Genomic DNA, 72,089 nt, shown 5'->3' on the forward strand with positions numbered 1-72,089 from the left:
TCTCAGCTCAAAATTCTATCTTTGTCGGGTTCCAGTACTCGGAGTCTCCGGATTAATCCGGAGCGTCCGGATTCTAGACTTCCAGCTGTTTCTGTTGAGTTGACAGAAGCTAGAGTCTCCAGGTTCACACGGATACTCTGGACTCTGTCACTCAATCTGGAGGGTCCGGGTCACTGTCCAGGAAGGAGTCTCTATCTGGTTTCTAACTCCAACCTGGAGTCTCCGGATCACCCAGGCTTTTTATCCTCCCCCAGCAGCTCCTCTCTTATTCAATCTCCACAACCTCTCTTTCACCTCTCTCTCTATGGAAAGGTCCCTCTGGTGATCTCAAGCTTTCTCCAAGGATTTTGGAAGTTTATCTTCAAATCTACTTCATCTCTAGGCCGGATTTTCAGGCCTCGCTCCGGATTGATTGTCGGTGCTTTATTTGCCCTAAAAAGGTACCTCAAGAACATATTCACCTGATCTCTCAATACTTTGATCTAGAGTTGGATTCCTTTGGTAGATATGCTCCATATACTTCATAGAATCACATACTCCAAGGATGTTACAATGCATTGATTCAATCTCTCAAACCCTAGAACTTTGCCCTGGAGTCAGGCTACCTGGATTCTCTGGGTTGTTCAATTTTCTGCAAATCAGCATCGTTCATCAATTCTTTCTTGTGCAATCCTTCTAGCCTCTCAAATTGTTTCCCTACTAGTGTATCTCAAGATTTGTGAAGATAGGACGAGACAAGAGCAATGCCTATCAAACAAGAACAAAAGCAAAATTTGATTCGCTTGCCCAACCTCCTCCACAGAAAATAGAGGGTAGTGGGAGTAGCAATGGTAGTGGCAATGGGAGTGGGCTTGGTCACTCTCGTTCAGTCTTTCGGAAAGTGCCAGCTTCATCAACAGGCATTCACATTCATGAGACCGTTCCCACAACGAATGCACTTCGTGGGAGAACAAAGATGCAAGCAATGAGAGGGAGAGGAAGGGGTGCAGCAGAAGAAAGAGGCAAAGGGAAAGCTGTTGCTTCTGGGTCTTGGAGTCATTGGCAAGAAGAAAGTGAGGAAGAAGAAACTCTTATGTTGAGTCCTCTGAAGCTTCATCGGCCTATTTGATTACACACGACAAATGACACACCCAAACAATTTGTAAATTACATGAAGAGGGCAAGCAAAGTCAAGAAAGAAAGATATGAGGATCCATTTCAATATGTGAAGAGTGTAGCTGATCACCGTTTTTGGAGTGACTTCCAAGTCAATTTTTATGAAACAGTGATCCTTACCAAGAAGAAGCCAATAACTCCCATGCAATGGATTGATTGGGATTACATGGCTAACAAGAATGATCCCACTTCCAATGAAGTAATCTCAGCTTGTGAACACAAAAGGATCAAATCCATCTTGGGTTTGAGGTATGACTGGAATGAGGAAGTGATTGCTCAGTTCTATGCAACACTCTGGTATGATCGTGAGGGGAATCAATCCATGTTCTGGACAATCGAGGGAGAGAAGTATGAGATTTCATATTGATCTTTTGCTTATGTGTATGGGTTTGATATCCGTGACACTCAAAAGACAAAGATTCATATTGAAAATCAACTCTCTACAGCAGATATGGATTTTATGTATTTGGATCATGGAAGAGTAATTCATGGCATGGTCATCGGCATGATTCCCTTCTACAAGTACTTGAACTCATTATTTTGGCTCACCTTGACTCCTAAAAGTGGAGATGCCACCATAGTTCAAGGAACTTCAAGAAATCTCATTGCTAGGATGTCAAATGAGGGAGACCCCTTTAGTGTGATTGATCACACTCCTAGCCGAAGCTGTCCCTATGCCCCTTATATCATGTACATGATTGAAAGAGTCACAAAGAAAAGTTTCTTCAAGGAAATGAAGCACGGGCCATATAGAATGAGGTTGATGAGCAATAAATCATCTACACCTCCACCTTCACCTCCTCCTTCAGCTCCTAGTGCTCAAAGGCCAGCTCCACAACGTATGTCTTCCTCCCATAGCTCTTCGTCTTTCATAAAAAGGGCTCTCAAAGCAATATTTAAGGTGTGCACTCACAATGCCATTAAGATCAAAGAGCACAAAGATAAGACAAATCTAAGGTTGAGGAAGATAGAATAGAGGCAAAAAGCTATCTATGCTAATTTGAGGATTGAGCCTCCTTGCTCTCTCCTTGCTCTCTACTTGCCTCTGAAGAAGAAGTGAGCAAGCCAGAAGTGTTTGAAAATCCATGGGTATGGTATGATGAAGCGCAAATAGCTGCAGTCGAAACTTCCCATGCCCAAGATGAGGAGGAGGAGACTGAAGAAGAAAATTTGGGATGAGCCGAGGAAAGTTCTCCGGACAACAATGACGGCTCCGATGATGATGGCGATAAGGACTTTGAAGTAGTCAGTGACTAGATCATCTTCGATGCTTCTCTTCTTTTTGGTGCTTGATGCCAAAGGGGGAGAGAATGCACATCTTCTTATGCTGTCCATCCTTTCTTGTTTTTCTCTTCGAATATTTATCATTTCCGTTGGACATGTTAGACATGCATTTATTTGTGATGAACAATGTGTGGTGTGGTAGTCATTGGATTTATATTTGTAAGATAATTATATTTGTGCTAGTGTGATGCCATGAGATGTTTTAATGTTTGTTTTTCTCTTTCTTATGTTTGTGATATATCTTGTCATATGCATCAAGTGCTATCATGTTCACCCACACTTGCACCCCACGGATTCTAAGATATAGAGAGAGCTCTCACAAAATTTCTTTGAATATGTGCATTTGATCTCAAATTCCAATTTCAATCAATGCATACATTTAGGGGGAGCTCACCATAGATCTTAAAATTCAAAACTCTTTAATTCGATTATTTCTTGTAAGATTTAATCGTGTTGTCATCAATCACCAAAAATAGGGAGATTGAAAGTGCATCTAGACCCCCTATGTGGGTTTTGGTTTATTGATGGCAAACGATTAAGGGACTAATGGGTTTTCTGAAGTTATAAACAGGTTTTAAGTCCCATTGGATAAGTTAAGAGATGTTGGCATCCCTCAAAAAGAAAAGAGAAGTGTCGTGTAGTTACTCAATAGGCTTTAATTCATTTTATTTTGAATTTGAGTTAAGGATAGCCGTACTATCGAGAGGGTTGCATGTTAATAGTCTTGAAGGTGTCTCAGTGCTCAAAATATCCTTTTAGAACCAAAAGTTGAGAGACACAATCACCCACGGACACCGGAAAAAAAGGTTTAGTTGTCTGAGCCCGGAGACTTCGGTGTCTGGTATGTGGTCGGAGCCTCCGAGTGACACTCTGGTAGAGAGTCTCGGTGTGAGTGTAAGAGCTCAATCCGAAGTCTTCGGGTTAGCCCAGATACTCCGGAGTTTTGTTTGTGGCCAGAGTCTCCGAGTGAGACTCCGCCAGAGAGTCTCGGGTAGGCATTAAGTGCTAACCTGGAGTCTCCGGGTTGGCCCGGATTCTCCGGGTTCTGGTGTCTCCAGACCCTCCGGAGAGGCTCCGGACAGTGTTTTTTTTGCCTGCATTCCCCTGTGTTACCCAGAGTCTCTGGGTGAACCCGGATACTCCGGGTCAGTTCAAAATACACTGTAATGGCTAGTTTTTTGAAGTGAGCTATAAATACCCCACAACCCCCTCTTGAGTAGTTGCTTTACCAACTCATGGACAAACACATTCAAAGCCATTCAATAGCTCTCCTAACTCCCCTAGAGCTTTAATTTGTGCAAGATTTGGAGATCAAGTTTTGAGAAGTGAGATTGAGTGCTAGAAAGCAAAAATTCAATCTTGAGCACTTGAGGTCATCGCCAAGCTTTTGATTCGTATTCTTTTCTCTTGGAGATGTGAGCTCCTAGACGGCAAGGCGTCACCCGGAGAGCACCCAAGCTTGTGGAGTACCCTGAGAAGTTTGTATTACCCTCTTTGATTTGAGTAAGAACCCTAGTAAAGAAAAAAGAAAGACCTACAGTGAGGGAATGACCTCGAATTCTATCTTGTCCACAAAGGCTTTGGCTACCTCAGTCGCCTCCTCCACCTTCTACATCGATGACTCCTCTGACTCTTCCCTGAAGCCCTCCTAGAGAACTTTGACATTGATCTCTGGGTAGTGGGTCTTTTGGATGGACATCACAAAGGCACCTGCTTGCTTTGTGCTCTGTCGGGATTGGCTCGAGAGGTGATCGTCCACCTTCCCTCAGAGTTCCCCGAATGACTCGACAAGCTTGGTCGCCCAGGTGGCCAAATGGAAGGCATCATCGTCGCTGTCAGTATCCGCCTGGATCCCAACCTCAACAAGCACTTCTTGGAAGACTTTTAGGGCCACCATGAGTTGTTGGTGGGTGGTCGACATCTTGGCATGCTCCTGGGATACAGCTTCTTGGGCATCAGAGAGTTCTGCAGGGCACCATGTTAGAGCCGAAAGGTGAAGAGATGGCAAGTCAAGAATACCAGAGATGTAACCTTGATCTGATCCTCTATTTCAGCGATCGCTCTTTCCTTCTCGACGGTCACCTGGCAGAGTTGCTAGTGTAGCATGGCGGCATCTTCTACAAGTGTGGCCACTCTGGTGGTCGCTCGTTGGGCCTCTCCATGGACTCTCTTCAACCGCACCATGTACACCTGTGAAACCTCAGATCAGTACCCATTATTACATCAACTAAGTAATTGTTTTGCACAAAAGCTCTCACCATGTAGAAGGATGAGAAGACGCTATCCAGATCACGACCGAGAGGACCTTTAATGATCTGCTTACAAGTCAGATCCCTAGGCAACCCGTGCATCTGGTTTGAGGGAGCAAGCTTAGGAAGCTAGAGGATCATTTTCCTGGCTATCAGCAACCATCTCCGGGGGCTCACTAGGATTTCCCACATCTCCCTCGGAGGAGGTCACAACAAGGGCCTGGGAAAGTTAATGCTTGGGGATTGTAGGTGGCGCTCCGAGTAGCTTGCAAAAAGAAGAATTTGAATAATTTCCTAACGATATAGGAAATATGTATGCGGTACTTATGCATACCTGGGCCATTTCTTGGCCAGGGAGGGCTTCATCAGGATCAAAAAGGATGCCGACCACGTGAGGGTCTTCTTCGGGGCACCTCCCTCGATTCCCGATCCCGTCAGAGCTAGGGGAGCACCACTCGATGAACCCGTGGGGATGATGGGCTTCCCGTGGTCTTGGGCTGAAGGCTAAATGCGCCCAAAGTCAAGAATAAACTAGCACAAAGACTCTGAGTGTTCGTGTCGCTACCAGATCCCTGAAAGTCATTGACAGGGTTAGTTCCCCTGCTAGCAGGGTTGGCACCAGGTCGGTGGGAACTGAGGGGGTTGGGGCTGTTGGAGTTGGTAGCCTAGAATCGCCAGCCAGAGAGTCAGCCTCCACATCATCATCCCCCTCTAGATCTGCTCCATACTAATTCTCCATCGCCTCTACTCCCACTTGGGCCCACACTGCCCATGATGAAAATGTCATCTGAGTGTGCAGCTGGGGCCCCACGTTCTCAGGCTCCTGATCAGGTAGCCCATGCTCAGAAAGCTGTTCAAGCCCATAATGGCCATTAGTATGGTTGCAACTACTCAGAAAGAAAACAAAGTTAAAAAAAAAGAGAGAAAGCCTGATATGATCCTCCTGTGGGCATCGGGATCCTTATCCATGATGGGGACTGGGACTCTCAAGTGGGTGGATGAGGGAATTGTGTCGAAGAGAATGTTAGTTTACTTATAGGCCACCTCCAGCGAGAGTACTATGAAAAAGTGACAAGAAAATCATAAAGGTTAAGCTAGAAATTCCCTCAAAAGCGACTACTTGAAGTTGGTAAGTACATGTCTCACCTTCTTGGGCCGGATCCATCCCAGCTGAAAATTGCCAGGCATTGGTAATCCTCAACTTCAGAGGACTCAGGTGGTGCCTGATGAAGTCTCTGACGACGTCATATGCCATCAACTTCCTCTCCTTCAAGTGATAAATCTCTATGATAAGGTCTCGGTGAAGGGCAGTCATCACTGGCTCTTCAGTCTAGGCGGCCCTTGGCAATGGTAGAAGACCCTGGTATGGGAGCCCCTTTGGATAGGGCTAGCAGTAGAACCACTTCTTGTGCCACCTTGACCTGGAGCACTTGGCAGTGAAGTCTATGTACTTTGCTAGCTTGCCCTCCCGAAGCTGAAATCTGGCAGCGACATTGTTCTAAAACCCCCTTAGTACGTAAAAGTACCTGAACATGTCTGAGGATGGGCAAAAACCCAGGAACACCTCTAAAAAATGTACAAAGATGCTCAGCATGATGATGGAGTTGGGGTTGAGGTGGATGAGTTCCATGACATATAAATTGAGCACCTCTAAGAGGAAACATGAAGGAGGAAGAGAAACCCGTAGCGGAAGAAGTCGAGAAACACCACCGTCTAGACGGTGTCCGGGCTAGGGATCATCCGCCCCACCACTAGCAAGCAAGGGATTAGAGCTTGAGGAGGGATTACCTCATTGATCTCCACCTTAATCATGGCCTTCTCAATGATCTCAGACTCCTACCAGGCTGGGATTGCGCTCGCCATATCATCGGCATCAGAGCTCTCCTTCTCAACCTTCTTCTGGCCCATGGCAGTGGAGGGATTCAAGGAGGAGGGTTTTTAGGGCAAAAGCATGAGGAACACAAAGAAGATGATGGAAAATAAACGATGATGGTGGGTGAACGGTGAAGTGGGCTCCCCATCCGCTTTAATACACGATGACGAAGCTCGTGACATCTCTTCGACTGGCATCGTGTCACGACTCAAGGCCACGACCTCCTGGATTCCTGTCATGTTGCATTGAATGTCCAATGCATGCGGGGTAGTTGGAGCACTGGCCTGAGGATCGGCGTGCGTGTTTTCTCATCGCAATCATGATTTTCTGGCAAGTGAAAGATTCTCACCACTATATGAAATTTCCATTGCGATAGTCCAACTTTCAAATTCGACCGGTGATAAGTTTTCTCCTCTCCATCCTCTCGTGGGGATGAGACAATCATTTATAGGGCGATTAGAAAATCTACCTAAATAGAACACCTTCTTGAAAACTTACTTGAGAACTTGAAGGCATTAGGAATCTCGAGTAGGAGATCTGAGTACCTGGAGAACCCTGTTAGATGATTCACCCTAATTGAGGACCTGAGTCTTACTCGATGATATGGTCAGATAAAAAACTTATCTTTGCTAGCTATGTACTTGATCCATCGAAGCATCATTTCACATACTAATGGGGTGCTTGACGATGAATACTAGATAATTACCATTCCGGACACTCCAAGGTTTCAAGAAATTCTCGAGGCATATCACTATCTCCAGGAAGGGGATCCCAAAATAAAAGGAAATCACCCGTAGGTACCCAGGGTATCCCATAATAAGGTTTATCTCCAAGAATGGGAAGTAAGGCTCCAGAGAATGTACGACACCCCTATATATATACGGAGCCTAGGGCCCCTGCGGAGGATAGATCCATGACACTCAAAGAGACAAGAGCCAATAGAAGTCAAACAAGTTGCTCAAACCATTAGATAAGCTAGAAGACACCCGAAGCCGAGCAAGGCAGTCATCGACTAGGTCTAGATCTATCTAGGCTAGACACATACCCCCTTGTTATAGGCTCAGATCGATACAAGATAAACATGATATAGGGTTATTATCCTTAAAGAGGTCCAAACCTATATAAAAAACCCGCCGTGTGTTCTCTTGTGATTTGTCTACTTAAAGCATCCTCTATCCTTTCAACAAGTTTGTTAGATCAGTAGTTCAAAATTGTCGACATAGGGGTATTACAGCCAATATACTAATACAACGCTACACCAACTAGGACATGCCACACGTCTACAACTGCAAGGAACAACCAACCCTTCAGGCCAATGGTGAACCACCTTCGAGCTTCCCTTCGTCTAATGTTTAGTCACCACTGGGTTCTCCTTTGGGTCCTTCACCTCATCGTGGTTGGCCTTTTGCTCCATTCTTCGCATGTGCCTCCCGAAGGGGTGCATTCGGCCTCCGGGCCTTCGTCGTCTGCCCAGTATCTCTTTAGGGCCCCCTCGAAGCCTTCAACGTTTCCTTCGAGACCTTCAGCTTCGATACCTAGCGCTGGCTTTCCCCTTCAGACTCATCTCTACAAGAACTTCCAGAACCAGTTCTCTATTATGTTAGCATTGTTCATCCTTACCTAGGATCTTTCAAGGCTGGCCAAAGCGAACTGGGGGGTCAGGGAACCAGTGTGGTACCATTCTCCAAACATACAATAAATGACTTACTAGCCTTAGGAACGCATGCTTCTCATATGGTGCATGGAGAATTTGCATGTCCACCTTGTGGTAATAATGCATGGACCAAACGTCTGAAGCACAGGTATAAATCTTGTTTTATGGCTCATCCGGTTTCTGCCTCTGGATCATAAATTTCATTTTCATAGAAATTCTTTTTATGAAACCATGGAGCTTTGAACAGAACCTATAACCTATTACAAGCATCCAATTGGATGAGATCAGTGTTCTTGGTGATTTTAAAAAGTCAAAAACTTATCAGGCAATAAGTAGTCTTTTCTCATTGTCTTATTGGGAAAATAATCTTCTTTGACATAATCTTGATGTGACGCATATAGAGAAGAATGTGTGTGAAAATATTTATGATACACTGTTAGATTAAATGGAAAGTCATAAAAAAATCTCCAAGCTCGGCTAGTTCTAAAGGAAATGAACACTAGAGAGGACCTCCACCCACAATAAAGAGCTTCAAGCAAGTTGTACTTGCCACCTACAAGATTTGCTGTCTAAAAGTGAAAGACAATTATTCTGTGAAGTCTTTCGAGACATAAAAGTTCCTGATGGCTATTCGAGAAATATATCAAAATTTGTAAATTGTGCGGAAGGAAAAATTCATGGTGTTAAACACATTACAGTCATGTCCTAATGGAGCAACTTATGCATATTGCTTTGAGGGGTGTTCTTCAAGATGATATCACAGCAGTACTATTTGAGTTATCTTCTTATTTTCAAGGAATATGTTGATGAACTTGACCATTTGGAACCAATTAGAATTACACTGTGCAAAATGGAGATGATATTTCCTCCTGGGTTTTTCACGGTTATGGTTCACTTAGAAGTCCATTTAGCAACTGAAACTACTAAAAAACAATTTATAGAGGCCGGTGGTAACTCATTTTCATAGGCGTTTAGCGTACCCGCTTGTGATCAAAGACCTATAGAAATGAATGATTTTCACAGGCACAAAAGAGACCGCCTATGAAAATCTATTACCACAGGCGGTTCACATAAGAAATCGCCTGTAAAAATAGGTTTCCACAGGCGATCTGTGAAAAATTTATTTCTATAGGCGGTTCCTTAAGCGAACCGCATGTGATAATTGGTCCCCGAATCGATATTTTTGAAAAAAAAGTAATTTTTTTTTGACCGACCAAGCACCCCCCGCGGTTGCAACGTCGCAAGTCATAAGTCACGCTTTTTTTTGCGCGAAATACGCGTGCTACATGGTTTTTGGCACTCGAACTCAAAACCTCTCAGCTCATGCGAACCCTCCTCACCATCCCACCACAGAACTACTACTGACCATATTAGCATATGTAATTCTTTTGATATCTTTTATCCGAAACTTCAAATGATTATTTGGGCATCTAAATGACTTCAAATGAAAAGCTTTTCAACTACAAAGTTGTAGATCTCATCGAGAGCTACAATTTTCATATAAAGTTTATCCTCATCCGACTTCGTATGAAAAAAATATGAATTTTTTAAGATAAATTGTCACATATTTTCACAGGTGGTTCACCTAATTAACCGCCTATAGAAATGACCATCAATTATTATAGGCGGTTCATATATGGAACCGCCTGTAGAAATGAGTGACAGATTATCTTAAAAAATTTATAACTTTTTCATACAAAATCGGATGAGGACAAACTCTATATGAAAATTGTAGCCCTCGACGAGATCTACAACTTTGTAGTTGAATTTTTTTCATTTGAAATCATTTAGATGTCCAAATAATTGTTTGAAACTTAAAATGATTATTTGGACCTCTAAATGACTTCAAATTAAAAAATGTAAACTATAAGGTTGTAGATCTCGTCGTGGCTACACTTTTCATAACTTGATATGAAAAAGTTATGAATTTTTTAATGGATGATCATTTCTAGAGGCGGTTCACATAAGGAAGCGCCTATGGAAATAGCTATTTTCACAGGTTGTTCCTTATGTGGACCGCCTGTGATAATCATCCATTATCACAGGCGGTTTATATAAGAAAACGCCTGTGAAATTTATTTCCACAGACGGTCTGTAACCGCAGGAGGCCCATACCAACTGTTCAGATGGTTTTTTAAATGAACCGTCTATGAAAAGATACCTTAGGTGTCTTGAAAAAATAGTTTTTGTAGTTGTGTGAATGTAAGATTGCTGGACTAGTTTGCTATAGATGGATGTACTTAAGGTGTTGGTTCTTCTTATTAAAATTTTCAATGTTTGTGTTAAGTCATATATTATATAACTTACTAAATTGATCCTTTTCCATATGCTACAGGTACATGGATAAATTGAAGTCACATGTTCACAGCAAAGCTCATCCAGAGGGTGTAATGGCAAAGTCATTTTTGGCAGATGATGTTATGGTGTTTTGTTCCAGATTTCTAGAAGGTTTCTCCACCAAGCATAACCAACCATAAACAAATGATGAGAATTGGGATTATCTTGAACCTAATTTATATGGACATGAATCCTCTTTGTTTCATCCAATAGGAAAACCATTGGGAAAACCATCTAGTTTCACTTTAACTGATTTAGGGAAATTGCAAGCCCATAGATATGTGCCATAAAATTGTGAAGCGGTCATTGTGAAGTAAGTGCTAGTTGTACTTATTAACATATTACATAATACTTTTTAACTAAAATCATGTTTATTTCCACTGTAGAGAACATGTTGCTGATCTCAAAAGGAGAAATTGTAACCATCCCCTGACTCTAAAAACGATTGAGCAAATATAGAACACAAATTTTCATAAGCGGTTCAGAGAACGCGTAAGTATGATGAATTTGTTATAATAAAATGAATTTGGCTTATTTATATTTTTTGATGATACAAATCATGCAGTTGGAGCAACAAAACGTTAGCCATAGCATCGATGAGGAGATTAGATGGTTGGCCCAGATTCAATTGATGCAGCAAGAAGATATAGAGCCTTTAATATTCATGGATACATATTTAGGGCCAAGCGTTATGATAAGGTGACTCAAAATTGTGGAGTTGTTGTGACTGCACAAACATCAAGCTATGCTTTAGCAGGTGATATTAACCCTATCCTTGGAGATGTCATGTACTATGGAAGGATACTTGATATAAATGAGTTACACTATTATGGAAAGTTTTCAGTGGTGTTGTTTAAATGTAAATGGGTTGATGTCACTCGAGGAAAGGGAGTGGAAACAGATAAACTAGTTCAACTTCCAATCAAGAAACTTAGGAACTCACCGCAAGGTTCAATATTTTTGCTTTTTTTCTGCAGTTCAATATTATACATTTGTGCTAGGATTATGCAGCAGCTGAGATGTTTCTTTTTAACTGTTTGTATTCTTCAGGTATTGGTTGGGAAACCGATCGTTGCTGCATCAGATGAACCATTTCCATCAGTTTATCAAGTGGTCATTTTGTATATTCTTCTGGGAGTTCACTTTGTGATATGATCTAGAGCGTGTGTTTAGAAGTCTTCAATAAACGTGTTGTTCAATGTGAAAAGTTTGTATATCATTTCTTTTGTTCTGAAAATCAGCAGTATTATGAAAAATTGATGACTTTACCTATACAATTATATTGTTTAAGTTGTTTCAAAAAAGGACTCACACATATTTTGGTTATTGTTTTCGTTGGCAAAAACGATAAAATTAATTTATGTCCATTAAGCTACCACAAAGGAACAGCTAGGCCAGTGGCGAAGTTCTCTTCTCTTAATATTGAGGCACGTAGTTCGAATTTCACTAGAAAACACCTATTTTTTGCACACAATAGCTACTGACACACGGGAACCATGAAGAAACAAAAAAAAATTGAATCCAGAACCGATTTAGTCGATTTCATCCAAAAATTGGCCTTACCGTTCGGGTTCGAGAAATTTTTGAAAATGATAATGTGAACCCGGACTGCATCATGCCAATTAACCTTGATCCAAAAGGCGGTTCATTATGTGAACTGTCTGAGTAAAAAATCGTTTTCAGATACGATTTCTTATATGAATCGTCTATGGAAATAGAATGATTACCACAAATTGATCACATAAGAAGTCGCTTGTATAAAAGGTATTTTCAGAGGTGATTCTTTAAGTGAATCGTCTTTGATAATGGGAATGATTTTTAGAGGTGATTACTTATGTAAACCGTCTCTGGTAATTAGTTGGTTGTAAAAATTCATAACGTTTTCATAAGAAGTCAGATATAGACAAACTTTATATGAAAATTGTAGCCCTCAACGAGATATGCAACTTTGTAGTTGAAAACTTTTCATTTGAAGTTATTATCAAATGGTGAAATGCTAACCAATCTTGAACCTTAGGAGGAGTAGAATGAGAATGATCTTGCATAAGCCTCAAAGAGGAAGCACTCTTGAGATAGGTTTTGCCTCCACTAGTAAAGACAGAAGTGAAAATAGCTTTCTTTCCGACATCAGTTTGGCCTTCTTAGGATCCTCTAAATAAGATCAGACATAGATGCATGTTTTGCTTTATCATTATTTGGACATTTGATAATGACTTCAAATGAAACAGATTTCAACTACAAAGTTATGGATCTCGTTCATATAAAGTTTGTCCCTATCCGACTTCGTATAAAAAAGTTATGAAGTTTTGTAACCCATTATCAGAGGCAGTTCCTTATGTGAACCATCGTTTGTATGGGGATGATTTCCAGATGTGGTTCCTTATGTAAACCGCATCTGGTAATATGTTGCATGCAAATTCATAACTTTTTCATACTAAGTCAGATAGGGACAAACCTTATATAAAATTGTAGCCCTCGACGAGATCCGCTACTTTATAGTTAAAACCTTTTTCATATAAAATCATTTAGATGTCCAAATAACCATTTGAAGTTTTAGATAGAAAATATCAAAAGGACTGCTTCTGCTATTAGTATCACTAGTACTTCTATGGTGGGATATCAAGGACGTATCATGTGAGCTGAGAGGTCTCAGGTTCAAGTGCCATGAACTGCACGCGCATGTATTTCATGCAAAAAATCGTGTGACTCGTGACTTGCGAGGGCGCGGGGGTTCATCGAGTGCAAAAAAGTCGATGTTTTAGGCCAAAATATATCAATTCTAGAAATTGATTACCAAAGGCGGTCCGCTTAAGGAACCACCTGTGGAAGTCAAATTACCAGAGGTGTTCGCTTATGGAAACACCTATGGTAATAGGTTTCCGCAGATGGTTACTTAAGTGAACTGCCACTGGTAATAGGTTTCTATAGGCGGTCTCTTTTGCGTATGTGGAAATCGTCCATTGTCACAGGCCTTCGACCAAAGAAGGGTAAGCTAAACACCTATGTAAATGGTTTACCACCCGCCTCTGAAAATAATTTTTGTAGTAGTGGATCTATGTGAATGGTCCTAGATATGTTATATCCTCTGATATTGCATTCTATCAGAATTCCTATATTCCATTCTATCAGAATTTGTTAACCTGAAATTAAGAGTAAGACCAGTTGATTGCTTCTGGCCTGCATTTTATGATACTAAAAGGGGCCCATATCGTAACTTATCAACAATTTGCACACCTTAGTGTTGAGGAATGGTGTCATAGGCCCCTTCGGATGCAGGGTCGAAGGCCTCTACGCCACTGTTTACTGATAAGAGTACGACTGTCGTGGATTTGTGATGTTGCAGGAACCCTTTGGACTCTGCAGGTACCTTGTAGATGCTCGACACCACCAGAGCATGTGCGGGTGCCAGAATCGGCGAAGCCTTTGTCAAGCCTTCAGAAGGTGATCGAAGGTCTTCGTTGAGCTTCGCTTGGGGGAATGATCGAAGGTGCCATCGCAGGAGAAGCATTTGGCAAGCCTTTAGAAGCCGGTCGAGGGCCATCACAAGGTGCCACGAGGAAGTCCATCGAAGGTGTGCCGAAGGTGCCATTGGCTATAGACCTTCGGGAGCCTAGGCTAAGGGAGGACAATCGCTGGAAGTTGAAGACCGAGAAGGGCATGATTGTAAATAGGACAAACATGCTTAGGATAGTACCAAAATACCCACAAATATGTTAGGAATGTGACAGTTAGAGGGGTATTATTGTACATAGTGACGGAGAATGGTCAGGTACGGCATATAAATAGGGCGGCATTGTAATAAAAAAGAGGACATTAATTAGAGTGCATAGTTCCCTAGTTTGTGTTGAAGGGTTGCGGGTAGGCTACGCTAGCACAAAATAAATTTTCTCTACCGCATTCAACCAGGAAGCCATGCGAGTAGGGGATCATGAATCGTTACCACTTGACGAGCAGTGCAGCGGAAGAAGAGTTGGAGCAGACCAATCCAACGTCGTGCGCGTCAAGTAGTCGATCGTCAACCTCGTCCCGAGCACGTCCCGAGCACCTTCCGAGTACTCGCGGGTACGTCCCGAGTACTCCCGAGCAGATCAGCACCGCAATAGTAGCAGCGCCTCCACGGTATCCACACGTACAAGGATGGAATCGCCGTGTGCCGGTGTGCTAGCACCGCGCACCCGGCTAGGGTTTCGAAGGGAGTTCGGGAATAGGAGGCGGCTAGGGTTTCTGAAGAACACCATGCGCCTTGGCCCCTGCCTATTCTTATATAGAGCACGCTAATGGGCCTTTAATCAACATTAAAGCCCATTATGACTCTAAACCCTAATGGTCCTTTAATCAACATTAAAGCCCATTAGCAGATCCAATCCGCAAACTCGATCACCTCTAGGGCATATTACCAACAATCTCCCACTTGCACTAGAGTCAGCACAAGTTTTATATTCCATCCCCTTAAGTGTGTGACCCGTTAGGTTCATGTGTAAACGGCCGCTATCCGGAAACCCTTTTCCGAATTGCAAGTCAATAGCGGTACCTAGCAGGACATATTGACTCCCGAATGCACACAAAGATCATATCGGCTGAACCTTGATATACTCATGCACCAATCCCTTTACCACACGATACCAGTCAAGCTCAAGGCGAGATTCGTGCCACCCTTGTGATAGCTCGACCATTCACTCGATCAAGTAGTGGATTCACCATGATTAACTCTTTAATCACATTGGCATGGCCATGCACTTTCCAATCCAACTACCTCGAGGGGCCCAGAGATATCTCTCCCGTTATTTAGGAGGGGTAAATTCCATCTTGATCACTCACATCCCATGACATGTTTCATAACATACCCGAAAGCAACCTTTATAACTACCCAGTTACGGAATAGCGTTTGGAAGCCCCTAAGTGTGTTACTACACATTCTGGAATCAATGATGATCTCAGGTCAAAGGATTCTGTAGGTACACCATTTGAGATAACAACTGATGGCACATTAAAAATAACAATCTCAGCAGTATCTCAGGGTGGGTCTATCCAACATCATGTTCTCTAACATGTGTCCACATTACTGATTTGATATCTCCATATCTATGATCCGTGAAACATGATCATCATTCAGTCAAATGTGCTAATCTATAAATCATTATTGTCCCACACAATGATATGAGATTAGGGACTATTTAGAATAACATCATAAAAACAAAGAGTTTCACAAACAAGTCACATACTTGCTGATCAATGTAAATGATAATTATTCATGGAACCAGATAACAATTATCCAAAAGTACATTAGCATAGACAGAACACATTCTCTCACATGCACTAGAGTCTATCCCGCAAGTATCTAATACTCATAGAGCTCAAGTGTGCCTCATGCTTGGGCTGTGGGAGAGGCTTCGTCAACGGATCAGCAATATTCGAATCCGTGTGCACCTTGCATATCTTTACATCACCTCTATCAATAATCTCTCGAATGAGGTGATAGCGCCGAAGTATATGCTTGGACTTCTGGTGCGACCTAGGCTCCTTGGCTTGTGCAATGGCACCACTATTGTCACAATAGAGGTCCATTGGACTGGACGCACTAGGGACCACACCCAACTCAGAAACAAATTTTCTGATCCAAACAGCCTCTTTTGCAGCTTCCGAAGCTGCGATATACTCGGCCTCCGTTGTGGAATCAGCAACCGTTTCTTGCTTGGAACTCTTCCAACTCACCGCACCTCCATTGAGGCAGAACACAAAACCAGACTGCGATCTCGAGTCGTCCTTGTCGGTTTGGAAGCTAGCATCGGTGTAACCATTTACAACGAGCTCCTCCTCACCTCCATAGACTAGGAACATATCCTTAGTTCTTCTCATGTACTTGAGGATACTCTTTACTATAGCCCAGTGACATTCACCTGGGTTCGATTGATATCTGCTCGTAACACTTAGAACATAGGAGACATCTGGGCGTGTACAAAACATAGCATACATGATGGACCCGATAGCAGAAGCATACGGGATCGCACTCATCCTCTCGAGCTCATCAGATGTCTTAGGACATTGATTCTTGCTGAGAGTGATGCCATGTGACATTGGCAAGAAACCTTTCTTGGAATCCTGCATATTGAACTGATTCAATACCTTGTCAATGTACGTGCTCTGGCTTAATCCGATTAGTCTTTTCGACCTATCTCTATAGATCTTTATGCCCAATATGTATGCTGCCTCTCCTAAATCTTTCATTGAAAAACTCTTTTGCAATGAAGATTTGACAGCATCGAGCATTGGAATATTATTTCCGATCAATAATATGTCATCCACATATAAGACCAGAAACACAAGTGCGCTCCCACTAGTCCTTTTGTAAACACAAGGCTCTTCTTCATTCTTGATGAAACCAAACCCTTTGATCACTTCATCAAAACGAAGATTCCAACTCCGAGAAGCTTGCTTTAGTCCATAGATGGACTTTTGCAGCTTGCAAATCTTCCCAGCATTTTTCGGATTGACAAAACCTTCAGGCTGTGTCATGTACACATCCTCACTTAGGTTTCCATTAAGGAAAGCCGTTTTGACATCCATTTGCCATATCTCATAGTCGAAATATGCAGCAATTGCTAGGAGAATCCGAATAGACTTTAGCATTGCGACGGGCGAAAATGTTTCATCATAATCAACACCTTGAATTTGCCTAAAACCTTTCGCCACCAATCGTGCCTTATAGATGTGAACATTTCCATCAACGTCTATCTTTTTCTTAAAAACCCATTTACACTCGATAGTTTTCACACCATCAGGTGGATCGACCAAGTTCCAAACTTGGTTTTCTCTCATGGATTCTAACTCGGATCTCATGGCTCCAAGCCATTTTTCGGAGTCTGGTCCCACCATTGCTTCCGAGTAAGTCTTAGGTTCATCATTGTCCAACAATAATATGTCGCGCTGCCCCGTGGTTAGGAACATAAACCGCTCGGGTGCACGACTGAACCTTTCTGACCGACGTGGGGCTGGTGTCTCGACAACAGGTTCTGCAACATCTTGCATACCGAGTTGTGGTTCAATAGGAGCTGAAACACTTTCAAGTGGTTCCCGAATTTCTTCGAGTTGCACCGTGCTCCCACTAACTCTCTTCGCGAGAAACTCTTTCTCAAGAAAGACACCATTCCGGGCGACAAACACTTTGCCTTCTTCCCGGTTATAGAAATAATATCCTTTGGTTTCCCTAGGATACCCCACAAAGAAGCATTTATCAGATTTGGGAGTGAGCTTATCAGACGACAAACGTTTTACATAAGCCTCACAACCCCATATCTTAAGGAAAGACAATCCGGGACGCTTCCCGGTCCATATCTCATATGGTGTCCTCTCTACAGCCTTAGATGGAACCCTGTTTAACGTGAAAGCAGCAGTTTCTAGAGCGTATCCCCAGAAGGACAATGGAAGATCAGATTGGCTCATCATCGACCGGACCATGTCTAACAAAGTTCGGTTCCTCCGCTCGGACACCCCATTCCATTGTGGCGTGCCCGGTGGAGTCAATTGTGGAACGATTCCACATTGCCTTAGATGATCACCAAATTCATGGCTCAAATATTCACCTCCACGATCTGATCGCAGAAATTTAATTGTCTTGCCTATATGATTTTGTACTTCATTCTGGAACTCCTTGAACTTTTCAAAGGATTCAGACTTGTGCCTCATTAGGTAGATGTAACCATATCTACTAAAGTCATCGGTGAAAGTAATGAAATACTGAAAACCACCTCTAGCTGTAGAACTCATCGGTCCACATACATCTGTATGTACTAGGGCCAATAATTCATTTGTCCTCTCACTTCGACCAGTGAAAGGCGTCTTAGTCATCTTGCCAAGTAAACAAGACTCGCATGTATCAAATGATTCGAAATCAAATGAATGTAGAAGACCATCTTTATGGAGCTTCTGCATACGCTTCTCATTTATATGACCTAATCGACAATGCCAAACAAAAGTGGGATTCAAATCATTAAGCCGAGGCTTCTTTGTATCAATGTTATAGATAGTTATATCCTCAAGATCCAATATATATAATCCATTTACTAATGGACAATTACCATAGAGCATACCATTCAAAAATATCGAACAACACTTGTTCTTTATTATGAATTCATAACCGTCTTCTTCCAAACATGAAGAAGAGATAATGTTTTTGCCCAAGGCAGGAATATAATAACAATTATTTAATTCCAAAACTAATCCTGAGGGTAGCGATAAGGAGTAAACGCCAACGGCCAACGCAGCAACTTTTGCACCATTGCCGACGCGAGCATCCAGTTCGCCTCTTGCACACTTCCTAGTCCTTTTCAGTCCCTGCAACGATTTGCAAGTATGAATCATTGATCCGGTATCAAATACCCATGAATCATCAGGACGAGTAGCAAGATTAATTTCAATAACATTTATACCTGAAGATGAAGTCTTACTTCCCTTCTTCTTTTTGAGTTCTTCCAAGTACAATTTGCAGTTCCTCCGCCAATGACCAGTCTTATGGCAGTGGTGGCAAGAGTCAGAAGCGGCAGGGCCAGCCTTGGGCTTTCCAACAGGTTTAGGCTTAGAACTCGAGATCTCATCCGAAGTTTTAGCCTTGTCCTTGCGCTTTCTCTTCTTGCTATCCTTTTGAACCATCATCACATGACTAGAGCTCTTCTTAATGCTTTCCTCAGCAGTTTTTAGCATCCCATGCAATTCAGCCATGCTTTTCTCCATGCTGTTCATATGAAAGTTCAAAATGAACGGCTCGAAGCTCGCAGGGAGCGACTGGAGAATTACATCCGTAGCCAACTCAGGGCTAAGGGGAAAACCAAGTTTTTCCAGGCTTTCAATGTAACCAATCATTTTGATCACATGAGGACTGACTGGACTGCCTTCTGTTAACCTGCACACAAACAAGGACTTTGAGGTGTTGTACCTCTCGGCCCGAGCTTGGTTCTCAAACATGCCTCGGAGTCCCACAATCATATCATGGGCATCCCTGTTCTCATATTGCTTCTGAAGCTCAGAGGACATACAGGCAAGCATGAGGCAGCTAACATCCAGTGAATCGTTGGTGTGCTTCTCATAAGCCCTCCGATCCGCGGCAGGAGCATTATCAGCTGGTTCATCAGGATAGGGGACCTCTAGAACATATTCCTTTTTCTCTTGTTTGAGAACAATTCTCAGATTTCTATACCAATCAATAAAGTTTGTTCCAGAAAGCTTCTCTTTTTCAAGAATCGATCGCAAATTAAAACTGGAAGTGTTACTAGCGGCCGGTGCCATGATCTACAACAGAAAATGCAGGTTCAGCACTATGCCTATGTGAATCTTCTATTAAACAATTTAACAAAAGATACTCCACTATATGTGTTTTCCCTCTAACAACATATAGAGGATCAAGATCCATATTCAACTAAGTTCTAGTGAGCTTTGGCATCACTGCTAGAAACTTAGTGACATAGGTAAGCAACGCCTTGCTAATCACATCCCTATGTGACTCTTGTTTGCTGGGTGGCATTGAATGCCCCGGCGCCCAACATCATGCCCCAAAGCCCAAAACCGTTTTGATAGCTTTATCAAGTAAACCAATACTATGCGTGTGGATGTCCAACATCCACTCTAACTGGTTAAGATAAATGATGGCACCCTGCTTTGGCAGACCTACCACACAATGATCAAAACCTTTGTAGGTGCAGCTATTGGAAGGGCATCAATTACTCTTGATTTTTCTGAGGGAAACTACTCTATCATGAAAATCATATCCACCACATATAAAACATGAAAGAATAGTATGACAGGAACATAAAAACATCACAGGCAATCATATTAACTGTGACATAGTATGGCCCCTTCACATGGTGATCTTCATCGCCACGGTTCCTGTCCTCCGGGTCATCATGCTTCAAATCTCCATGATCTTGTTCTAGTCTATTACACCTAATAGCACTAGATAAATTACATGAGAAGAAGCATCACAAGTCGACACGCAGGCCGTTATACAATAACATGACAGCCTTGGGCTGCAATTAACCATGACACGCAGGCCATGAAAAATTACACACATGCATCACATATCACAAGGCCATACCAGTCACAACATTCTCTGCAAAAACGAGTTAAGCGTAGAATCGAATTCTAATGTCGTGATGGGATCATGTTATTACAACAATCTATGCGTGTACGCGACGCCGGTCCCATCTATGAAATCGCTATGAAAATCTCATTGGATCGATCGTATCGAGCCAATTCCGAGTCATTCATAATGCCTCAATTTCCATTAGATCAATCCCATTGATCATCGCGTGAGGTTTTTCCAGAAACGATGACAGCACACACGACCTCGATCTGCTGTTCTCCCGACCATGTCGCGATGCACGCAGTTAGCCCCGATGGTGATTCCAGCCGGTAGGGGCAAGTCGCACGCAAAAACAGGTGGGAGATCGAGCTAATCTTTTTGGCTATGTGGTTTCATCGACTGGCATCTCATCCGATCTCTAATTCACCTAACCAACCGTGCATTGATCAATCCATCATATGAACTGATCAAAAACAATAGATCTAATCTATTTCTATCACATATCTTCTATATGTGACTGATCCAGATCGAAAACTACGCATGATGGCTCTGATGCCACTGAAGGGTTGCGGGTAGGCTACGCTAGCACAAAATAAATTTTCTCTACCGCATTCAACCAGGAAGCCATGCGAGTAGGGGATCATGAATCGTTACCACTTGACGAGCAGTGCAGCGGAAGAAGAGTTGGAGCAGACCAATCCAACGTCGTGCGCGTCAAGTAGTCGATCGTCAACCTCGTCCCGAGCACGTCCCGAGCACCTTCCGAGTACTCGCGGGTACGTCCCGAGTACTCCCGAGCAGATCAGCACCGCAATAGTAGCAGCGCCTCCACGGTATCCACACGTACAAGGATGGAATCGCCGTGCGCCGGTGTGCTAGCACCGCGCGCCCGGCTAGGGTTTCGAAGGGAGTTCGGGAATAGGAGGCGGCTAGGGTTTCTAAAGAACACCATGCGCCTTGGCCCCTGCCTATTCTTATATAGAGCACGCTAATGGGCCTTTAATCAACATTAAAGCCCATTATGACTCTAAACCCTAATGGTCCTTTAATCAACATTGAAGCCCATTAGCAGATCCAATCCGCAAACTCGATCACCTCTAGGGCATATTACCAACATGTGTGTGTTTTCCACTAAGCCTTCAAATCTCATCCGGGTTCTGAAGGCCCACCACTTTGTTCGGTTACTTAGGTTTCCAGCGGTTGGTGCCATCCGCGGAGACCGACACATTACAAAGCCATGCCACCCAAAAAGAAGATGGAGGCTACGGATGAATCAGTGGCACAACAAACATAGCTTTTGAAGGGGGCCGCAATCACGACCAACCCTTTGGTCACGGTGGTTCCAAGTAACACATCGCCTGAGGCAGCTGAGGAGATTGAAGAGAAAAATGTTGTGGCTACGCTGACCAATGGAGATGGTTGGGTTCATGAAGAGCAAGTTCACCAGGAAGATGCAGATGCTTCGATGCGAAGGGTTGAAAAAGGCGTTCGCACTCATTTGAAGTTTCGGCAGCTACGAGAGGAAAGACCCCTCGTGTTGAGGAACATGAAACCTTCGAGCATTTTTAAGACTATGAAGATGAAGAAGAAGAAGAAGAAACCAAAGCAAAAAAATCTACATGGCTAGAAGCCGAAGACCTAAAAAGGCAAATTGCACAGAAGACACGTACGCTAGAGAGCTTGTCAGCAAGTCGGAAGGCGGTTGAATATCGTCGGCGAGCTAACAATGCAAGAAGAACTCTGGAACAAATGCAAGAGCAAATCAACATACTGCAGCAAGAGGGTGAAGAGACGCGAAACATTATCACCCCTTCATCGGCATTTACAACACGACATGTGCCGAATCTTCGGCATAGGCCACGCTCAAGTGATCCAAACTCATTGCTCTCTACCAGCTTGCAAAGCCGGCCATGGCCTTTGGGTTTCAAAATGCCATGGGTTGTGATGTTTGGTGGAGAATCAGACCTGAGGGAATTCGTCATGAGCTTCAAGGTAGTAGTTGAATCTACTGGTGAAGATGATACAACATTGGCAAAGGCCTTTATGTTGGTAGTAAAAGGGATAGCTAGATCCTGGTACTCCGCCTTACATCAGGGGTCCATCTACTCATGGAAGCAGTTGCGCGATACCCTTTTCTACAATTTCAAAGGCAATTAGGCCGAGAAGGTCATAGTCAGTGACTTCTTCGCAGTAAAACAGCAGCTGACAGAGTCACTAAAATACTACATGCCCTGCTTTGTACATGTACGCTGTTAGATGAAGGACTTGAGCAAGGACACAATCATCGATGCCACTATCTAGGGCCTAAGAGGAGGGTTGCTGACAGGAAAGATGATATGAAAGAGGCTGTAGAGTATCCATGAACTCTTCAACAAAATGGAGGAATAAGCAAGGTCTGAGGTGGACCATCATCAAAGGAAGAGAGAAATGGCAGCGTCAAAAACATCGAAGTCCTATCCCTCAAACAAGGAAACAAACATTGGCCCGGTGAAAGATGGGTCGAAGCACTCGAAGAAAAACGAGGCCTTCGGATACAACTCAAAGCAAAAAGAAGTCAATGAGATAGAATCCAGACCTGACGATGTATTGCAGGAGGTCGTCGAAGCCTGAGGTGAGGGAGCCCACGGTGGCCAAAGCCATAGAGGCCATGGAGGTCATGGTGACTAAGGTGGATGGGCACCATGTGATCCAAGCACGTTGTATTGTGAGTTGCATGGTGAAGGTGCTGGTCATACAACTAAACAATGCCTGCATGTTGTTGCCATGAAGGAAAGCCTAGGGAAGCAACATTTCGATCCTACCAGAGTAGTGCATCATGCCGCACCATACAAGCCAGGAAACGCATGGCAATTTCAACAGACCCAGGTTCAGGCCCATGGGTCGAACCCTTCGGCATTCACCTCTCAATGGTGATCAATGGCTTCGACAGAGCCATAGGTACTGTCACACCCGGTTTAAAGACCAAAACCAGATGTAAACTATATGTATGCCAGGATCAGTTATTCATACATATAGCGACTTCATTAGTGTAACAGACACAGTGTTTCTTATTACAACGCTAAAATATTACAAAATGACCACCCACGGGTCTAAAGAAAAGAACACCACAGCGAAGAAGGGAACAGCGCAGCTCCAAACCAACAGGCAGCCGACCGAGAGATTCCACAAGCCTAGAACTCGGCATCATCCTCGGGGAAGTCATCCTCAGGAAAATCTTCAAAGGTGTCACCTTCTGAAACAGCAAGCGTGAGTATTTCCAATACTCAACAAGTGGGGGAAAACAAATGAATCTAATATGGTGGCTTGAAACAAGGTTTTCCTAATCTAGGGTTTCATTTGCATAAAAGCTGGTTTTTAGCCCTGAACTACGGAAACAAATTTTTATTTTAACCGAGAAAAGATGGACCAAAGATTTTCTTTAACCTCTGGGAATTCAACCCAATTCCCAGACCAAGAAAAACACCCACCCCGACTAATCATGCGAGGGTCCAGGCTGCTCATAACCGTGAGCACGGCTGAATATTCAGTTTGATACTCTGCAGAGTTTGTGCACTTTACCCACGAGTCGTGATCTTCTCTGTTGCCGGCACCTGATGGTACCTTACACACTTCCGAGGTGTGCGCCAAGAGATCACTACGAGGCTTTTCCAGAGAGTCTCCCAGTATGCACTTGCCCACTGAGGTTTCACCGCCGTACATAAGTGGAGTAACCCTCCACCCCAGAGGCCCCCTCTTGTGCTGGGTAGAATCGGGAAGTAACCCTTCCTTATCTACACATCCGATTGGCTCATACAACCCTGGGAGAACATCTAGTTACTAGGCCAAGCCGCACCATATTGGTCTCGTGGTTGCCTTGTTTGCCATCGGTGTTCGCTCCACGAACCGGTCCTTAAAATGGTCTGGGCAAGACCTCCAATAACCCCATAAGGGTATACTACCCAACAACCAAACAACCAACCATGTCGGGAAAAGTAGCCCTTTCTTGCCCAGAACCCCAATTATCTCTGTTGTTAACTCCCTTAACAACATTAATTTTCCATGATATTCTTCCTATATCAATTTTTAGTTCATAACTCAAGATTCATCATCCTACACGCTACATGTTCATCTAGAGCATGGCTAAGCATAAACATGATGATCTTGTATGGATAAAGCATCTATATCCAACACTAGTATTTGCTATACTACCCATTTTTGTAAAGCATCATGCATATTTTGAGAAAGACTAACTTGATGTAAAACTGGGTTTGCAACATGGTGAAGACACTTGCCTTCGTCGAAGTGTTGCACAGGTCCCTCAAAATCTTCCTCTTGAAAGTTGCCGAACTCCTGGACTGAATCGTCTACACGAGCACACAATCTAACATGAGAACAGTACACAAAACATTCCTAAAACTAGAGAAAAACCCTATAAACAGATTCTACACGTCGCTACAAGAATATGAGCACAAAGATCGCCTAAATCGGAGCTACGAGCAAAAAGTTATGAGCGTTTGAAGTTTCAGGGGTGTTTCTGCAAATTTTTCTTATTATCAGAGAATAAAACCGATTATTTTTATACAGAAAATGGGTTTATTGTGCAATGCTGATGTCATAAATCGGACATCAATTATTTTGTGAAAAAAAAGGGCGGTGGACCGAGTCCACCGAGCGGTGGACCGGCCGAGATCCTTCGGTCCATGGTCCACCGAGGACCGATGGCTCTGGACGGCTACGGGCCGGCGGCGGGCGGCCGGGGGACGGCCAGAGTTGGCCGAGAACACGCGCCGGTGAGCGGGAGGCTCTGATGAGCAGCGGAAGAGAAGGAGGGAGGGGCGGCGAACTCACCCCGGGCGTCAAGGAGACCGGAGCGGCGCTGGAGTGGTCGGGCGACGACGAGAACGGCAGCGGCGGTCAGCTAGGCGGCGGAAGGGGTGCTCCGGCGACCGAAAGACGACGGCAAACAGTGGAACTGACTCCGGAGGGTCCTGCGAAGATGATGAACGGGTCAATTTGGCCGGAGGTGGTTCGGTCATGAAGAACGGTGTCGGCGGAGCTCCTCACCGGAGTTGGCAAAGAAGAGGCCGGCGACGACGAAATCGACGAGGAAAAAGTGTGGGACCCATGGCATGGCTGCTGACTGGGTTAAGTGGCAACACGTGGCAGCCTCGGGTTGGTTAGCGAAGGGGTATAGATGGGATCTAATCTGGGCCGTTGAGGACAGATCCCATGGCACAGAACAGATCGGGCGGTCGGCAGGGTGGTTCTCGGCGGAGCTGAGCTCAGGCACGGCGGTGGCTCGCCGGAGACAAGCGTAGACCTCATCGCCGGCCTCGGAACATGACAACAAGCGGCGGAACACGACAAGAGGGTAACGGCGATCTCGTTTTGGAGCTTACAGAGGGCTGCGCGGCACAGGAAGGAGGTCAGCGACGGAAGGGGGGCGGCTGCTTCGGGAACTCGTCGGAGAGGGTGCTCCGGCGGCGCAGAGACCAAATCGACGGGGGGAAAAGCTTCTGTGGTGGCAGGTGTCGGAGGATTAACTCCTGTCGCAGGGATCCCGAGAGACCCCTTTTAGAGATTCGGCCGGGGGATGATCCTGAATAAGTTCGTCGGAGAAATAAATGGGAATGAATGCAACGGCCGGTGGTGGGGGTGTCAACCTAGTGCAAGGAGAAGTAAATGCACCGGAGTTTAGACAGGTTCGGGCCACACGGGGGCGTAATACCCTACTCCTGTATGGATGCTATAACTATTCTGAGGAAGTCCCTCAAGGATGTTGCTGGTTACAAGAATGTTGGCCTAACTAAGAGCTTGAGGCTCCTTGTTCTTCGGCTGAAACTGTGCTCAGCCTTGCTCACAGTGTCTCTCTTCGTTGGTCTGGTTCGTTGTGTGGTTGGTGTTCTTACGCCGTTGTTGATCTTCTCCAAGAGAGTTCTTCTCCGAGAGCGTCTCTTTTCAGTGCACCTTGCTTCTGAGTTGCCCACTATTTTAAGTATCCGCCGGCCGAGACATGCCTCGAACGGGAAGGAGGGGGCACAAGTTCCAAGACGCCATGACTGGAAAAGGCGTCATCATTTCTTCTGGGCGAAGTGACCGGGGGTGGAAAATGCGTCGCACGCCCGGTCACCTATCACCATAAACGTCCTGGCAATGGGCGCCGTGGAGAGGGCCCACCGGGCAGCCGCAGAGCAACCCGGCGTGCCCGCCCTGTCTTGTTCCTCTGCCACAGCAGTGCGGTAGACGGAACGCCTTGATCCTCGCGATGTTATCCCAAGACAATCCGGATGACACGGGACGGGACCCGTGCAATTAATAACCCCACGCCTCTCTGCCAAAACATGGCAGGAACTGATGCTGCGGCGGGAGTAGTTGGAGGTGTCAGGCCACGCACACTCATTAAATGCGGCCTCGGACCTCTAACTGATTGACACCTCATCGGCGGACCCCTCGAGGGCCTTTCTGGGTCGTCGGGGCACCGAGTGCTCGGGGGTACTGGTTGCAGCTCCGAGCACTCTCTCCCGAGCACGCCTATCCTTGTCCTCGGGGTACCGGGTGCTCGGGAGTACTGTTCACCTCCCCGAGCACTTTCTCCCGAGCACTCCTGCTCAAACCCTCGGGGATCCAAGTGCTCGGGGGCTACCACGTGCAGCCCCGAGCACTCTCTCTCGAGCACTCTTGTACGAATCCTCGGGGAACCGAGCGCTCGGGAGCTGCTGCACGCAGCCCCAAGCACTCTCTCCTGTAACTTGGCTCTTTTAATCGTCGGGGGACTAGGGTGCTCGGGGGTGAGCGGACACCTCCCCGAGCACTTTCTTCCCGGTACTTAGACTCCGTGGATCATCGGGGAACTGGGGTGCTCGGGGACCACTGACTGTGGCCCCGAGCACCTTCTCCTGGGACTTGATCTTTTCTCATCCTTCAGGAGGGACCTTGCGGAATGGCGCCATGTGGCGGATGGCTGGCCTGGCCTCGGGATTCAGGGACCCCCGGTCCCTGATACACCGACAGTAGCCCCCGGGCCCAACGGCAGGCGATAGCCCAGAGACTGCGGATGGGCCCTTCATCGCGAACGAGGCTGAGGCCGGCGTGGACGCCACGTGGCAAGCTTTCAAAAGGTGGCCCCTTCGATCCGGGCCTTTGGTACGGCCCAACGAGGAGACGAATGGACACGCGTCCACACAACCCCCGAAGGGCATGACAACGGGACGGGCGGCACGCGCGGCTGCCGCGCAGATCGAGGAAAATACGCCTGGCAACCGCTGACACCGCACGACCTGTGGGAGATTCGCCTGGCAGTTGCGTCGATCGAGAAAACTATCCCGCCGAGTCTGCCGTGGCAGAGACGTTTGAATTCTCTGAGGTATAAGAGGGGGAGGGGAGCGATCCGCCCTCCTCTTTACGCCATCTCGCAAGCCTGCTCTTGCTTTCTTCGCGCTCCTGAGCCCAAGAATCTCCTAGGCGATTAGAGCACATCTCTCTCTCCACCACCTAGACCACCTCCCCCTCCAACGAAATGCCGAGAGTTGGAGGAAGCCGCCGCGACAGGACTCCGTGTCACAGCCCAGAGTTTCTAAACACGTAATTAAGTGCTAATGAGCATCATTTGTTTTTGTTTTGAGCAGTATAGACTTGCGGTGTGGATTAAACCGAAATTAGTTGAACCAGGTTTAACTGATGCGTTGTGAAGCATCTCCTAAAAATTCTATGGGACATGGGGCTGGTGATAATTTTAGAAATTAGTAGATGCCAGGAGAAGAATATAAATGAATTTTCCCAAATTTTTGGGAAATGTTTAGAAGGCATAAAAATTATCACAAGTTGGAAAAGATAGCATCTTTGAACAAGTTTTATTCAAAATTGGCTCAAGCATTCTGGGTCAAACAAGTTCAAATGGGTTCCTTGTGAATTTTAGTTTCAAACAAAATTTTGTTTTGCAAATTTTGGACTTTGGGAAGGCACTCAAATGGATGGCCAAAGTAGTGGAGATATTTTGCCTGGCGGTTTCTATTCATCGGCCCCACCTGTCATCCCCGTCGCACACTCACAGCTCCACTCCCCCTTCTCCCACTCTCTCAGCGAGCAAGTGGCAGCCGCTGTCCTTGACTTCGGTGGCCAAGCCGCATTTGCTGGCCAAAAGATCAGCGCCGTGGCCTTATCCCCTCCCCTGCCCCCTGCTCTCTCTCTCTCTCTCTCTCTCTCTCTCTCTCTCTCTCTCCCTCTCTGCTCCTCCTCTCGCACAGCTGGCGCAGAACACCCGCACACAAGCACCGACCGCCGGCAAGAATCGCCGTGCTACCGACGGCCTCCACCGGGCCCGAACCAGGAGAAGCACAGAGGAGGGTCGCCGAAGCTTTTCCCCGCCGTTTCCCCTCCTTCCCGGCCGTTTCCCGCACGGATTGGAGCCGCCCGCGCCTTCTTTCCCAACGGCGACAACCGAGCTCCGCCGTCCTCCGTCGCCCCTCTATTCTACAGCCTCACCAGCCTAACCCGCTGCATGGTGAGCTTCCCCATGCTCCTGTACACCTTATGCGCGCGCCGTCTTCTCTCTATTCCGTCGCCGGTGTGGTGTTCCGCGGTGGTTGAACCGCCGCCGCCTCCCCGCGCATGCCGTCGGTCGTGCCGCCATCGAGCTCGTCGGTCGGGAAGCGCGCCGTTAGGTCTACGTGCTCACGTAGAACGTATTGGTGTGCTCGGCCAGGCTTATTACGCCGCCGTTCGTCTTCGGCGAGTCAAAACCGGGCCGCCGTCGTGTAGTTTCCGCCGTCCGCCGCTGCTGGCCATTCTCCGGCCGTCGCCGGTGACCACGTATGCCTCAAATGGATCCATGCGCACGTGCTGGAGCCGCAGCTGCCCTTCCCGGCCGCTTGGACTGCGCCGCTCGCCGCCGGCGGGCACAACCCGAGCCCCGGCCGGCCGCGCTGCGCTATGTTCTGGCGCGAGTCAATTTTGACTCGGGTCAAAATATGCCAGCCCCACCGGTCAGTAGCTTGGGCTAGGCCGGTGCCGGTAGAAAAAGGCGTGGGCCCATTTGAATATTAGAGAAAATCGGAAATTGCAAAGTAAATATCTGTTGAGTTGATAAATCGGCTGAAATCTTGAAAAATGCATAGGAAATTATGTAGAGTCCAAAATTCATGAAACCAATTTTGTTGGTTTTGTTGTAACATGATCTATCCATTAAAAATACCAGTGGCCATGAAATGTGTGCTGTTAATTATTTAGTTAATGAAATATTTCTAGGCTTTGATAATTCATAGTTAAAGTTTGGTATTTCCAAAATTGATGAATCTAATTGTGTTATTTTTGTTTTAATACCCCCTGTTCAACAAAAATAATCACCCACATGTTAGATGTTGTTACATTTCTATATAGGGTTAAGCTTAGTTAATCCTAGAAGTGTTCAAACGTTAACAGTAATCCCTTTTTTAGGAAAATCTTCGATGCTTTAGAACTCGTGCCCTGATGATTTGCACTGTTATTGCATTCTATGGAGCATCCTTTATTTCATAACATTCATATTCGTTACATTGCATGCGTTATTCTTTTAGGGAACTTCGACCCGGCGAACGAGGCGAACGAAGCTGTCCCCGGAGGTTCCCGCAGTGGTGATCGTGACTCGGGTAGTGTCGGGCAGCAGTCAGGGCAGCAAGGCAAGCATCGTTCATATTGCACCGTGTCTACTTGAAAATTTAATATGTTATCTACGCTTATGTATACATTGCATGTGTCGGGTACCGAGTTGGGTAGAACCTATGCCGATGCATTATCCCATTTCGGTCACGTGTCATGTGTTGTTCCTAGGAGCCTAGTGGTGTCGTCGAGGTCTAATTATAGTTTACTATGCTTAGTGGTACTTAGGCTTTCCGGTAGAAGTCGACGACGGCGTCCACCGTTGTCGCGAGCCTAGGGCTTATTACTTATTCACACTTATGGTTGTGTTGATGATGAGTCGGTTTGGTGAGTGGTGAGTTGAGACGAGGTGTGGGCGGTGTTAGGGGTGTCATCTGCTCACGAGGAGTCCTCAGGCAGTTCAGGGAGGGAACCCGGATACCGTAGACCGCTTGTACCGGTTAAGCACCGACCGTCGGTGTAGTCGGCTTTAGCACATACCTTACTCACCACATGCTGATATAATGGTAGGCGAGCTGATTACCTTCGTAGACGTGGTCATGTGGGCCTCGTCATAGACGGTGTGAGTCCAGTTTGAGTCCGGGCTTTTAGCGGTATTAGTTTGCTCGGGGAGTAGTTCTAATACCGCCTCGCCGAGCTATGGTTGATCCACATGGTTGGGCCTGGTTGGGAAAGGTTGTCACGGGTACCCCCTTGTGTGCATCTTAGCGGGTGGCACAAGCCGTATGGTCCCTATGTCGTGTGGGTCCAGGAGTATCCCCCTGCAGGGTGTATAATCAGTTCGAACTGCCGCGCTCTCGGTCATGAGCATTGCTATCGCTTATCTCCACCGAGCGACCATGTTTTGGTCATAGAGTTTCGATGTGGGTTGTGGCATGGTTGGTTTGGGTGGTTTGGTCGGTATGTGGTCGGTGGTTTGGTGGTAATGGTTTACTTTTATACACTTGTTGTCTATATATCTGTTCTGATCAGTTGGTTGGTAGGGTTTGAGTGGATGGTTGGTTAAGTCAGTTGCTTACACCTAGAGTCTAGGTTGCTTATCGCTTAATGAACTTAAACATGTCTTAATCCTTGCTACAGCTTTAAATGCATGATCCTTGGAGTCGAGAATATATATACTCATACTGTGTAAGACTTGCTAGTACCTTCGTACTAAGGGGTGCTGCCCTTAAGTTGCTTTCAGGTTCACAGGTTGGCGAGGAAGAGGCAGTGTTCGGCTACTTTGTGCCTGCCGATCAGGGTGGCGGGCAGGAGTAGCACCTTCTACTCTGAACTCTGGCGCTTTTGGTATGGAGCCTAAGGGCATACGGCTCCATACTCTTTTGTTGTATAGGTTTTTCTTCCGCTGCATAGTTGTTGTTGTTCCTCTTTTGTTGTAAATTGTGGAAGCAGTTGCATGTTTAATAATTGTAATCCAGTTTAATTATTTGCTCTCTATTAAACTGTGTTGTGATATCTGTGTTGGAAGGCATGTGTTCCGACCCTGGGCATAAAACACATGCCGGGACTACCGGAATGGTATTCTGGTTAATCGTCGAGATTGTGATTATGAATAATGATCCTCCTGATGATTAATTAGAATACTATTTGGACGGTTCCTCACACTCCGGACGGTGTATTGCCAGAGTCTCGCCTGACAAATGAAGAGACGGCGGGGAAGATCAGGAAGCTGCTGGTCCCAGAGGGCCAGCAGGGGGCCCTGGTGGTGACGCCAGCGAGCTTCCCGCCGGCGACGACCCGCCCCGGGCGCATCATTCTGTTCACATCCTTCGTGGCGGCGGGACTGGTGCCACCGTTCTCGATGTTTTTTCTTCAAGTCCTCGACACCTACGGCGTTCAGTTGGTGCACCTGAGCCCCAACTCGGTCGTCGTCCTCACGGTGTTCGCCCACTTCTGCGAGATGTTCGTGGGAGTGGCACCATCGGTGATGCTTCTCCGGCATTTCTTCACGTTGCGATCCGCCGGGAAGAAGAGAGGCTACTCAACTGCGGACGTCGCGGGCTGCTGCAATCTCCGGCTGTGGGACGGCATGGGGGAGCGATACATCCCCCAGGTGCTGCGAAGGAAATGGGAGGAGTGGCGGCGAGACTGGTTTTACGTCGACGTCGACCCCCACGACCATCTCACCCTGCCGGAGGCGGCGGCGGAGCACCATAAAGCGACCTGGGAGGTACCGCCGCTGTCAGATGCGCGGTTGGAGCCGGTCTTCGAGCGCATCAGGTTCCTGCGCGACGCCGGGCTCACCTCGCTGATGGTGGTGGCGGACTTCCTGTGCCGCCGCCTGGCGCCCCTGCGGGAGTAGGCCTGGCCCTACTGGCTCTACATTTGGCCTGAGGACATCACCCGGACCCAGATCGGTGCAAGCTGGGACCTGGGCCCGGCGGAGTTGAGGGGCATGATCCGGGTGGTGACCGGCGTGGAGGAGATGAGCCGGGCGGAGCTCCCGTGGAGAGAAATGGCGCTCTGCGCCAATCCTGAGCATGTGGCGATCCAGGCAAAGCTGCTGGAATTCGACGCCCAAGGGTTAGTCGACCGGCTGAGGAGCCGAAGTCCGAGGTCGAGGAGATCCCCGGGTTGGATGAGGCGGCCGGTGAGGGGGCCGCGAGCGGTCCAGCGCGGATCGGTGGCCCGGGCGCCGCGAGCGGCGAGCCGCAGGCCAGCAGTGGGGCCGCTGCAGGCAGTAGTCACCGCACCAGAGGAGGAGGCACCGACGGCAGCGGAATGGTGGCAGCGTCGGAGGCCTGGGGGAAGCACCCCCGGCTCTTCATTCCCGCGCCAGAGTCCCCACCGTCGCCACCGGCAGGGGCGGCATTCCCAGCTCTGGAGCCGCGCCTTGTTCGGATGGGGCCCGACCCGACCCCCGGAGACCATGCGGTGGCCCCGCCGAACCCCCGGCGGAAGAGGAGGAAGGAGGACTCCGGGCCGGTGCCATCGAGCCCGGAGTTCAGGATTCCAGCGGCCAAATGGTGGTACCGAGGGACTACAACCGCGTAAGTCTTGTCCTTCATTCCTTCTTGGGCGTGCTTCGCCCGAACTAAGCTTTGGATTTGGGTTTTGATCTTTGTCCTTCTCCTGCAGGCCGCCTACGGGCGCCGCTGAGGGCCAAGGGCGGCCGGAGGCGCCGAGGCCGGCACCAGCCCCCGAGCCGAGCACCCCCTAGCGGAGCCAGGGCTAGCAAGTGTGGCGGCGGGGCCGAGGCCAGCGGACACGACGGCGGAGACGGGGCAGACGGACGCGGCAGCGGTGCCAGAACCGGCGGACGCGATGTCCTTGCTGGGACCGGCGGATGTGGCAGCCGAGAGGGTGCCGGCATACGCGACGGCCGAGACAGAGATGCTGACGCCGCCTGAGCGCCCGGCGCCATCTGAGCCTGCCCCCAGCGCGCCGAGCGCAGGGCTGGCGATGGCGCGACAACTTTCGGGGACCCCAAGCCCCCCGAGGGAGGCTCGCTGGGGACCCAGCGCCCAGCCGCCGCCCAGCCAGTTCACCGAACCCCTCCCGGTCGCGCTGGGGAGCGTCCGGGAGGCGATGGGGCGGCTGGAGGCGGCCGTAGCAGAGGAGGTGGCGCAGCTGGAGGTGGAGCGCACCGCTCTGACCACGGAGAGGGCGCAGCTTACCACCGCTTGGCGCTCCTTCGAAGCCCGCCTTGTCGCGGTGCACGCCGCCAACGAGGACGAACAGCGCGCCATGGAGGAAGCCCGCGCGAAGGGCGCGTGGGAGCGGAAAGTTTTGGAGGAGACCTGCGCGGAAGTCGTGCGGGAGCGGGAAGACGCCACCCGCCTGGTTGAGGCGTCGCGGCAGCAAGCTGCCGAGGCCCTTGCCAGGGAGAGGCAGGCGCAGGAGCGGGAGGAGGCGGTCGCAAACCACGAGAGGGCAGCAGAGGCCCTCCAGGCTAACCTAGCTCGCCAGGAGGGTGAGGTCGACCGGACCCGCGCCAACCTCCAACATTGGGCAGAGGAGCTCCAGCACATCGAAGGGGATCTCCGACGCTGGGAGGAGGACGTCGCAATCCCGGAGATGGACGCTGAGATAACGGCGGTGGACCTAGGCGCCCGAGAGGAGCTACTGACCCGCCGAGAGTCGGAGGCTGCCGAGGCGGCGGCGGCCACTACTGCTAGGGAGGAGCAGATCACCAAGTCCAAGGCGGATCTGTCCGCCCACGAGCGGGCCCTGTCCAGGCTGGCGGGGCAGGTGAAGCTGGCCGCTGGCCATGCACCCGGCGCCGGCTCTTCTGGCGCAGTCAAGGGCCAGGGGCTCGAGGAAAAGCTACGGATCGCGAAGGAGGAGCTCGAGGCCGCCTCACTTGCGCGGATCAGCCTGCAACATATGTTGGAGGACACACTCCGGCGGATGCGGCAGTCCGTGGCGAGGGCCGGACTTGGGCGACTCGTCATGGAGACGAAGGGTGACGGTCCCGACCGATTCGTCCTGGGACTCCAGTAGGTCTGAGAGCACCTCGAGGCGCTACCCTCGGTCGTCCAGGAACTTGCTGCCCGGGAAGGGCACGGCTTGGCCCAAGCGGTGGCCGAGCACGTCCTAGCCTGCTACCGGAGCAGAGACTCGAACTTTCCGCTGGAGCCAGCTCAGGAAGGAGTGGTCGAAGCCGAGGAAGAGGCCGCTCGGGAAGCAGTTCGGAGCACCACCGTCGAGGTGGCGGTCGAGTTCAAGCGGGAAGTGCCGCCGCCGCCAGCCCCCGGGGGTGGCCGTGACGATTCCGACTCTGACGTCGACTCCGACTAGGCTTTTTGTAGTTTCTTCTTCTTTCATTTTTCTTTGACTTGATGTAAATACAGGAGTGATCCCTTAGAAATGCTTGTATTTCCCTTTGTAAATATAATGAAAGCTTTTCTTTGGGCTCGGAACTCCGGTATTCTTGTGAGTGCTTGATGCTTCTTCTGATGTTTTGCCTTGATGCCCCGAGGAGTACTTAGTCAGTTTGACCCGACCTTTCCTTCCCCGAGAACGATATCGCCCCGACCGTCTTTCCGGGCTCGCTTAGCCCCCAAGCCTTCGCGGGTTCGCCATGGCTAAGTCAAAAGACAAAAGCACAAATCTTCCTGCTCGAGAGGCAAGTCGACCCGACACGAAACACGCCAAGACCAGTGAGCACCTTTTCACCTTGCGACCACTCAGCCAGCGGACTGGAGACACGCACGGGCGGGAACGTGACCAAGAGTCCCCACGGTTCGGTGGTGCCCGGGCTTAGAGCGGACCGGACCGAGCACTGATAGCCCGTCCCCGGGGCCTGGGCTCCGGACTACTCGAGCGGCTCGAGTGATAGGATTACCGGAGGACCCCGGGGACTCGGTAGTGCTCGGGGCCCTAGAAAGCAGACCGAACACCACGATCACCATGAAAGACTTCGATCGGGCACTACTGAACGCACGAAACACCTTTCCACAGACTGTTCTGTCGTTCCAGGAAAAAGAGTACATGCAGCAGGGTTTTGTACGCGGGGGGACCGTCTCACCGAGCGGATTAGAGTACGAGGGCCCCCGAGGACGACTCGAGGGCAAAATATAGTTGAATGTAAATTTGAATGTAATTTTTTCTGGATTTAACTACTCACCGAACAGCTGTCGACCTCTCGGCCGACCGATCCAAGAGGAGCGTGGGCTCTGAGCTCGGGGTGCCCGGGAACTTGGCTCTCGAAGGCCTGCCCAAGCACCAGGGAGCGCATGGAGAGCCCGGGGCCAGGCAATCTCGGCCACTCTAGCCTGAGTGGTAAGACCACCCGAGGGCCCTAAAGGTCACGCAGCAACCTAGGCGCTGAGGCCCCCGCGGTCGAGCTGCCTTTGCTTCGGATTGTCGATCTGTGACTTGAGGGAAAAATAGAGAAATTCTTTGCCTGGTGCGCTTTGTTAGTGCGGTACTCATTATAGACTGCTTTCATTTTTGATCTAAGACCTCTCGAAAGCCACGATCAGTGGACGAGAGCGGTCAGAGGCGTAACTCAGAGGTCCTGTGGTCCGGTGGCGCCCGGGTATGACAGGCCAGACCAAGCACCGACAACCCGACCCTGGGGCCTAGGCTCCGGACTACTCGAGCAGCTCGGGTGATAGGATTAACCGAGGACCCCAGGGGCTCGGTAGTGCCCGAGAGCATGCCACGACACCGAACACCACAGCCTACCATGACAGACGTAAGTCAGCGGCTACTGAATGCGCGCATACCGATCGGGATTCTTTTGTCAACGGGAAAAAAGAGAGAGCGAACTTTCCCTTGCACAATCAAGCATCTCACCAGACAGATTAAACATACGGGATCCAGAGAAATGAAATTGACACACGATTGCACATTAATATTCATATTGTATTGACAATTTTTTATAAGGTTGGGTGACTTACCCAGCTAGTGGAAGCCCTCGGTCAACTAGGGCGGGGGGGAAGCCCCCAGGCTGGTTGACCTGAGCCGCGAGCATGGCCATCTACGGGAAGAACTTACGCAGGTGCTCGATGTTCCACGGGTTGGGAAGCGGCTGCCCATCTTCTGCTGCCAACCTGAAAGAACCTTCTCGTGGGACCCCGATTACGGTGAAGGGACCTTCCCACATAGGGGACAGCTTATTCTTTCCTTCGCGCGACTGGACGCATCGGACAACTAGATCCCCACCTCAAAAGATCGTGCCAGGACGTGGTGCTGGTGATAGCGTCGCAGGCTTTGCTGGTAGCGGGCTGCTCGGACGACGGTGCGCCGTCGGCGCTCTTCCAGGTAGTCGACGTCGTCGCGCCTCTGCTACTCCTGTTCTCCTTTAGAATAGGCATGCACCCGAGGGGAGCCTAGAGTGAGCTCGGAGGGGAGGACCGCCTCAGCGCCGTACACGAGGAAGAAAGGAGTCTCCCTGGTAGCGCGGCTTGGCGTGGTCCGATTGGCCCATAGCACGGCAGGCAGCTCGTCGACCCACCCCTTTCCGTGCTTTGCGAGCACGTCATAGGTCCGGGTTTTGAGCCCCTTTAGTATCTCCGCGTTGGCGCGCTCAACCTACCAGTTACTCTGAGGATGAGCAACGGAAGCGAAGCAAAGCTTGATGCCGAGGTCCTCGCAGTAGTCCCCGAATAAGGCACTTGTGAACTGGGTGCCGTTGTCGGTGATGATACGGTTCGGGACACCAAAGCAACTGGTGATGCCGCGGATGAACTGGAGCCCCGTGTTCTTGGTCACCTTGATGACTGGGACTGCCTCTGGCCACTTGGTGAATTTGTCGATGGCGACATAGAGGTACTCATAGCCCCCGATTGCTCGGGGGAATGGACCCAGAATGTCCAGCCCCCAGACCGCGAAAGGCCATGACAGGGGGATGGTGTGAAGAGCCTGAGCTGGCTGGTGAATCTGCTTTGCATGGAACTGGCACGCTCTGCAGCGTCGAACCAGCTCGGAAGCATCTTGGAGGGCTGTAGGCCAGTAGAAACCTTGCCGGAAGGCCTTACCGACCAGCGTGCAGAACGATGCATGGCCACCGCACTCGCCCTCGTGGATCTCAGCGAGAAGCTCACCGCCTTCTGCCTGGGAGATGTATTTCAGGAGAACACTGCCTGCGCTACGCCGGTAGAGATCCCCATCTACTATGGCATAGCGTTTGGACTGCCGAGCAACTCTTTCGGCAGATGCCTCATCCCCGAGGAGAAACTTTTCCTTCAAGTACCCTCGGATGTCGTCCATCCACGAGGCATCTTGAGAACATTTAGCAAGTGCAGCGCACTCGCCGGGCGGTGGCACCCTGACGGGGCTTCCCACTGAGGGTGCCGCCGGGGTCCCCTGAATTGAGTTTGAGGTTTCCCCTTCGCCCTGTTCGGCAGGCAGGACGGAAGGCCGTGTGAGTCTTTCTTCAAAGACTCTGGCAGGGACGCGCGCACGGGAGGAGGCCAGCCAGGAGAGTTCGTCGGCTAGAGCGTTGTCGTGGTGAGGGATGTACCGCAGCTCAAGGCCATCGAAGTGCTTCTCCAGCTTCCTGACTGCTGCTACGTACGCCGCCATTTGAGTATCCGTGCACTGGAACTCTTTGGATACCTGGTTGACCACCAGTTGGGAGTCTCCCTTGACCAGGAGGCGACGAATCCCGAGACCCACCGCGGCCCGGAGGCCAGCGATGAGACCTTCATATTCCGCCATATTGTTGGATGCGCGGAATAACAGCTCTACGACGTACCGGAGTTCTTCACCCGTTGGGAAGGTGAGAACCACTCCGGCCCCGCACCTTTCAGCGAGAGGGAACCGTCGAAATGCATGATCCAGTACCCGGGCGCATGGTGCCCGGGATATCCAAAAATCTCTTCTAGAACAACCTCGGGGACGGGTGTCCATTCTGCCACGAAGTCAGAGAGTGCCTGGCTTTTGATCGCCTGGCGACTGACAAAGTGCAGGTCGAATTCTGCCAGCTCCACCGCCCACTTGACGACACGCCCGGTGCCTTCTCGGTTCCGGAGGATGGGTCCCAGTGGATACGTGGTAACCACCGAGACCTTGTGCGCTTGGAAGTAGTGGCGCAGCTTCCGGGAAGCGATGAGCACGGCGTAGAGTAGCTTCTGAGCCTGGGGGTACCTTGTTTTGGCCTCCCGGAGGACTTCACTGATGAAGTACACCGGTCGTTGTACCCGGCGGGCCCGGACCGCGGCCTCACCCGAGGGGTTGTCGCAGCCCCAGGCTCGGCGGCGTGGTCGGGGCTGACCGGGTGCTCGGGCTCTACTCCCTGGTTGGGAGGAACTGAGTGCTCGGGCTCGACCCCCTGCTCAGGGCGAGCCAAGCGCTCGGGCTCGACCCCCTGCTCGGGGGGAGCCAAGCGCTCGGGCTCGACCCCCTGCTCAGGGGGAGCCACGAGGACGGGTGAGTGCCCGGGGGTGGTCGGGAGCTAGGACCCAGCACCTGGCCCCGCGCACTCGTCGCGCTCCACCACTAGCACCATGCTTACGACCTGAGGAGTGGCCAATGCGTAGAGTAGTAGTGGCTTGCCTTCGGAGGGAGCCACCAGCACGGGTGGTGAGGTGAGGTACTTCTTCAGATCGCGGAAGGCCTGCTCAGCCTCTGACGTCCAGTCAAAATGACCGGTCTTCTTCAGAAGCTTGAAGAGGGGGAGCCCCCACTCCCCAAGTTTGGAGATGAAGCGCCCGAGGGCCGCCATGCAGGCGGCGAGATGCTGGACCTCCTTGAGTCGAGCCGGGGGTCGCATCTTCTTGATGGCCTGGATCTTCTCTGGATTGGCCTCGATTCCTCAGCTGGAAACCAAGAAACCGAGGAGCTTGCCCGCGGGTACCCCGAAGACACACTTCTCGGGGTTGAGCTTTAGGCGGGTAGTGCAGAGACTGTTGAAAGTCTCGGCAAGGTCTTCAAGCAAGGTGGCGCGGTCTCGGGACTTGACCATGAGATCGTTGATGTAGGCCTCGACGTTGCGGCCAACCTGCGAACAAAGGGTGATGCGGATAGCGCGCTGGAAGGAAGACCCAGCGTTGCGCAAACCAAAAGGCATTGACATATAACAATAAGTCCCCACCGGGGTGGTAAAAGCAGTTTTTTCTTCATCCTCTACGGCCATGCGAATCTGGTGATACCCAGAGTTTGCATCTAAAAAACACAAAAGATCACATCCCGCGGTTGCATCTACAATTTGATCTATGCGGGGCAAGGGAAAAGGATCTTTGGGGCAAGCCTTGTTTAGGTCGGTGTAGTCCACGCACATGCGGAGTTTGCCGTTGGCCTTCGGGACGACAACTGGATTCGCCAGCCATTCGGGGTGGAGGACTTTTCGGATAAATCTAGCATCGAGGAGCTTGCCGACTTGCTCTCAGATGAACTCCTGAAGTTCGGGCGCCTGCCGCCGAACTTTCTGCTTCACCAGGCGTGCGTCCGGGCGCACAGCCAAGTGGTGCTCAATCACCTCCCTAGGGATCCCGGGCATGTCGGACGGCTGCCATGCAAACACATCGGCGTTAGCCCGGAGGAAGGTGACGAGCGCGCTTTCCTATTTGCCGTCCAAGTCACCACCGATGCGGACGACCTGGGAGGCATCTTCGCCCGCCACAACCTCCTTCGTAGGAACGGAGGTGTCGGCAGCGAGTTGGGGTTTGGATGAAGAGGGTCCCGGGTCCCCCTGGCGGCCCTTGACCTCAACCTGAGCCGAGGCCAAGGCCAGGTACGACTGCTCGGTGCAGGAAACGGCGCCGCCGGAATCGGCAGTCACGGAGATGGGACCTGCTGGGCCCGGCATATTGACCGTGAGATATGCATAGTGCGCAGCCATCATGAATTTGGTGAGCGCCGGACGCCCGAGGATGCCGTTGTAGGGGAGGGGGAGCTCCACGACGTCGAAGAGGACGTTTTCCGTGCGGAAGTTGTCCCGACTCCCGAAGGTCACGGGTAGCTTGACCTACCCGAGGGGCAGGGAGTGCCTGGGCGTCACTCCGCAGAATGGAAGCGACGGCTTTACGCGCCTAGAGGGCACCTGCAGCTTCTCGAAGGCCTCCTTGGAGAGGAGGTTAAGGCCCGCGCCCCCATCGATCAGCACCCTGCCGACCTTTACATTGCAGATGGTGGGGGACACTACCAAAGGTAGTAGCCCAACGCCTGCAGTACTGGAGGGGTGGTCGGCTATACTGAACGTGATCGGAGCGTCCGACCACCTCAGGGGCCTGGCGGCCTCTTTGCTCAAGGTTGCCGAGCAAACTTCGCGCCGCATGGTCTTGAGGCCACGCCGCAAGGAAGGTGTGTAAGCGCCTCCGTCGATGAAGACGACGGTATGCTCGGGTTCCTGGAAGCCAAGCTCATCGTTGCCGGGGGCGGCGCCGGGATCGCCCCCCCCCCCCCCCGTGGGACTCGTCGCGCTCCCTCTGGCGCTGCTCGATGAGGCCTTTGACCGTACGATACTCCGTGAGATCGTGCCATCTGGTCTGGTGGATGGGGCACCATTTGCCTAGCTCGGGCCCCGCGGGTGCCGGGGCTCTTGCGGGAGCTGGTGCCCTTGCAGGTGCCGGGGCCCTTGGGGGAGCTCAAGCCGGGGCCCATGAGGGCGTAGGCCGCCTGTCGGCGACCGCCCGGTGTTCTTGCAGGCGGTCGGGTTCTTGGGCCGTTCGATGGGCGGGGCCCTGGGCCGGCTCGACAGGGGCAGCTTCGCGCCTCCTTCTCTTTTTCTTTTCCCACCTGTCGGAGCGGGAAGAACTTGGTTGGTCGGCGGCGGGGTGCTCGGGGCGCGGAGCATGCCAAGCCCGGGCCTCCGCTGCCTTGGCGCACTTGTCGGCCAGCGCGAAGAGTTCCGCAGTGGTCTCGATTTCGTGCGTACCTAGCTTCTCAAGCATCCGCTCATCGCTGACGCCCTGCCGGAAGGCGACGATAACAGCGTGGGGGGCTATCCGTGAGATAGTGTTGCGGACCTGGCTGAAACGCTGAATGAAGCACCGCAGTGTCTCCCCCTCCTGCTGTTTGACAGCATGGAGGTCGCACTCCAAGCCGGGGCGCATGAATGTGCCCTGAAAATTAGCCACGAACTAGTGGCAGAGGTCATCCCAGGAGCTAATAGATCCTGGGGGTAAGTTCATGAGCCAAGAACGGGCAGAGCCCCTCAAGGCAACATCGAAATAATTTGCCATCACCTTTTCACTGCCACCGGCTGCCTGGACGGCCGTAGTGTATATTTGGAGGAACTCAACGGGGTCGATGGACCCGTCGTACTTCTTCGGCAGCTCGGGGCGGAACTTGGAGGGCCATTTGACCCGGCGGAGCTCACTAGTGAAGGCACGGCAGCCGGTGCCGTACCCTGTGGCGCGGGTGGTGCTCCATGGCGGTGAACGCCGGTGAGCCGCGGAATTCTGGCGATCGTGGGCTGGCAAAGAGGAAGCCTGGTCCTCAGCCTCGGCCTCCTGCCGGGTGTCCCGCTGGCGCTCGAGAGTGACACGTGCATCTTCATGGCCCCTCCGCTCGTTAAGACACAAGCGGAGATCTTGGGCTTCGGATGCGGCCAGGGGGGCGGCGCTCCGCCTGGAGGCCCCCCGGCCTGTGCGAATGTTACCCGACGATGGGCCGGTTCTAGCGGCGCCACGCTAGGTGGTGGCGCGAGAACTCTCGGCCAGCACCTAGCGGCAAGCAGTGCCGACCAAGGCAGCGACTTCTTGGAGCCAGCGGCCCTCCGGGGTTTTCGGCGTCGCCTGGACAGGCGGATGCCTGAGGAGAGCGTGCACCGCGAGCAGCGCGCTCCTGGGGCTGGCCTCGCCAAAGGCGAGCCTACGCCGGGGAGGCGCCTGGCGCTGTCCAGATGCGGACTGGGCGGCCGGAGTCTTGACCACCTGCTGGGGGTCGGATGTTGCACCGGCGGCGGTGACGGCCCGGCTGGGCCCCGCGCCTTGGTCCCCTTGGGAGGGGAACGCCGCGCGTGCAGATCGCGGCTGCTGCTGGGACGCAGCAGCGGCTAGGGCCTCCTGTGCGAGGGGCTGCATTTTCCCACTGGAACTGGATCCGGAGCGCTGGAGGCGGTGTCCACCGGCCATTTTTTTTGTGGAAGAAAACAAACAAACAGATTCAGGAATGTTCCCCCCTACCTGGCGCGCCAGCTGTCGGAGGATTAACTCCTGTCGTAGGGATACCGAGAGACTCCTTTTTAGAGATTCGACCGGGGGGATGATCCTGAATAAGTTCGTCGGAGAAATAAATGGGAATGAATGCAACGGCCGGTGGTGGGGGTGTCGACCTAGTGCAAGGAGAAATAAATCCACCGGAGTTTAAACAGGTTCGGGCCACACGGGGGCGTAATATCCTACTCCTGTATGGATGCTATAACTGTCCTGAGGAAGTCCCTCAAGGATGTAGCTGGTTACAAGAATGTTGGACTAACTAAGAGCTTGAGGCTCCTTGTTCTTCGGCAGGAACTGTGCTCAGCCTTGCTCACAGTGTCTCTCTTCGTTGGTCTGGTTCGTTGTGTGGTTGGTGTTGTTACGCCGTTGTTGATCTTCTCCGAGAGAGTTCTTCTCCGAGAGCGTCTCTTTTCAGTGCCCCTTGCTTCTGAGTTTCCCACTATTTTAAGTATTCGCCGGCCGAGACATGCCCCGAATGGGAAGGAGGGGGCACAAGTTCCAAGACACCATGACTGGAAAAGGCGTCATCATTTCTTCAGGGCGAAGTGACCGGGGGTGCAAAATGCGTCGCATGCCCGGTCACCTATCACCGGTCACCTATCCTTGTCCTCGGGGTACCGGGTGCTCAGGAGTACTGTTCACCTCCCCGAGCACTCCTGCTCAAACCCTCGGGGAACCAAGTGCTCGGGGGCTGCCACGTGCAGCCCCGAGCACTCTTGTACGGATCATCGGGGAACCGAGCGCTCAGGAGCTGCTGCACGCAACCCCGAGCACTCTCTCCCGGAACTTGGCTCTTTTAATCGTCGGGGGACTAGGGTGCTCGGGGGTGAGCGGATACCTCCCCGAGCACTTTCTTCCCGGTACTTAGACTTCGTGGATCATCGGGGAACTGGGGTGCTCGGGGACCACTGACTGTGGCCCCAAGCACCTTCTCCCGGGACTTGATCTTTTCTCATCCTTGAGGAGGGACCTCGCGGAATGGCGCCATGTGGCGAATGGCTTGCTTGGCCTCGGGATTCAGGGACCCCCGGTTCCTGATACACCGACAGCAGGCCCTCACGATGGTGGACTCGGGGTGCGCTGCGATGCTCTGGAACGGCGTGAGCACGGTCGAAGCGGCAGTGAGGGCGGCTCGGCAAGCTCTGAACTCAGCGTCTAAGGCTCGGGTTTTGGCAATTTCTGGTTGAGATGCATTCGGGAAGGGAGGCTCTACTTATATAGGCAGCTCGGGGTGTCCAGGGCGACGGCGCTGCGAGACCAACTCGGACACAACGGCGGGGAGATGCATCCGAGCTCAAATCCGTGATTTCCTTAGAGATAAGGCCGGCTAAAGACAGAAGGGATCCCGGGGATTTGATTTTGCAACTCTCTAGAAGCTCTTGGGTTCGGCTTGGGTTCGGATTTGAATGGGAGACGACGGCCAGCGCGTTCCCATCTCTGAGTCGGAGTCAGACTGAGGAGGAAGAAGGTCCTGACTCGGGTGAGAGGTTCGGCGCGTGGGCTGGCGCGCAGAGATGGGCCGAGGCAGGCGGCCCGGATGGGAGGGGAAGTCGGTGGCGGTTGTGCCGAAGTCGAGGAGAAACTGGGCCGAAAAGGGAAAAGGCAGCCCAGAAGGGGTTTTACTCTTTTTCTTTTTCCTATGAATTCAAAATCCATTTTCAAATTCAAAATCCAGTCAAAAATTCTTCAAATAAATTTCTCAAAAATCAAATAAAATACTATTTGCCTAATTCAGCATAAATGCAAAATATTCACTTATATCTTATGTCATTTACTTCTTCTTTTATATAGAATAGGGTTTTCTCTCTTTTTAAATAAAATATTTAAACTCATTTGAACTTTAACAAATATTGAGAAAATTTTAGAATTAGACAAATTAGGGTGTTACAGAGGGCGTGTGGCCTGTCACCTCCAACTGCTCCTCCACGCTTGCTGTCAGTCCCTGCCACGGCCTGGCAGGGAGGCATGGGGACATTTAATGCATGGTTCCCATCGTGGGACATCCAGCGTGCCTCGGGATAACATCGCAAAGCCCAAGGCGCCCCGCCTACCGCCCTGCTGTGTCAGACTCGCTCTGACCGAGCGGACACGCCAGGCTGCTCAGTGGCTGCTCGGTGGGCCCTCCCCACGGCACCCGTTGAAGAACAGCATGATGACCTACAAGACCGGACGGGGGAAAATTTTCAACCGTCCCCGTCACTTCGCGCAGCAACCCATGATGGTTGCTTTCCATTTATGGCACCTTGGAACTCGCGCCCTCCCTTTCTGTGCACGCTACCGCCCTGGTAGATACTTAAGGCGGGGTGGGCTCCCCAGAGAGGACAAGTTAGTTGAAGTTAGGCAAGATAGATGTTCAGTACAACAGCGAAGACAAGTACAGAAGCTCAGATCACCGAAGAACAAGGAGCCCAATGCTCTAGACTAGACAAATATTCTTGTCAGCAGAACTTCTGAGAGACATTCTCAGAGCATTTATAGCACACACACAGGAGTAGGGTGTTACGCTCAGTGCGGCCCGAACTTGTCTAAAAACCTCCTGAGCATTTACTCCTTTATGCATCCGATCCTTCCATTCCACCTGCATCACATTTATGCCCATTTATTTCACCCGCAAAACGGATTCAGAATCATCCCCCCGGCCGAGTCTCAAAGGGGGTCCCTCCGGATCCCTGCTTGAGGAGTTCACCCTCCGACAGCTGGCGCGCCAGGTAGAGGGGTTGCATCCCTGAATTTGTTTTGTTTTCCTGCAGAAAAAATGGTAGGTGGACAACGTCTCCGACGCACCAACTCCAGCTCCAGTGAAGAGATGGAGCCCCTTGCACAGGAGGCCCCAGTCTCTACTGCTCCTCAGCAGCAGCCATGGTCCGCCCGCACGGCACTCCCCTCTCATGGGGACCATGGCGCTGGGCCTAGTAGGGCTGCCACCGCCGTTGCAGGCGCACCGTCCAACCCTCAGCAAGCGGCAGAAACTCCTGTCGTGAGGTCCACGTCTGGACAGCACCAAGCGCTGTTTTGGCGCAGGCTCGCCTTCGGCGATGCCAGTCCTGGGAGCGCGCTACTTGCGGCGCAAGCGCTCCTCAGGCACCCGCCTGTCCAGGCAGCGGGGGAAACCCTAGAAGGCCGCTGGCTCCAGGAGGTGGCCACTCTGGTGGGCACGGCACACCGTCAGGTGCTGGCCGAAAGCTCCCAAGACACCTCCCATCGCGGCGCAACCAAGGCCGGTCCATCCTCAGGTAGCGGCCAAACCGGCCGGGGGCCCTCCAAGCGAAGTGCCGCCCCCTGGTCACAACCAAAGCTTAGAACCTCCGCTTACATCTCAATGAGCGGAGGGCCGTCGAAGATGCGCGCGTCACCCTCAAGCGCCAGCAGGAGTCCCAGCATGAGGCCGAGGTAGAGGACCAAGCCTCCTCTATGCCCGCCCATGACCTCCAGGGTTCCCCAGCTCACCGGCATTCACCGCCCAAGGGTGCTGCCCACGCTGTAGGGTACGGCACAGGCTGCCGCACCTTCACCAGCAAGCTCCGTCGGGTCAACTGGCCCACAAAGTTCAGGCCAGAGCTGCCAGAGAAGTACGACAGGTCCATCGACCATGTCAAGTTCCTCCAGATCTACACCACCACCGTCCAAGATGTGGGCGGCAGTGAAAAGGTGATGGCCAATTATTTCCATGCAGCCTTGAGGGGCTCTGCCCGTTCTTGGCTTATAAACTTACCCCCAGGATCCATTGGCTCCTGGGATGACCTCTGCCACCAGTTTGTGGCTAATTTTTAGGGCACATTCACGCTCCCCGGCCTGGAGTGCGACCTCCACGCCGTAAAACAGCAGGAGGGGGAGACATTGTGTCACTTTATACAGCGCTCCAGCCAGGTCCGTAACACCATCCCCCGGATAACCCCCCATGCCATTATCGTCGCGTTCTGGCAGGGCGTCCACGATGAGCGGATGCTCAAAAAGCTAGGCACACACGAGGTTGACACCACCGCAGAGCTCTTCACGTTGGCCGACAAATGCGCGAAGGCAGCGGAGGCTCGGGCGTGGCACGTTCCGCGCCTTGAGCAACCTGCCCGCTCTGACAGGCGGGAAAAGAAAAAGAGAAGAAGGCGCAAGCCTGTCCCTATTGTGCCGGCTCAGGGATCTGCCCGTAGGCCAGTCGAGGAGGCTGACAGCCAGCCGACGCGCCGGGCGGCCACCGACAGAAGGCCCGCGCCTGCAAGGGCTCCAGCTCCTGCGAGGGCTCTGGCTCCCTCGAGGGCCCCGGCTCCTACAAGAGCCCCCGCTCCTGTGAGGCCTGAGCCGGGGAAGTGGTGCCAGATCCACCAGACTAAGTGGCATGACCTCACGGAGTGCCGCTCAGTCAAAGGCCTCATTGAGCGGCGCCAGAAGGACCGCGAGGAGCGCCAAAGGGACGACGGCGATAGAGCTACCCCAGAGAACCAAGAGCTCGGGTTCCAGAAGCCTGAGCACACCGTCGCCTTCATCGACAGAGGCGCGTACACGCCCTCCTCCCGCTGCTGTGTCAAGACCATGCGGCGTGAGGTGTGCTCGGCGACCCCGAGCACGGAGGCCGCAAGGCCCCTGAAGTGGTCGGACTCCCCGATCATGTTCAACCTGGCGGACCACCCCGCAAGTACTACAAGCGTGGGGCGACTACCCCTGGTAGTGTCCCCCACCATCTGCAACGTAAAGGTCAGCAGAGTGTTGATCGACAGGGGTGCAGGCCTGAACCTCCTCTCCCGAGAGGCCTTCGAGAAGCTACAGGTGCCTTCCAGGTGCCTAAAGCCGTCGCTCCCCTTCTATGGGGTGACACCCGGGCACACCCTGCCCCTCGGGTACACCCTGCCCATGACATTCGGGAGCCCGGACAATTTCCGGACGGAGAACGTCATCTTCGATGTCACGGAAGTCCCCCTCCCCTACAACGCCATTCTCGGGCGCCCGGCGCTTGCTCGGTTCATGGTGGTCACACACTATACATACCTCACGGTTAAGATGCCAGGCCCTGCCGGCCCCATCTCCGTGCCCGCCGAGACCAGTAGCGCAGTCTCTTGCGCTGAGCAGCTATATTCGGCCTTGGTCTCTGCTCGGGTCGAGGTCGAAGGACACCAAGGGGGCCCGGGACCCTCTTCATCCAAACCCCGACTCGCCGCCGATGCCTCCATTCCTACGAAGGAGGTCGTGGTGGGCAAAGACGCTTCCCAGGTCGTCTGAATCGGCAGTGACCTAGGCGGCAAATAGGAAAGCACGCTCATCACCTTCCTCCAGGCTAACGTCGATGTGTTTGCGTGGCAGCCATCTAATATGCTCGGGATCCCTAGGGAGGTGATCGAGCACCACCTTGCTGTGCACCCAGACGCACGGCCGGTGAGACAGAAGGTCCAGCGGTAGGCGACGAGCGCCAGGAGTTCATCCGGGAGCAAGTAATCAAGCTCCTTGACGCCGGCTTCATCCGAGAAGTCCTCCACCCCGAGTGGCTAGCAAACCCAGTCATCGTCCCGAAGGCCAACGGCAAGCTCCGCATGTGCGTCGACTACATCGACCTAAACAAGGCTTGCCCAAAAGATCCTTTTCCTTTGCCCCGCATAGATCAAATTATAGATGCCACCACAGTGTGCGATCTTTTATGTTTTTTAGATGCAAATTCTGGTTATCACCAAATCTGCATGGCCATATAGGACGAAGAAAAAACTTCTTTTACCACTCCGGTGGGGACTTATTTTTATGTGTCAATGCCATTTGGTTTGCGCAACGCTGGGTATTCTTTCCAGCGCGTTGTGTGCATTACCCTTGATTCGCAGGTTGGTCGCAACGTTGAGGCTTACATCAACGATCTTGTGGTCAAATCCCGAGACCGCGCCACCTTGCTGGAAGATCTGGCTGAGACTTTCAATAGTCTCCGCACTACCCGCTTGAAGCTCAACCCCGAGAACTGTGTCTTCGGGGTGCCTGCGGGCAAGCTCCTCGGTTTCTTGGTCTCTAGCCGAGGGAACGAGGCCAACCCAGAGAAGATCTGGGCCATCGAGCAGATGCGACCCACGGCTCGACTCAAGGAAGTCCAGCATCTCGCCGGCCGCATGGCAGCCCTGGGGCGCTTTATCTCCAAGCTCGGGGAGCGAGGACTCCCCCTCTTCAAACTCCTGAAGAAGACCGGTCACTTCAACTGGACACTGGAGGCCGAGCAGGCCTTCCACGACTTGAAGAAATGTCTCACCTCTCCACCCGTACTGGTGTCCCCCACCGAGGGCGAGCCTCTGCTGCTCTACGTCTCGGCCACTCCTCAGGTCGTGAGCATGGTACTGGTGGTGGAGCACGATGAGTGCTTGTGGAAAGGCGCTGGGTCCTAGCTCCCGGCCGCCCCCGAGCAGTCTCTAGCTCTCGCGGCTCCTCCCGAGCAGAGAGTCGAGCCCGAGCACCTGGCTCCTCCCGAGCAGGGAGTCGAGCCCGAGCACCTGGCTCCTCCCGACTAGGGAGTCGAGCCCGAGCACTCAGTTCCTCCCGACCAGGGAGTCGAGCCCGAGCACTCGGCCAGCCTCGACCACTGCGCCGAGCTCAAGGGCTGTGACAAGCCGTCGGGTGAAGCCACAGTCCGGGCCCACCGTGCACAACGACCGGTGTACTTCATCAGTGAAGTCCTCCGAGACACCAAGACAAGGTACCCCCAAGCTCAGAAGCTGCTCTATGCCGTGCTCGTCGCTTCTCGGAAGCTGCACCACTACTTCCAGGCGCACAAGGTCTCGGTGGTTACCACGTAACCACTGGGGCCGATCCTCTGGAACCAAGAAGGCACTGGGCGCATCGTCAAGTGGGCGGTAGAGCTGGCGGAGTTCGATCTGCACTTCATCAGCCGCCAGGCAATCAAAAGCCAGGCGCTCTCTATTTTTGTGGCAGAGTGGACGCCCGTCCCCGAGATCGACCATGGAGAAATTTCCGCATATCCTGGGCACGATGCACCCGGGTACTACGTTATGCACTTCGACGGATCCCTCATGCTGAAAGGCGCGGGGGCTGGAGTGGTTCTCACCTCCCCAACGGGTGAAGTACTCTGGTACATCGTACAACTGCATTTCCGAGCAACTAACAACATGACGGAGTATGAGGGCCTCATCGCTGGCCTCCGAACCGCGGTGGGTCTTGGGATTCGTCGCCTGCTGGTCAAGGGAGACTCCCAACTAGTGGTCAACCAAGTGTCCAAGGAATACCAGTGCACGGATTCTCAGATGGCGGTGTACGTGGTGGAAGTCAGGAGGCTAGAGAGGCACTTCGATGGCCTAGAGCTGCGTTACATATCTCGTCGCAACAACGCTCTGGCCGATGACCTCTCTTTCCTGGCCTCTTCTCGGGTGCACGTCCCTGCTGGAGCCTTTGAAGAAAGGCTCACACGGCCTTCTGTCCTGTCTGCCGACCAGGATGAAGGGGAACCCTAGAGCCTAGTTGAGGGGACCCAGGTGGCGCCCTCAGTGGGGAATCCCGTCAGGGTGCCGCCGCCCGGTGAGTGCGCTGCGCTTGCTGGCGGTTCTCAAGATGCCTCGTGGATCAACGAGATCCGAGGGTACTTGAAAGAAAATATCCTCCCTGGGGAAGATGCCTCTGCCGAGAGGATTGCACGGCAGTCCAAACGCTATGCCATAGTAGACGGGGGTCTCTACCGGCGGGGCATGTCCTCCTGACATGAATCACCCGGGCAGAACGTGGTGAGCTTCTCACTGAGATCCGCGAGGGTGAGTGTGTTGGCCATGCATCGTTCCGCACGCAGGTCGGGAAGGCCTTCCGGCAAGGTTTTTACTAGCCTACAGCTCTCCAGGATGCTTCCGAGTTGGTTCGGCACTCCAGGACGTGCCAGTTCCACACAAAGCAGATTCACCAGCCAGCTCAGGCTCTTCATACCATCCCCCTGTCATGGCCCTTCGCGATCTGGGGGCTGGACATCCTGGGTCCATTCCCCCGAGCAATCGGGGGCTATGAGTACCTCTACGTCGCCATCGATAAGTTCACCAAGTGGCCGGAGGCGGTCCCAGTCATCAAGGTTACCAAGAACACGGCGCTTCAGTTCATCCGTGGTATCACAAGTCGCTTCGGCATCCCGAACAGAATCATCACTGACAATGGCACTCAGTTCACAAGTGCCCTGTTTGGGGACTACTTCGAGGACCTCACCATCAAGCTCTGCTTTGCCTCTATCACTCATCCTAGGAGCAATGGGCAGGTCGAGTGTGCAAATGCTGAGATACTGAAGGGGCTCAAAACCCGGACCTACGACGTGCTCGCAAAGCACGGGAAAGGGTGGATCGACGAGCTACCTGCTGTGCTATGGGCCAACCGGACCATGCCAAGCCGCGCCATCGGGGAGACTCCTTTCTTCCTTGTGTACGGCGCTGAGGCGGTCCTTCCCTCCAAGCTCACTCTTGGCTCTCCTCGGGTGCATGCCTACTCTGAAGGTGAACAGGAACAGTGACGTGACGTGCCTACTCCGAAGACGCGACGACATCAACTACTTGGAGGAGCGCCAGTGACGTGCCGCCGTCTGAGCAGCTAGGTACCAGCAAAGCCTGCGGCGCTATCATCAGCTTCACATCCGGGCCCAGTCACTCGAGGTTGGGGATCTAGTTCTCTGACGCGTTCAATCACGCGAAGGAAGGAATAAACTGTCCCCCATGTGGGAAGGGCCCTTTACCGTGATCGGTGTCCCGCGACAAGGCTCATTCTAGCTGGCTACGAAGGATGGGCAACCGCTCCCAAATGCATGGAACATCGAGCATCTGTGCAAGTTCTATCCCTAGGTGGACATGTTTGTGCTCGGGCCAACCAGGCCGGGGGTCCCCTCCCGCTCAAGTTGGCCGGGGGCTACCACCAACCATGTAAGTCACCCAATCTTGTACAAAATTGTCAATATATACCCTTATTTCCCAATTCTTATTTGAAATTTTATTTTCTCTATGGAGTCCATATGATCTGTCTGGTGAGATGCTCGATTGTGCGAGAAAAACACGCTCTCTCATTTTTCCCGTTGATAAAAAGAATCCCGATCGGTATGCGCGCTGGCAGCTGCCACTGACCTAAGTCGATTGTGGTAGGCTGTGGTGTCTAGTGCCATGGCAGTACCCCGAGCATCACTGAGCCTCTGGGGTTCTCGGGTAATCCTACCGCTTGAGCAAAGAGTGGTCGGGACCGCCTAGACCCCAGGGGCGGGCTGTCGGTGCTCGGTCTGGTCAGTCCTTCCCAGGTGCCACCGAACCATAGGACCTCTTGGTTATGCCTCTGTCTGTATACTTCGCTAGTCCGGGTATTCGAGAGGTCTCGGGTCAAAAACAAGAGCAGTCTATAATGAGTACCGCACTAACAGAGCACACCAAACAAAGAATCTTTCCCTATTTTCTTAAGCTTACAGATCAACAATCAAGAATAAAGCAGCCCGACCGCAAGGGCCTCAGTGCCCAGGGCGTTGCTCGAGCCTATGGGGTCCTTGGGCAGTCCTACCACTCGAGCATGAGTGGTGAGGACCGCCTAGCCCCTGGCTCTCTCTAATGTTTTCCAGTGCTCGGGCACTCCGTACGAGGGAACCAAGTTCCCGGGTACCCCAAGCTCGGAGCGCGTACCCCTCCTGGATCGGTCGGTCGAAAGGCTGACAGCTGTCCGATGAGAGGCTAAAGTCTTACGAATTTACATTCTTATTCACTCATTAAACTATTGCTCCCGAGTTATCCTTGGGACCCTCGCATTCTAATCTATTCGGCGAGATGGTCTCCTCGCGCACAAAACCCTACCCACGTGCTCGCTTTTTTCGGAACGACAGAAACAAACAGTAGTCAGGTGTACCGTACGAACGGCGATGTTTCATCAAAGTCTTTCATGGTGGTCGTGGTGTTTGGCTAGCTTGGCAGTACCCCGAGCACTACCAAGTCCTTGGGGTTCTTGGGTAATCCTACCGCTTGAGCAAAGAGTGGTCGGGACCGACTAGACCCCGGGGGGGGGGGGCCTATCGGTGCTCGGTCTGGTCCATCCTAGCCCCAACACCACCAAACCATGGGGACTCTTGGTCGCATTTCCGCCCGCACGTGTCTCCGGTCTGCTTGTTTGAGAGGTCGCAAAGTGGAAAAGTGTTCACTGGTTGTGGCGTGTTCCGTGCTGGATCGAGCTATCTCCCGAGCAAGGAAGTTTGTGCCTTTGTCTCTTGACTTAGCAGCTGCGTACTCGCGAGGAATCGGGGGTTGAATGCTCGGATTGGTCCGACTACTCGTGCGATGAGTGGTTAGGGCCACTTCGCTCTCGGGGAAGGAAGGTCGGGCTCGGTCTGGCTAAGTACTTCTCGGGACATCAAGTGAAAAGCGAAAAGACATCATCAAGCATTGAAACAAACATTGGAGTTGCGATCCTGAAGAAAGGATTCTATTATATTCAAAAAGAACCATTCGGAGGGGATCACTCCCATATTTACAACAAGTCAAAAAACAACAAAAGCCTAATCTAGGTCCGCGGGCCATGAGGGCGGCGAGGAGGCTTCATTGCTACTGCTGCTGCTCGGTTCCAGCGGTGGCTCCCGCGTGAAGCATGCTGCCACCTAGGCGGTGACACCCCGGATAGCCTCCCGGGCGGCCCCTTCCTCAGCCTCGACCACCCCCTACCGGACCGGCTCCAGCGAGAAGGTGGGGTCTCGGCTCCGGTAGCAAGCAAGGACGTGCTCGGCCACCGCTTGAGCCCTTACTGCTTGGGGAAGAGCCTTCAAGCGTCGGCTAATCTCCTCAAAGCCGAGGGCGAGGTGATCAATGGTCTCTTGGTCCATCCCCTTCTCGCCCAAGTTGACTCGCCCGAGCCCGACTACCCTCACGGACCTCCGTGCCTGACGATGGATGTCTCGCATCATCAGCTTCACGTTGGCCTGCTCGGCAATGATGGTCTCGAGCTCGTCCTTCACTATCTGCAGCCGCTCCTCAAGGCTGATCCCCTCGGCCGCGCTAGTCAGGACGCCGTTGGTTGTCGGGGCTTCGGCTTGTCCCCGCTTCACCTGCTCGGCAAGGGCAGCAAGGGCCCGCTCCTGGGCAGCCAGCTCAGCCTCCCATTTGGCGGCATGCTCCTCCCGAGCAGTAAGGGCCAATGACACCGAGGCAGCCTCCGCTTCGCGCCGACTAATCTGCTCCTCCCGTGCGTCCTAAGCCGTCGCCGTGATTTTGACGTCAGTCTCGCGGATCGTGACCTCTTCCTCCCGACGGTGGACTTCGGTGCAACCCCGCTCGAGCTCGTTGTTCCAGCGGGCTAAATCTGCCCGGGCGGTCTCCACAGACTTCTCGCGCTCGTTGATAGCCTCCTCCCGAGCACGGACCAGCCGCTCTCGAGCAAGGAGCTCCGCGGCCCGCCGCCGCGACGCCTGCTCCAAGCAGCTGGCCTCCTCCAGTGCCTCCCGCTCCTCGGCCATCGTGCGCATTGCCCTCTCGTGGGTTGCGCAGGCCGAGGCAATGTGGCCCTCCAGGAGCCGGCCGACCTCTTCTAGGTGCCCCTCTCCTCGATGAGGGCGGTGTGGTCCCTCTCAAGCTCTCCTCGCTTCGTCGCCACAGCCGCTTCCAGCTGCTCGATCACCTCCCAGGCGCTTCCAAGAACATCCGGGAGGGGTTCCGCGGCCTGGCTGGACGATGGTCGGGCGCTGGGTCCCCTGTGAGGCATCTCAGCAGAGGCGCTCGGGGTCCTCGATGGTTGCCATGTCGGCGCCGCCCTCGCTGTGGCCACTTGCCCTACCCTCGAAGTGTTCGGGGCGGGCTCGACCGGCGCCGGCTGCTCGGGCGTGGCTGCTGCCCTCGGCTCAGGGCAGGGCGGCGCCTGCGGCTCCAGTTCGGTCGGCGTGCTCGGCTCAGGCTCGGGCATGCTCGGCTCGAGGGCGGGAGCCAGCCTTGGCACCTCTAGTCCCCGGTGGGGTCCTTGGGTGGCCTGAAAACAGAAAAAGGTTAGTACCCTAACTTACATCCGGGCAAACGCACTCGGAGATGAAAAGGGCTTACGTAGACTTCGGTCCACGGTTTTGCCATTGAGACTCTAGAATCTTGAAGTCCAGGCCCTACGGCTTTGGCCTGGGGTCCACCTTCCTCCTCTTCGGCGGGGGGCTCTGCCCGCCGGACTGTTAAGGGGCCGCCGTGGAGCCTGTCTCCGGTGATGGGTCGGCCCGGGCGCCCGCTGTCGCACCGCCGGCCCGGCCTTGGTCTTTGGGCTCCCGCGCCCTGGACGTTGCCTCCGTCGCGGACTACATGCTGGACAACTGGCCGCCCCGGCCTCCTTCTTTCGCGTCGCCCACCACTGGCCGCTGCCGTGGAGGCGATGGCGATGACGAGGACGTCAGCTGGGGTACGAACGCCCGGGGGTGTTTTCCTTTGTCCCCCGGGGCCACCGCTCCGCTACCGGCAACGCCTCTCCCGCTGGACTGATGGCTGCTGCCTCCGGCAGCCCCACGGCCGGCCTACGTCCTGCTGCCCACGACGTCCCTACTGCCGACCTGTGTCCTGCTTCCCGCGGCCTCCCCCGCCGCTAGTCCGCTGCGGGCCGCCCGTCTCTTCATCTACCCCGGGAACCTGGATAGTCCCGGGGTTCTGGCGCCCCGGACGGTCAACCAGACCCTGGACGTCGAACTCCAGCAGCGTTGCTTGCAGCGCCACCCGGCCTGGGTCCGAGCAGAGTGCCAGCTGCTCCCGGGGCAGGACCGCCCGGGTGAGGTCTTCCACACCGGTCACTACTCGCAGCAGGGCCGCCAGCGCTCCCTCGTCCAAGTTCCCGTCCTCACCGATCTGGGTCCTAGTGATGTCGTTGGGGCCCGTGTACATCCAGGCGAACCGGGCCTGTTCCCGCAGCGGCGCCAGGCAGCGGCGCAGATAGTCCGCCACCACCATCACCGACGTTAGCCCCGCCCGGCGTAGGTCGTCGATGTGGTTCAGCACCGGGCGCATCCTCACATCCTCCGCCGGGGCCGCTTCCCAGATCGGCCTGTGGGGCTCCGCCGCCATCTCCTATAGCGTAAGGCGGTCGTGGGGGCTGACGTTGATGTAGACCCAGTTGCGTCGCCAGTCCTCCCACTTGCTCTGCAGTATCTATGGGATGTATAGCTCCGCCAGCCCGTCCTGTAGCCAGAAGTTGCAGCAGCCAGCGACGTCCACGCCGGATGATCCTCGCTTCTTCCTGGCTGGCCGCAGGATGAAGAAGTGGCGGAATGTCACACCCGGTTTTAACGGCCAAAACCAAGTGCGGCTTATGTGTGCCCAGGAAGTTTAAGACACATAAGGACGTCATAGGTGAAGTAACAAAAGCAATACTTTTACTTATAATCGTCAAACTCTTACACAAAGTCTTCACCTAAACAACTCAACTAACCAATCTATAACTGTTGAACGACGGCAGCGGAACGAAAGCATCGGTGACCAAGCACTCCACAGGCACCGACTGGAAGACACGCTCCTAGAACACCAGGTCGTCATCTTGAAAGTCTTGGAAGTCTTGCACTGAGTAGCATATGTATTGTGGGAGATAGCAAGGGTGAGCACATAGAGTACTCGGCAAGTGTGGGAAAATAATGATATGCAGGCTTATATCAAGGATAGGCTGACACAAGGTATTATTTGCGTAAATGCGAGTTATGAAAACACATTTGGACTCAAAAGCATTAGTCAAGTATTAAATAAATGTAACCCAACAATCCATCACCTAGCATACAAGGTTCCCCACCCTGCATACCACAACCATCTAGTACTCCCTGTACTAGACCAAAACCACACCATCTAGTACTCCCTGTACCAGAACCAAAACCAATCCACCATCTAATCATGTGAGGATCCAAGTCTCTCATGTCCGTGAGCACGGCTGTTATAACAGTTTTACACTCTGCAGAGGTTGTACAACTTTCCCACGAGTCATGATTTCATCACCTGCAAGCAGATGACTAAAGTCTCCATGTTGCAATGCCGGCCAAGCACTATACACACGCCAATGGTGTGTTGTCAGGAGATCACTACGAAGCCTTTACAAAGAATCCTCTTAGTATGTGTCACCAACACTCCAGGTTTCACCGCTAGGTCCTACCACCTAGAATCCCCCTCTTGTGCCATGTGGTTTCTGAGAATTACCTTCTCTCATCCACGCCTCCCCTCTGGCCCACACAACACTGGAAGAACCCTAATTAATCGGCTAAGCCTTCCCATATCAGTCTCGTGTTTGTATGGAGCTTCTCGGGTTGTCGCTCCACGAACCGGTCCTTACTTAGGTTACTTGAGCAAATACTAAACCAACGTCATAACCATGACAACCATCAGAACTACCTTGCTCAAGGCCTAAGGTTCCATGTTGCTAGACCATTAACCAGTTAACCACTATTGTTGCATATGATCATTAGTCATGTATATGACACTCCCCAATATCCCAACAGCATGGCTAAGCAATCTACCCATAAAAGACTCCTAACCAAAAATCGTCTAGGTTCCAAGGGATGATAAGGGAAAATCTAGGGAAAACCCTAACATAGGTGACTACCCACCATATTGGCAGACATTGCATGCAGTTTTGTAAAACAAAACATTTAAAAACATAGGTTCAATATGATTAAGGACACTTGCCTTCTCCTTGCTGCTGCTCAGTGTATTCTTGCTCCTGGTCTTGATATTCTTCAAACTGATCCGGGGCGTTGACGACTAATCGCACAATAACCAGCAAAGCACACAAACAAAACATACTAAGAACATAGCACAGCCAGAGAAACAACAAGACAAAACCTATCTAGAAAGATAGAGCTCAGAGAAACGAATCTATCGACGCAAGAATCGCTTAAATCGGAGTTACGACAGAAAAGATATGCTAGAAACAAGATTAGGGTTTATTTTAATTAAGAAAAGGACTAAATTGTAATTATGGAAAAGTATAGGGACCTTTTTGTAAAAATAGAGGGACCTATTTGTAATTATGAAAAAGTTCAGGGACTAAACTGTAAAAAGACAGGGGCTTTTAGGTAATTACAGAAAAGCTCAAGGGTCTTTCTGCAAAATTACCAATTAAAGGAATTATCTGGAATTTTTGGATTTATCTTTGTACTGGAAAAGCTTGAATTGCTAACTGGGTAGATGACTGGGCATAGTGGTTGACGTGGCGCACATGTGGCACTGATGTGGCAGGGTGACATGGCTAAGGTGCTGACTGTGTTTAAAGAGACGACACGTGGCAACTTGCTACTGGCTACTGAAGAGATATAGGTGCGATCTAATCTCGGCCGTTCGGACTAGATCGGACGGCTCAGAGAGGGAGGGGCTGCTGAGAGGATGAACACGGCTGAGCCGAGGGAATCACGGCGGCGATCTCACCGGAGATCGGCGCAGACCTCGTCGCCGGTGTCGGTCCTCGACGGCGAGCGGCGTAACATGGTGAGGCGGCTATAGGGAGCTCGTTTTAGGGCTTACTGGGGTTGGAATGGCACGGAAACTGGCCGGTGTCGATGAAGGCGTCGGGGAAGCTCGGGGTATCATCGGGGTGTGGTCTCCGGCGGCGGAAAGGTGACGATGAGCGGCGGGGGAGACTCTACGCAAGCACGCGGTCACAACGGCACTCTCAGAAGCGGCGGAGTGGCGGCAGCAACGGCGGACGGCGAGCTCGGTCGAGAGCAATGGCGGGCGGCGGCGCAGCTCGGCGATTCAGCGAAAAAAGGGCACGGGAGGCAACGGCTTTTGGCGAGATGGGACGGAGGGGCGTCGGGTGCTATATATAGGCGACGGGATCATGGAGTCCGTGGCACGCATGACAAGGAAGAGAGCAGCGGCGCAAATTCGAGCTCGACTTTCCCCATTTAAACACGGATTCGTTGGAGATAAGCCGGCAAAAGATCACGGGAATCATGGGACGAGCTTCCAGATGTTTTCCCCCTTGGATAGGGCTCGGATTCGAGCGGGATTCGAAAGCCGGTCTTGGTCTCGTGTTCAATTCGGACTCCGTCCGGAGGTAGAAGACGGTTCTGACCCGCGGGACCCACATGGCAGAGGCTCGGGCGAAGGCGGCACAGCGAAAGGCGCGTTCACGAGCGAGCGCGGGCGCGTGCGGCTGGCTAGGCTGGCTCGGGCGTGCGATGCGGCCCAGGAGGAGCGGCGTGAGGCGGGGAAAGGAAAGCGGGAAGCGGGCCAGCACGGGAAATGGGCCAGAGGGAGGAAGCAGGCCGGCGCGGCTGGGCCGAAAGGGTGAGAGGGAGAGAAGGGAGGCCTAGTAGACTTAGGTTTCTCTTTTTTTATTTCTTTTTTTTCCAAATCTATTTTCTATTATATCTAAACTTTGCTAAGTCTTTTCTCAAGCAAACAATTCAAATAAGTCAAACAGAAACCTAAATGCCTAACTCCAGCATGAATGCATTCAAACAAATAGTACTCCTAATTCAAATTTGAATTTGAATTTAGAAATTAGGTTTTATCCTATGCTATTTGTTTAAACTCAAATTAAATCTAGGAAAATTTTAGAGAATTGCAAAATTTGAAAATCAGGGTGTGACACGGAACAACGCCACCGACGGTGGCACTCCCATGAACATTTCGCAGAAGTGCGCGAAGATGGCCAGGATGACCACCGAGTTTGGACTCAGGTGCACCAGCTGGATGCCGAAGGTGTCCAGGACCTGGAGGAAGAACGTCGAGAACGGTGGCACCAGCCCGGCCACGACGAAAGAAACGAAGACGACGATGCGCTCCGGCCGGTCCGTGATGGGCGGGAAGCTCGCCAGCCTCACCACCGAGGCCTCCCGCTGGCCTTCGGGCACCATAAGCTTGCGGACCTTCTCCGCCCCCTCCTCATTGACAATCCTTGACTCCTGCAGCACGCTATCGGGCCCCTTGTCACGGCGGTTGCTTCCTGCCTTCGGCATTTTGTCGGTGGTGGGGAGTGTGCTGCGGGCCGAATGGAGGGCGAGAGCTCTCGAGCGCAAGGAAGAAGGAGGAAGCAAGAGTATTGATCGCAAGAATGGCGTAAAGGAGCAACGGTTCGCTCCCCTCTCCTTTTTATATCCTGGGGATTTCAAACGACGCCTGCCGCGGCGCTTTCGGCGAGACGAATTTCCTCATTCCGCGCGGGCGCCAAGCGAATCTCCCTCGATCCGTGCGGTTGCCAGACACACTATCCTCTATCTGTGCGGTTGCCACGCGCGCCTCCTGCCTCGTTATCACGCGCCTCGGGAGTCGGATGGACACGCGTCCGTTCGGTTCCCCACTGGGCCGTATCAGAAGCCTGGGCCAGAGAGACTAGCGCCTAAAAACAAGCCATGTGGCGTCGGTGCTAGGATCGACCTCGATGAAGACGAGGGCCCCATCCGCATTCTCTGAGCCATCGCCTGCCAATGGGCCTGGGGGCTGCTATCGGGGACACAGGAACCTGGGGTCCCCGAGTCCCGAGGCCAGATCAGCAGGTTGCCACGTGGCAACCTCCCGCGGGGATTCTCTCCGCGGAGCACGAGAAGACTAAAGTCCCGGGAGAGGGTGCTCGGGGCCATGAACAGTGGTCCCCGAGTACCCGAGTTCTCTGATGACCCGAGTAGACCAACTGCCGGGAAGAGAGTGCTCGGGGCTGCGAACAATGGCCCCCGAGCACTCAAGTCCCCCGACGACCAGAAAAGCCAAGTACCGGGAAGAGGGTGCTCGGGGCTACGAATAGTGGCCCCCGAGCACCCGAGTACCCCGAGGACCCAAGGGAAGTCAGTTCCGGGAGAAAGTGCTCGGGGCCGTAAATAGTGGCCCCCGAGGACTCGGTTCCCCGAGGGCCTAAGAAGTCCTTCGCCGGTGGCTCCCACAGAGGTCCAGCGGTGAGGTGTCAACCAGTGAAAGGCCCGATGCTGCATTTAAGATGGCGCGTGGCCTGTCACCTCCAACTGCTCCTCCACGCTTGCTGTCAGTCCCTACCACGGCCTGGCAGGGAGGCGTGGGGACATTTAATGCACGAGTCCCATCGCGGGACATCCGGCGTGCCTCGGGATAACATCACGAAGCCCAAGGTGCCCCGCTTGCCGCCCTACTGTGTCAGACTCGCTCTAACCGAGCGGGCACGTCGGGCTGCTCGGTGGCTGCCCGGTGGGCCCTCTCCGCAGCGCCTGTTGAAGAACGGCATGATGACCTACAAGACCAGATGGGGGCGCATTTTCAACCCTCCCCGTCACTTCGGGCAGCAGCCCATGATGGTTGCTTTCCATTTATGACGCCTTGGAACTCGTGCCCTCCCTTTCTGGGCACGCTACCGCCCCGGCGGGTACTTAAGGTGGGGTGGGCTCCCCAGAGAGGACAAGTTAGTTCAAGTTAGGCAAGACAGAGGTTCAGTACAACAACGAAGACAACCACAGAAGCTCAGATCACCGAAGAACAAGGAGCCCGATGCTCTAGACTAGTCAAATATTCTTATAACCCAGCAGAACCTCTGAGAGACATTCTCAAAGCATTTATAGCACACACACAGGAGTAGGGTGTTACGCTCAATGCGGTCCGAACCTGTCTAAAAACCTCTTGAGCATTTACTCCTTTCTGCATCCGATCCTTCCATTCCACCTGCATCGCATTTATGCCCATTTATTTCACCCGCAAAACGGATTCAGAATCATCCCCCCGCCCGAATCTCAAAGGGGGTCCCTCCGGATCCCCGCTTGAGGAGTTCACCCTCCGACAGGTACAGAGCGTGAAAAGTTGCGCACTCAAGCTTGAAGCAAGAGAGTTTATTGTGAAAATGACCTATGGCATGATATATATAGCGGTAGATACTTTGAAGTCAGTTGAAGAGACAAGAGTCATAATCGCCAAAAAAAAAACTTTTAAGTCAGTTGAGGAGGTGTCGGTTCGGGATCCAAACCATGCCCTTTATGGTAGTTAAGACAAGAATCGTAACTGGTGCCTCGAGATTTGAACCATTACAAAAAAAGTTAGACCCTTCGAGTGTGCAAGGGGCTCCTGGGACGAAGGTAAACTGTAGGAAGCGAGACCTTCGGTGAGCCGAAGGGGATGGCATTATCTGGTACCATCTAGTTCATGGGATCAACTCATCTAAGAAGAGCCTTGACCGTGGGGGGCTACTGTTTGGGGATGGTCTCACAGGCCCCTTCGGATGCAGGGTTTATTGACAAGAGTACGACTGTCATGAATTTTTGATGTTGCGGAAACCCTTCGGACTCTGCAGGTACCTTGTGGACGCTAAGCGTCACCGGAGCATGTACTGGTGCCGGAATCGGCGAAGCCTATGTCAAACCTTCGGAAGGTGATCGAAGGTCTTCGTTGAACCTTGCGTGGGGGAATGACCCAATGGGCACCAAAGTTGTCATCTCAGGCGAAGCATTTGGTAGGCCTTCAAAGGCTGGTCGAGGACCATCACAAGGTGCCACAAGAAAGTCGACCAAAGGTGTGTCAAAGGTGCTATTGGTTATAGACCTTCGGGATCCCAGGCGAAAGGATAACCATCGCTGGTAGCTGAAGACCAAGAAGGGCATGATTGTAAATAGGACGGATGTGTTTAGGATAGTACCAAAATACCCACGAATATGCTAGGAATGTGGCAGTTAGAGTGGTATTATTGTACATAGTGATGGAGAACGGTCGGGTACGGTCTATAAATAAGGTGGCACTGTAATCAAAAAGAGGAGGACATTAATTACAATGCACAGTTCCTAGTTTGTATGTGTTTTCCACTAAGCCTTCGGATCTCATTCGGTTTGTGAATGCCCACCTCTTTGTTCGGTTACTTAGGTTTCCAACACTTAGGAATAATTGGATACATGTCTGATCATTATATTTCTTGCAGAGTTCATAAAAAAAATAACCATATAGATTATCCTGCCACAAAGTTGCTTGAATATGGGCTCGAAAGAAAATAACCGGGACATAATGACACTAGCAGAGTCTAATTTTCATTTCCTTGCTATGTAGCTTTTCAAAATGGAATATGTGAGCATGGGCATATGGGTGGAGCGGTTCAACAACAACAGACCTGTTAAATACGTCCACAGTGTCAATTTTTAATTTGGGTGCATAGATGATTATTACACTATTACCAATCAACGAGGCAGATGTTATGTTTGTGTGGAAGGCTGCATGCTGGAAAAGCACAATGTTGCAATATGAGATAGCAATAATGAAACTAGTGTTGTTGTGGTACTTGAACATTTCTATGGTGAAGTGTCCAACCTTATTCGCGAGAGAGTTGATGATCTGGAGCCCCCAAAATTCACAAACATTCTGTGATGATAAATTAAGCCCCTAGATGACTAACAGATGGCCGAAATATAATTAATTTTTTATAGCTGACCTGGCTGTGTTTCAGCTGGAAAAAGGGGAACGGACAGCAGTTTGTATTGCCTTTTCTGAGTGAGCCTATGGTGCTCTTCTTCTCTCAACATATAGACAAAGTTCTGCGGGCGATATTAGAGCTGCTCTAGGATTTCATTTGTAAATATCAAGGGTAAAAAGCTTAGGTAAATTACTCCTGCTTTCGGAATGATTGGTTGTGGTTGCAATCATGGACGACCCATCTGGTACAAATGAGCAATCTTGGTAGCGTTACAAGAATTTTGTTGTCCAACTTCTCGTTAACATACTCTTAAGTTATGACTTAGTTTAAGCCGACGGCTCCTAATTATTTCGCACATATATTGTAACAACCTAACTTTCAAATTTTTGAAATAGTTTAAAATTTTGTTAGAATTAAATAGTAGTTTTATATTTTGTTTAATTTTAGAAGTATATTAATTTCTAAATTTAATTTTCCATAGGTTATATTCATGTTTGATGCATTCATGTTGCAGCAGTTGCAATAGGATTTTATGTGTAGAAAATGTTTGCAAAAGTTTGCTAGAAGACGTTCGTTTAAAAACGATTTGAGAAAATAGTTCAAAAATCAAAAGAAAAGAAATTTCATAATTCCTAAACCTAACCGGGCCATTTTTCCTTTCTCAACTCAGCCCAAACCCCTCTCTCCCCCTCCCCTTTTCCCTCCTGGGCCGCCTTCCCCTCCCTATTTCCCGCCTGGGCTGAAGCCGGCCTTCTCCTGTGCACTCTAGGCCAGGCTCATTTGGCTGAGCTGGCCTCTTTACGCTCCTGAGCCAACCACCTTCCTCTACCTCGCGGCCAGTGCCGAGCCGAGCTGCCATGCCGAGCCGTAGCCACGTCGAGCTGCTCAGCCGCCAGCTTGCCTTCTTCCTCCTCCACCCGGCTCATTCCCCTCCATCGGCCGCTGTGATTCCTACACCTCCCCGCATGTTTTATCCTCCTGGAAATGGCTGGATTCGAGGCATTAATCACCCTTTTACCATCCCCACTAATCCTTCTCATAAATCTCCCACTTCATTGCTCGAATAAAGGGGAAACCACCGGCCATTATGACCATTGCTACTGCCGCTTCACCTCCAAGCCCCGGTTGCTCTGCTTGATCTCGCACCTATTTAAGCCTCTATACACCTTCACAGCATTATTTCGCACGTTTTCCACCCTCTCACGCCTCGTGTCCAAGCCCGTAGCATCATCACCGCCCGTGTCTTCTCTATGTTCGGTGAGGTTGCACTGCCACCACCATTCTTCACTTTCGTGCCATCTCCGGCCGATTTAACCCACTCTCCGGCACTGCAGGTCCCTCCAAAGGAGATCTTGTGGGTCATCGTCGCCGTTCGACCACCGGAGCACCTTCTTCGATGCCGCATCGACTGCCGGCCATCGCGCATAGCCCGCTGGCACCTCTGGTCCATCGTGCATCAGTGAACTAAGGCTTTATCTCTTGGTTCACAGCCATAGACCCGAACCACCCCTTTTTCAGTACAAAAATATTTCAATTTTGCTTTATGACGTCAGCTTGCACAAAAAAAAGGATTTTTAGAATAAAAGAAATCTAGAAATTCTCGGTTAATAGGTAAGTTTGCAGAAAAACTCTAGAACTTCAACTACTCATAACTTATTTTCTCGTAGCTCCGATTTGGGTGATTTTCACACTCATATTCTCTTAGCAGTGTGTAGAATATTTTTATAGGGTTTTTACAGAGTATTATTATTGTTTGGTGTACTGTTCTTAGTAGTTCCTTTTTTATGCTTTCTGGTATGCAGATTAGGAGGTGAGCAGTTCGTGAACCTGCAAGACCGAGCTTTTGAAGACTTTGAGCAACTCTTAGCTGAAGGCAAGTGTCCTTGAACATCTTGCACCTATTTTAGGATATTTATATTAATTGTTTATCATTCTTGCATGCTTTTCAAAATTGAAAACCTATGAATAGAGTTTACTAGCAATTATTTGATTATCCTTGTCGCTATTGATCAAGTCACAGGAAATAAAGGGTAGATATGCTACTCGCTATCATGGTTAGGTTATGAGTTAAAATTGACTAATGTTTATGCAACATGAATTGGGTGTGGTAACCTTTTGTAGCAACATGGTATAGGGATCCTAACAGGATGGTTGGTTTTAGGATCATGCAAGAAGGCGCATATGTTGTGCTGCACTGTGAGAATGTGTCTATTCCTATGTGGGGTCCTAAGGACCGATTTTTGAAGCCTGCAACAAAGCTAAACCACAACCATCCACAACACCTATAGGGGTATGGCATGGCCAATTAATTAGCCACCCCTTCAATTCTGTGAGCACAAGTGGACGGTTGAGTGGCACAAGAGGGGGCTTCTGCAATTATGGAATCATTGTTAGTGGTGAAACCTCAGTGGGTGCTTGCGGGTTGGCGGGAGCTTTCTAAAGGCTTTGTAGTGATCTCCTGGCAACACACCATAGGAAGTGTGTAAGTGCTTGGCCGGCACAACAACATAAAGACTATCACCTGGTAATGCGGGTGATGAAACGACAACTCGTGGGGAAAGATGGGCAAACTCTGTAGAGTATCAAACTGATCGATCAGCCGTGCTCATGGTTAAGAGTGGCTTGGACTTCTTCTTGATTAGTTGGGTCAGGGTTTTGGTATGGATGGTTGGGAAGCCAAGTAATGGAATTACCTGGTGAGTTTTGGTAATCGGATGGAAGCTAATGAGTTGTACTTCTTGTAAAAGTGGTGTCTCACACTTAGTAAATAGGATGCCTATTGTTGAAGTTGTAGGTTAAGGTTTCTTAGTGCAGTAAACCAGTGTCTAACCTTTTCTTGACTTAAGCCCCATATCATGCTCTCCTACACTTGTGGAGTACATTATGTATTCACACTCGTTGCTTCCTCTTTATTGCATTTTACTGCTGTTCAGAAGCCGTCAATGTAGTTGCACCCTTTGATGGAGACGATTTCGACCCGGAGCTCCATTTCTAGGCTGGCGTTCCCCCGGTTGACGCCTGTGGAAGATGGAAGACCCTCTAGCGCTAGAGTTTATATTTTTCGCTGTGCTTTTCTTCTAGACCCTTAGGTCCTTTTGTAATATGTTATGATGTTATTGTAATAATTGCACTATAATGATACACTAATAATCTAACACATGTATGAAACTTGATCCTAGCATACATGTGTTGTACCTAGTTTTGTTCCTTTAAAATTGGGTGTTACAGAAGTGATATGTTGTGTTGACCATAGGACGCAACCTAGATAGAGAAGGACGTGTTAAGGACTTATGTTTATATAAACTACTTTTATGAAATTGTTTTCTTTTTAGTTTTGCCTTTCTCTGTCTATTGTTTTTTGTAAAATTGTTACTAATTTTCTGTCTTCCTTAAAATTTTAGATGGCCCGCACGAAGATCACCCCGCGCAAGCATGTTCTAGTCCCCGCTCAGGATGTTCCCGCTGGTGTTGTCTAGGCGCTCCAGCCCCCTACCGAGTTCCACTATGATGGACAGCATGCCGCTACTTTCCCCAAACATTGTGGTACCTGCTTCAGGGTCTGGGTTTCCACATGGCCCCAGACTACAAGGGGTCAGGGTTTTGCTTGGAGATCATGACTACTCCTGGATAGTTGAGGCCACTATGTATGAGAAGGCTACTGACGACGGCCTTTGTCGAGTTCGCCGTGTTCACTCCACCATTGCCCATAGAGCTACCTTCAAGGCTGGGATCGAGGACGCCGCTCGCCAGGCTTTGGCTGTTCACTACAGGGAGAAAGACAGGTCATCTGCCTCACCCAATTTGGCAAGATTCCATAGCATCTGACTGGCAGTTTGGAGGTCATCTTCACGCCTATCAACAATGAACCAGATGGTTGTCTGAGAGAGTAAGTTCACCTCACCACTGCCCTATATGCAGAGCTTGACAGAGCCCTTGACGAGCTTGAGGTTATGCATCAGTGTCACACGGAGCAGGAGTAGTGCATCCATGAGCTTCAGATCCTGTTAAAGACCCTGACAAGTTCCTTAAGGAGGCTCCCGAGAGACTCGTGGCTGCACGACCCCATTCCCCTTCACACAAGAGGCTTCGTTTAGTGGCTGCAGCAGGAACAGCAGATGCAGCAGGTCCAGAAGGTGCAGTAGGTCCACCAAATGAGGAGCAGTATCGAGATTGGACGATGTCCTTAGCAGAATAAATCATTTAGACCCTTGTGTTTCAGTTGTTATGTATCGTCTATTCTAGTTTGTGTTTGTTGCTTGTGTCTGTGGTGTGAACCTTGTTATGAGTTGGATCTTTATATGAGTGTTGGTGCAATGTGGGAGTTCCTTTTCTACATTGCATCAGTTAATAATATAATATAGTTGGGAGTCCTTTCTTTTGTGCTATATATATTCTTGTCTTGTTTTTCCACCCTTGCTTTTCTCTTATGTGCCTCGCTCGTATCTTGGCTACCAACATACTGTGAACACCAGGCGTGGCAACAACAACACCAATGATGACAACATCAACATCAGTAACATCAACAACAACACCAAAGCTAATCAGCAAAATCTTCCACCCCTGCCCCCTTTGATGGATGCCAACCAAGTGATGACGATACTCCAAGGTCTAGTGCAGGCTATGGCCAATAATTAGCAACCTCAAGTCTAGCAAGCATCGCCACAACAGCCATAGTCCAGGCTATAAACTTTCCTAAGTACTCAGCCACCCACCTTTTACAGGCAGTTGAACCCATGTAGGAAGATGACTGGCTAAAGACTATTGAGGGCAAGCTGTAGATAGCCCAATGTACCAGGAGAGAAAGAGTTCTTTTCGCTTCCCACTAGCTCATTGGGCCAGCACAAGAATGATGGATAGCTTACACCGCCACACACGAGGATCCCTAGGAGATCTCTTGGGTAGAGTTAAGGAACAGCTTGTGTACGCACCACGTGCCTGCAGGGAAGTGAAGTTGAAGAGGAAGGAGTTCCACAGTCTAAAGCAAGGACCCATGTCAGTGAGAGAGTACCTTACCAAGTTCACACATCTCTCTCACTACGCCCCCAGTGATATTGATACAGATAAGAAGAAGCAGGATTGTTTCCTGGAAGGGTTCAACACAGACTACAATATGCCCTCTGAGCCAACGAGTACCCCAGTTTCCAGAAGCTGGTAGACAGAGCTTTCATTATGGAAAAGAAGAGGTGGAATTTGGGAGAAGAACGCAAGCGTAGCCTGCAAGGTCAATCTTCAGGTAGCAACACCCATCCCCGCTTCAATCCCCCTACTACAGGTAATATGTTCTGCCAGGGAGGACTGAATTAGTAGCAGAGGCCACTGCAGAAGATGCCCAATCAGGTTGCAGGTGTGTACAAGCCACCAATTTAGCCCGTGTAGCAGCAATAATAGCATCAGTTGCGCTCTAATTATCAGTAGCAACGACCTAACAACAACAACCAGCCCCAGCAACAGAATTGTACCGGTCAAGGATCAGACAATATTGGCTCATGCTTTAGTTGTGGTAACTTCGGGTACCTCGCCAACAAGTGCCCCAAGAACAGCAAGGTCAAGAACAAGCTCAGGGAAACAACTAGTAGCAACCTCGATAGAATGCTATGCACAGTTGTGTCAACCATGTTGCAGTGGAAGAAGCCCATGGTGCTCCAGATGTGGTACTATGTATGTTTTCCACCAAAGGTGGAGTTCCAAGCCACGATGGAGTCAGGCTATTAATGCCAGTATTAACAAGGCTAATGCAGTGGAAGATAGCAAAGTGGTTAGTGAATTTCCAGACGTCTTCCTAGAGAATTTGCTAGGTATGCCGCCAGATTATGAAATTGAGTTCGTTATTGAGTTGGTATCTAGAACTGCTCCTATATATAAGAGACCATATAGAATGGGTGCCAATCAGCTGGCTGAGCTCAAGGAGCAAATTCAAGAGATGTTAGACAAAGGGTTTATCTTCCCCAGTTCTTCACCCTGGGGAGCCCCAGTTATCTTCATATCAAAGAAGGATAGAACACAAAGGATGTATATAGACTATCAAGCCCTTAATGAAGTAACCATCAAGAACAAGTATCATCTGCCCCGCATTGAAGACCTGTGTGACTAGTTGAAAGGATCATGAGTGTTTTCCAAGATCGACCTTCGGTCTGGTTATCATCAGTTAAAGATTTGCGCCTCAGATATTCCAAAGACCATGTTTCTTACTCGGTATGGTCTGTACAGTATACGGTGATGTCATTCAAATTAACAAATGCCCTGGCCTACTTCATGTATCTGATGAATAAGGTCTTCATGGAATATTTGGACAAGTTCGTTATGGTATTTATCGATGATATCCTAGTTTTCTCCAAGAATGAGGAAGAGCATGTCATATTATTTTAGTAGGAGGTGTATCTGTGGACCCATCCAAAGTGAGGGATGTTCTGAACTGGAAACCACCATAGAATGTTTCAAAGATCCGTAGTGTCTTGGGTCTAGCAGGTTATTACCATCGATTTATTGAAGGTTTCTCCAAGATAGTAAAGTCAATGATAGAACTGTTAGACAAAGGAGTAGAGTTCAAGTGGATAGCCGCTCGAGAAGCTAGTTTCAACGAGTTGAAGAAAAGATTAACCTCAGCTCCAATGTTGATCATGCCAAATACGCAGAAGTTGTTCTCCGTGTATTGTGATGCGTCTCGTCAAGGGTTAGGATGTGTGCTCATGCAAGAAGATCATTGTGGTCATATGCATCCAAGTAGTTAAAGAAACATGAGGAGAACTACCCGACACATGACTTGGAGTTGGCATAGTAGTGCATGCACTCAAGATCTGGAGATACTACCTGATAGGTCAAAGGTGTGAAATATATTCAGACTATAAGAGCTTGAAGTATATCTTCACTCAATCGGATATTAATCTGAGACAACGCGGATGGTTAGAACTTATCAAAGACTACAATTTGGGAATTACCTACCACCCAGGAAAGGGAAATGTAGTGGCTGATGCTCTAAGCAAAAAATCTCAGGTCAATGCTATAACTTTCTAAGAAATGAGTCCTGAGCTATGCAAGGATTTTGAGAAGTTGAATTTGGGAATGGTGTGTCACACTGAGATAGTTGCAATGGAAGTAGACTCAGTGCTTGAACAAGATATAAGGAAGGTTCGGCTTGAGGATGAAAAGATCTTGAAAATCAAGCAACTTATTAAAATTGGCAAAGCTCCAGATTTCACCGAAGATGAGCAAGGAACAGTGTGGTACAAGCACAGAATATGTGTTTTGAATGTGAAAGCTATCCGTGATACAATTTTAAGAGAAGCTCATGACTCAGCCTATTCCATTTACCTAGGAAGTACCAAGATGTATTAAGATCTTAAATATCAGTATTGGTGGTACAAAATGAAACGTGCAGTAGTAGAATAGGTGGTGTTGTATGATATCTGTCAACGAGTCAAAGTCGAGCATCAGAGACCAGCAAGACTATTAGAACCTTTGAAAGTACCTGAATGGAAATGAGAAGAAATTAGTATGGATTTCATAGTGGGCCTACCTCGAACATAGTCAGGATATGATTCTATATGGGTCATAGTTGATCGGTTGACAAAAGTCGCTCACTCCATTCCAGGTAAAGAAACATATAAAAGTCCAAAACTAGCTGAGTTGTATATGTCTAAGATTGTGTGTCTACATGGAGTATCTAATATAATTATGTCCGACCATGGTATCCAGTTCACTTCATGATTCTAGCAACGCTTACATGAATCTATGGATACAAGGTTGAATTTCAGTAAAGAATATCATCCACAAATTGACGGATAGACAAAAAGGGTAAATCAAATACTTGAATGCATGTTAAGAGCATGTGCTTTGAAGAATGGAAATAGTTGGGACAAGAATTTACCTTATGCAGAGTTCTCATACAACAACAGTTATCAAGCTAGTCTCAAGATGTCTCCTTTTGAAGCCTTATATGGAAGAAAGTGTAAAACCATGTTGTTCTGGAACCAGACCGGGGAAAGTCAAGTATTTGGCCCAGAAGTTCTAAGAGAAGCCAACAGACAAGTACAAGATATTAGGGATAATTTGAAAACTGCTCAATCAAGACAAAAGAGCTATGCAGATAATCGATGCCAAGAATTAACCTTTGAAGTAGGAGACTTCACGTATCTCAATGTGTCACCTATAAGAGGTCTACGCAGATTCAAGGTCAAGGACAAGCTTTCATCACAGTTTATAGGTCTATACAAGATACTAGAAAGACGAGGTGAAGTATCTTACCAGCTTGAGTTACCGATCCAACTCTCGGGAGTACATGATGTTTTTCCATGTGTCACAACTGAAAAAGTGTTTTAGGGTTCCCGAGGAATAGTTACCGATAGAGGAACTGGATGTACGAGAAGATCTCTCTTATTCAAAATATCCAGTCAAGATTCTTGAAATATCAGAATGAGTTACCCGAAATAGAAGAGTGCAACTGTGCAAAGTGCAGTGGAAGGATCATTCAGAAGAGAAAGAGGAAGCTACCTGAGAAAGAGAAGATGATCTAAAGATAGAGTTTCCCCATCTCTTCTCAGATCCTTCTGAATATCGAGCGCGAGATTCAACCTAAGGGGGTAAGTTTGTAACACCCTAACTTTTAAATTTTCGCATAGTTTAAAATTTTGTTAGAATTAAATAGGAGTTTTAGATTTTGTTTAATTTTAGAAGGAAATTAAATTCTTAATTTAATTTTCCATATATTATACTCATGTTTGATGCATTCATGCTGCAATAGTTCCAATAGGATTTTATGTGTGAAAAATGTTTACAAAGGTTTTCTAGAAGGCATTTGTTTAAAAGCGATTTTGCGAAAATGGTTCAAAAATCAAAAGAAAAGAAATTTCATAATTCCAAAACCTAACTGGGCCATTTTTCCTCTCTCAACTCGGCCCAAACCCCCCTCTCTCTCCCTCCCATTTTCCCTCCCAGGCCACCTTCCCCTCCATCCTTCCCACCTGGGCCGAAGCCAGCCTTCTCCTATGCGCTCTAGGCCAGGCCCGTTTGGCCGAGCTGGCCTCTTTCCGCTCCCGAGCCGGCCACCTTCCTCTGCCTCATAGGCCCA

General features: G+C 50.7%; 1 protein-coding gene across 1 annotated transcript; it reads right to left on the reverse strand.

Moving 5' to 3' along the window:
* Positions 1–18,738: 18,738 nt before the first annotated feature.
* LOC133897818 (uncharacterized) lies at positions 18,739–19,442 on the reverse strand. Its single transcript, XM_062338647.1, has 2 exons — positions 18,979–19,442; positions 18,739–18,883 (listed from the first exon to the last, which is right to left on the reverse strand). The coding sequence occupies exons 1-2, from the start codon at positions 19,406–19,408 to the stop codon at positions 18,867–18,869; spliced, it is 447 nt and encodes a 148-aa protein (XP_062194631.1). The 5' UTR covers positions 19,409–19,442; the 3' UTR covers positions 18,739–18,866.
* Between the last annotated feature and the right edge of the window lie 52,647 nt (positions 19,443–72,089).

Source organism: Phragmites australis, chromosome 17 (genome assembly GCF_958298935.1).
Source record: "Phragmites australis chromosome 17, lpPhrAust1.1, whole genome shotgun sequence".
NCBI classification, from domain to species: Eukaryota; Viridiplantae; Streptophyta; class Magnoliopsida; order Poales; family Poaceae; genus Phragmites; species Phragmites australis.

Coding starts and splice junctions, on each gene's coding strand:
- LOC133897818 (XM_062338647.1), bottom strand. CDS start 19,408: ATGATTGGTTACATTGAAAGCCTGGAAAAACTTGGTTTTCCCCTTAGC.